Here is a 70,000-nt window from a genome sequence, read left to right as displayed (position 1 = left end):
ACCCCCCCAACACACACACACACACACACACACACACACACACACACACACACACACACCTCAAGTGAGTCATTGAGAGATCAGTTGACTGTGGACAGCATGGGACAAGGAACAGTGATAGAGGAACTGGACACAGAGCACGAGAGAACAGAAAAGTTAGCAGCGCTTCAGTCTGCGCATGAGACCAGGGTGGAGCAGGAGGCCAATCCATGAGAGAGAGGAAGAGAGACAGGGCAGCGAGAGCAGAACAAGTCTCATACCATACAGGCAGCACAACATGGCCCCCTCCGCCTCACCGTCACACACACACACACACACACACACGTCTGGAATAGGCCATGTTAAAAAGCAACATGGCATGACATGGCAGGACACGCGTGTCATGCGTTAAGGTTTGCATGAGCCCCAGTATCCTGACGTGAAATAACCATCAATTCAATACCATTTCAAGTCAATGAGCTTTATTGGCATGGCTGTAAGTGTTACAATGTTGCCAAAGCAGTAGTTACATCAAAAGAATGAGCAATTAATAGTAATAATAATAATAATAATAATAATAATAATAATAATCATCATCCTTCACTATGCCCCACATCAGACAATTCACAATGTAGCAATTGTGTGGCCTGACAATAGAGCTGCTTCACCTGGTCATTTTCATAAAGTGACTGAGTTAATAAAAAAGCCCTCTACGGTCAGCCACAGCCCATAGTCAAATCAGCGGAGTTGAGTGCAGAGTGTCTCCTTGGACACACCCTGGACTGTCACGCAGGGTTACAACACACACACACACATGCCTGTAACTGACTATTGACATTCCATGGCTGATCTGGAGTAGGGCTGGTGGGTGGGCCTGGGTGGCGGTGTGCGGTGTGCGTCAGTGCTGCTGTCCAGCCTTTGGTCATGTGGGGCGGATATGTTCTTAACATTCTAGTGATGTTCGGCAGAGAGCACGTCTCATGGGCACATGCTGTTCTCTGAGCAGACCTCATCTCACGCATCTCACCACACTGATCTGAGGTCAGGCTTGCGCTCGCTCGGCGGTCATGCAGACCTCATCTCACGCATCTCATCACACTGATCTGAGGTCAGGCTTGCGCTCGCTCGGCAGTCATGCAGACCTCATCTCACGCATCTCACCACACTGATCTGAGGTCAGGCTTGCGCTCGCTCGGCGGTCATGCAGACCTCATCTCACGCATCTCACCACACTGATCTGAGGTCAGGCTTCCCCTGCGCTCGCTCGCTCGGCGGGGCGGTCATTATCATCGTGAGCGGAGCCTCCTGGTGGACGCTGGAGAGCGCTGGCTCGGCTGATAAAAGCACGCCGGAGGGGCAGAGCACGCCGGAGGGGCAGCGCAGGTCAATAAGGAGCCCTGCTGCTGCTGACCCGCCGCACTGCAGGAGATGGAGTGGGACAGCGCCCGTCTCTGATCAGCAGGGTGCACACACACCCAGGCATGCACACACACACACACACACACACACACACACACACGAGAGACATATACACACACACACACACAGGAGAGAGACATATACACACATACACACACACACAGGAGAGAGACATATACTGTACACACACACACACACACACACACACACACACACACACAGGAGAGAGACATATATACACACACACACACACACACACACACACACACACACACACAGGAGAGAGACATATACACACACACAGACACACACCAGTGTTTCCCCTACAATGTATTTAACAGCGGCGCAGCGCCGCCGCTGGATTTTCAGCGCCGCTGCAACATAATATCACGAGATTCACTTAACACACTGTAAAAGCACAACGGCCAACGTCATCTCGAAATTGTTTTCTGAAAGTCTTGAGTAAGTTAAGTGCATCAAATCCGCACTTAGCCTCTCATTATTCAGGACATATATGCGGCATGATGTGTCAGGTGATTACAAGCCCAAAGACAAGTCTGCAGCCCATATGGCTAGCCTACGTTCTGAACACGGTTACATTGTTTAGCTATCCGACTGATGGGGTCTTGCTCCGCCACAGTGTAGCCTATGGTGTCATCGTTCACTTGTAGGTTACACAATAAATAGCCTACTTATAGGCCTGGTGACAATAAAAAATGATATTAGTTATATTTCATCACGAAGCTGTTTGTATGCCGTGAATTCGCTTGTAGCCTATGCCATATGTTAAGCTTGAGCAATTCCTCTGATCCAAAGCCTGCTTTGACACATTGACACTAATGTGAAACATGCATCCTCCTCTCCTAGCCTACATCAAATAAAAGAAACCAATTCATGATTACCGAAATGAATTTAACATGGGGGAAAAAAAAGTTTGTTGCGATTTAGCCTACTGTTGTGATGCGGTTCTTTCTGCTGATTGGATTTACCCCCGTGTCGTCAACTCTGAGAACTCTTGCTCCGGCTGACAATTTTATCCAGAGAGCTGATTTCCCAAAGATGAGCCTCCATCAACATTCAACGACAAATTATTAAAACGTAAGTAATGCAATAGAGTAAACCAATGTGCTACAAGGTGTATGGTCTTAACGTTAATTGTAGCCTAGACTTGTAACGTTAGCGTAGGGCTATATGTAATGTTTGCATGGGAAAGCTAGGCGAACACAGTCTAGGCCTGTTTAAACTGTCTGATAGTTAAAGGAAATATGAGCATATGTTGGCATATACGTATAGCCTAAATTCTGTCCACTTAGCTATAATAGGCTATCACAAACAGACCTTTTCTACGTTTACGGCATTAGACATATAGGAGCCTACATTCTCTTATCAGAAAGACGTGTTCTCATAACTTCAGCGTTCTCTTGACGGTGAGACGAACGGTCGCACTTCAATCAAGTAGCCTAGGTCCTTTTCGAGTTAATTGTGAGTGAGTTGTATGGTAACTGTGGGAGTGATGTAGAAGAAAAGTGAGTATTTACTTTTTTATACGTGGGTTTGTTGTTTTGGGACTGAGAAATAGACTACAAGGAGAGCATCTGGCTACGTGCATGCGTGTCAGCATTAATGCCCCCCCCACAATTCAATTCAATTACCAAAGAGCCTTAGAGATGTTCTTTGAAAAGCCCAGAAAAATTAAGTGCTCGCAGATTGGGTGTGGTCTTTGCCATTAAGACAAATTTAAATAAATTGTAAATAATCTTTTTCTGGGTTGTGCCATTTCATTTTTCTTCTATCATTTTTAACCAATAATGTAAAAGAAAGCTGAAAATGCCCCCCCCGCCAAGTAATAGCACCGCTGCTGGAAAAATTTCTAGGGGAAACACTGCACACGGGAGAGAGACATACACACACACACACACACACACACGGGAGAGAGACATATACATACACACAGACACACACGGGAGAGAGACATATACACACACACACACACACACACACACGGGAGAGAGACATATACATACACACAGACACACATGGGAGAGAGACATATACACACACACACACACACACACACACACACGGGAGAGAGACATATACATACACACAGACACACACGGGAGAGAGACATATACACACACACACAGACACAGACACGGGAGAGACACACACACACACACACACACACACGGGAGAGAGACATAGAGTGACAGAAAAGACAGAGACAGAAGAGAGAAAAAGAGAGACATACACACAGACGTACACACACACACACACACACACACACACACACACACACACAGCCAGTGACTCAAAAGCACAGATATCACAGGAGTTTTATTTGTAGTAAAAGACTCAAACGCGCTGTGCGCTGTGGTCTGTCTCTCATGAGCCACTCAACTCCAGATCAGCCCTTCAGGCTCAGTGAGTGTGAAGTACCAGGTATTCACTGCTGTGTCTGAAAGGGAAGGTTTCACAAGAGCCGAAACTTCCCATCCTGCTTAACGGCCAAAGCTCTCCTCTCACATCCTCCTGTGCCTTTCTGCTCCACAACACCAGCTTTGACTGTTTACGGTAAGTCACTTACAGAACTGTACCTCTGACTCCGTTTTTATATCCGAGAGATCCAGGCACGTTTGGCCCAGAGGGAACTCTCACATTCCAGCAGTGTCCTGTTCAGGCATGCCAGTTTCTCTGGGAGAAACCTGACGGACCAGCCTGGCATCCCAACGGGTCCTGAGACAGGAACTGTGCCAGGCACGGCAGGCATGGGAGTTGGACGTGAGAACACAACAATCCCAAATGGATTAGCTTCAGGCCATTGGCCGTTCGGCAAAATACGCCCACCCTCACAATCTCTAGGGCGCAGTGAGCCTTGAGAGGACCAAACACATTTCTGAGATATTTAGCCATTCCATTCCATCTGCTGTGTGTGTGTGTGTGTGTGTGTGTGTGTGCGTGTGTTTGTGTGTGTGTGTGCGTGTGTGCGTGTGTGTGTGTGTGTGCGTGTGTGTGCGTGTGTGTGTGCGAAAGAAAGAGCAAGCGAGTGAGTGTGTGTGAAAGAGAGATGCATCTGTTGCTGAGGGCCACCAAAGAAACCTTTCTCCATCTCTGCGGGTCCATAAAAGAGGGGGGCTGTGGCCAGGCGGGGGGGCTGTGGCCAGGCGGGGGGGCTGTGGCCAGGCGGGGGGGCGGGGGAAAGGAGACAAAAGCCAAAAAGCGAGAGGAAGAGAGAGAACAGAGGAGGGATTGAAGGGAGGAGAGGAAAAGAGAGAACAGAGGAGGGATTGAAGGGAGGAGAAGGATGATGCACACAGACTCCTCTCTGGTCCTCTCGCACGAGAGTTCACAGGAAGTGGGACTATTGGGAGGACAGAGTCCCTGTGTTCTACAGACCCACTCCAGAATCACATCCTCCATTCAAAGGCACACACACACACAGATTAGTTCACACGCTCTAAGACACCCTAGCAGTGTTGTCATCTCCCTTGCAGCTCAACAGACTCCATAAACAGCAGTGTGCAGTAAGTCCCCTTAACACACATTTACATGCAGCGCTGAGCATGTCCCCTTAACACACATTTACATGCTATGCAGCGCTGAGCATGTCCCCTTAACACACATTTACATGCAGCGCTGAGCATGTCCCCTTAACACACATTTACATGCTATGCAGCGCTGAGCATGTCCCCTAAACACACATTTACATGCAGCGCTGAGCATGTCCCCCTTAACACACATTTACATGCAGCGCTGAGCATGTCCCCTAAACACACATTTACATGCAGCGCTGAGCATGTCCCCTTAACACACATTTACATGTTATGCAGCGCTGAGCATGTCCCCTTAACACACATTTACATGCAGCGCTGAGCATGTCCCCTTAACACACATTTACACGCAGCGCTGAGCATGTCCCCTTAACACACATTTACATGCAGCGCTGAGCATGTCCCCTTAACACACATTTACATGCAGCGCTGAGCATGTCCCCTAAACACACATTTACATGCAGCGCTGAGCATGTCCCCTTAACACACATTTACATGTTATGCAGCGCTGAGCATGTCCCCTTAACACACATTTACATGCAGCGCTGAGCATGTCCCCTTAACACACATTTACACGCAGCGCTGAGCATGTCCCCTTAACACACATTTACATGCAGCGCTGAGCATGTCCCCTTAACACACATTTACATGCAGCGCTGAGCATGTCCCCTTAACACACATTTACATGTTATGCAGCGCTGAGCATGTCCCCTTAACACACATTTACATGCTATGCAGCACTGAGCATGTCCCCTTAACACACATTTACATGTTATGCAGCGCTGAGCAGGAGCACACAATCAATCACAACGGGAAGACTGAGCAGAGTGGGTTCAGACTCATTAACCACAAAGAGAAGTTGGAAATGAATCATAACATTTTAAAGCCTTACAAAAAAGTACCAAACATCAAGTGACTATGTGAAATCTAAATTTATCATTTTTTATTTTTACCCTTAGCATTTATTAATCATGCCTGGGTTTCCCCAAAGGTTTCCATGTAGTGTTTCTCCAGATTGGTTTACACATCCTTGTTTCATGAGAGCCCATAAATAAAAGTGCAGGCAGTTTACAGATACAGTCCAGTTCATCATTTACAAAAGTAATCAGTGATTGAACTCATTACTCAATGCATTTCTGAGCATTGCAGTCATCACAGAGTACAGTACTAAGGACTTCCACACATCTGGGGGTGGCAAGCATACCCACTGAAATGCAAAAACACATGCTACCACAGAAGACATGTCAAATCTTCTGAGCATGTTCAGGCTATTAGGAACACATAACATGCTTGAGTTGTTTTCTGTGCATCAGTGGTACAGCGGATGGTGGGGTTAATTCAGTTGTTTCAGTCCATTTCCAATCTGAGTGAGTCTGGCCCCATAAGTGCTTTTAGCACCTGCAGCACTTACTCCTGTCCCTGGGGTCGGGAGGAGAGAGAGCTACAGGTGCACTAACAAGGCTACCAAACAGCCACTATGGGCGCCCATTACTGCCCATCCCAACCCCCGCGCTGAGGAGCAATAACAAGGAGCCACTATGGGCGCCCATTACTGCCCACCCCAACCCCCGCGCTGAGGAGCAATAACAAGGAGCCACTATGGGCGCCCATTACTGCCCACCCCAACCCCCGCGCTGAGGAGCAATAACAAGGGGCCTCTATGGGCGCCCATCACTGCCCACCCCAACCCCCGCGCTGAGGAGCAATAACAAGGGGCCTCTATGGGCGCCCATCACTGCCCACCCTAACCCCCGCGCTGAGGAGCAATAACAAGGGGCCTCTGTGGGCGCCTCTCGGCTTCCTCCCGTGCGCTGGCACTCAGAGGAGTGAACAGAGTGTTTGGTGCCCTTCCATGTGGTGGCAAACTAATTAGTGAGGAAAATGGGCCAACGTGGCAGGGGAGAGAAAGGGAGGGAGGGAGGGAGGATGCACTGGCGACTGGCACGCGTTTGGCACTCGCCATCAAACATTCATGTAGTGTGGGGGCAGGGGAGGGGTCTGGCCATGGTCATCTGAAAACCTTAATGTACGAGGCAAGATGAAAGTGTTCACTTTGGAGCCAACTGGGCATCTGACAAAGGATTTTATTTTATGAGGGGTGTTTTTTCACATGACCTAGTTTTCTATTCACACATTACAGTTTTTTTCATGTTCCATGGCCTTAAATGTAGCATTGGAAAGTCATCTACATCTTGTCCGCACTGGGAGCTGACGTTGATCTCAACTTAGAGTAAGAAATGAGACATCCTGCGCACAAACATGCTTCCCAGCTTGTGCTTTGAGCACTGCCATTTGCCTGTAATTCTGTTTCAAGGACACACGTGACAGAGCCCATCATCTTCTCAGCCTCAGTGACCCACAGCATCCATATATGCTCCCATTCCCGATCAGAGGCAAACGGAGCGGATGATCTCCATTACCCATGATTCCCTTCGCCAAGTGATCATCCCCCAGCCCAAACACGCTCACCGACTCTGCGACGCACGCCAACCCCCCTCCGCTGCCAACCCTGCTGTCCGAGTCTTCCCAGACTCAAGCCCCCGTCTCTGGAGCCACTCAGCCCACACTCTCGCTGGCCCTTCCCTCAGTCATCAGACGCAAGATCACACGCAGCCCATTTTGACAGCAAGCCTCTTGCTTTCCTCCTTTCAGTCTTGGGGTCCCCCCCAAAAGCCTTGCACAAAACCTGCAGAACAACGTGGCCATTGATGACTGGAGCCCTGTGTGCGTGGCAGTGTGGCACCACGCCACGCCACGCTACGCCGCGCGGGACCTGCCCAGCGCACCACTTAAGCCCACAGCCCAGAGCCACGGCACCAATTAAGCAGCCTTCAGGGCTCCAGAGCCTCTTTGGAGTGATCTCATTTGGGAGGCCCCTGCCTCACAGACTTTCTCCACATTCCAGGAGGCATTAGAAGGCCAGTCCAGCGAGCCCCTCCTCCCACCTACCGATCACAACCATGAAGACAGGCCTTCATACCCCACTGGGCAGCACAACACACCATCTACAGCAACGCAACACAGCACCAAATGATCTGACATACATCCCCACACTCACTCGTATTGAGTCTGGGCAAAATGGAGGCAGATTGATTTCTCTGAGGAGGATGTTTTTTGGTTGCTCCCTTTAAAGCCACACTAACCCATCTCACTGGGAGGAGAGTAGAGAACCGGAGCAGCACTGAGTGCCTTTCTGGGCATCCACAATCCACCACTCTGTAACTCACACAGTAATTGCACCTTCAATGCATGTATGGAAAACCATGGAGTACGGGGTGCAGTGCAGTACAGAAAGGGTTAATGGTAAACATGCGGAACCACAAACAGTGATGTGACAGGCAGGAAATGCATACTTCATACTTCCAAAGATAAGTCATAATGTAAAACTGAGTATATATAGGTTAACCGTAGAATCTCATGCAGAATTTGTATGAGAGGATGTATGCTGAGTAACCGACATTTGCAGACTTTGGCAGTCAGTGGATCAGTCGGAAAAAGCAGTGAACTACAGGATTTGAACATTTCCCCATTTCCCTATAAGTGGTTTCATGTGTGTATGCATTACAAATAACACCATGTCCTAACCGGACGCGATGCGAGCGAACATTAGCCATAAAATCTGTTTAATTCCATTGTTTTCAATTGCAGTGTCCTGACTGCAAGCCACGCGAGCAGCGCGATGCAGCGCGATGCAACGCAGCGTTTTGAGAGAACTTTTGTCGGACGGCCGGATTCTATTTTCTTTCTGTCGCTCGCATTGCTCTGTTATTTTGAATGAGAAATATGATGCAATAAAAGGGCATATTTAACGGATTCAGTGTAGACAGACATAGAAGACAGTCACTTGCCCAAGTCCTGTTAGGACATTTGAAATCACATGTATTTATTTCACCATGTAAAACCTACATTATGTACATGTACCATACACATTTATATGATGTTTGCACAGATTCACAAATGCAATGTGAACTGGGTATTCCCAAGAAGTGCAGCTTCTGAAGGGAATCTCGTTTGTGTGTGTGTGTGTGTGTGTGTGTGTGTGTGTACATATGCACGCACACACACAATAATTTCTGCATTAGTGCAGAAAAAGGGATGAACATTATGTCATGTTGGCACACCATCCCCTGCTCACAACACATACTCCAAACCCAACTCCCACTCCCACACCCATCTGCACATATGAACACACACTCTAAATTAGCATGCATGTAGCATAAACAACAGCAAACAGTTTGGCAACAACAATGCCCTTTACTAGCGTGTTCAAAAAACTATAGTTTAGTCTATAGAGCACATCATGCCTAAAGAGCAAACTAAAAAGTATAAGACTTATGAACCAGGGACTGCAACTCATCTCCTTAATCTTAATGAGTAGGCTACATGCAGGTGCATACAGTGGGCATACAGGAAATCGAGGGAGCTATTTTACAAAAGATGTGATGCATGTGATGTGATGAAGATACAAACAGGTAGCCTACACATGTGTTGGATTTGCCAAAACTGAAGAAACTAACCAAACAAATGATTCATTGAGATGTATAAAGTCCTTTCCTTAGTTGTTTCTGAGTTGTGTTTCACTTCCAGTAAGGGACTTTCAGATGCAATATCACATTGATCACAGGGCCAAGGGCAAAGAGCCAGATGAACCTACTGAAAATCACCGGATGAAATAAACCTTCATGTCAAGCACTGGTGAGGACAGTTTCCTATATGGTCACATCACATGTGTTCTGTAGGCCTATCTCATATCAAATGTAATCATAATAAGCAGGATATTCTAAAAAAAAGTGGGGAGTCCAGTCAGCCTCACGCGCGTTGAGAGGTTTGTGGTTTGATCTGCTGGCTGAGTCACACTCACTGGGTGAAGACTAATCCTTCAGCGATGACAGCCAGCACAGCCCAATCCACTGCTTCATATTGAGGCTCAACAACCCTGTCCACCAGGGTGGAGTCTGCTTACCATGAAGCACTGTATGCACGTCACCTTACAGTCTCGCTAATTTAAAAACCGACACAAGGCACCAGCACAAACACACACACACACACACAATATGCTGATATTGTGTTTCATGCGTTTGGTGTCGCAGTAGGCTACTTTGGCCCAAAACAGCTAAATAAATCTGGAATTTAAAAAGTAGCTTAGGCCTGCCACACACAGACGTGTTTACTGTAAGGAACTGCATTCAATCAGCCAAATGTCTGATCATAGCAACTTAAGCACTATTTCGTTTTTGAGAGATAGGGTAAGCTGTGGCTACACTAGAATTCAGTCATTTCAGTTTGCCAAGTCTACCACTCCCTGGGTCTCTCTAGCTACCTTTTTCAGAGCGTTCCTCCTCCAACGCGATATGAAGTAAGCAATAAACATCTTCAGTTCTTCAGTCAATTATAGGCCAAGAGGCCATAAAAGGTCCATAAGTAGGCTAACTACGACCTATTTAAAAGCTACAGATACTTTGACAAAACACCAGTTATTGTCCAAACGGGAGTAGGCTACAAGTAAGCGACATGCTGGGTTTTCAGTGCCCGAGATCTAAATAAATCAAAGGTGATAACTGATAGGCTAACATTGTGTCTTTCGGTTGACGGCAACAATGATGGGTCACTGACTACTCATGTAGGCTATAGCTATATGTCAGAAATGTCTCACGGCAAATGCCGATAAAGAAATCGCCTACATCTGAAAATTCCAAAAAAATGAATGCTGGTGATTCCGACTCCGACAGACAGCTAGAAACGCGCCAGCCAAGCAATCAAAACAAAATATGTTCCAAATACGTAGGCGCTACGCTACGCGCCGTATGATCTCAGACCTCACACGATACCAAGAGCATATAGGATATATTTTATTTTTAATTTTTTTGACAGTCTTGATTTTCTTTCTTTCTTTATCCTCACACATTATTTACACGAAAATGGCAAGTTACTCACCCCAGTTAAACGTCAGCGGCTTCTTTGTGAAACAGATGTGTAGCCTAGGCTTGCAAATGTAAACAGAGACGTAGCTCGTTCACTCTGTCATCGACGAAAGTAATAACCGATATCAGTGTTCACAATGATCACAGAGAGCAAACAACTGCGCGATGAGAAATCCCATTCAGTGGATTGGCAGGGCGGGTGAGTGAGGTCATGACGGGGATTGCCTGAGATGAACGGCAGCAAACATTCTAACAGCAACAATAAAATGTTTCTAATCCAGTAACTGCTGCCGTCTGGAAAGGGAATAGCCTACCGCTTTCTTCCTCCCCGTAGGCTTCTAGTAGTCGTCGACAACCAAGCCAGATTCCAAGTTTTCAGCTGGCTCTAGAAAAAAATGTTTCAACATGCTGAGACGCGTAGTGGGCTTGGTTAAGCTACGTCGAAACGGGGAGAAATCAAAACCGCCGCGGTGGCTGGCCGAATGGAGAGGCTGAAGTGTGGAGGGGAGGGTGCAGATGAGAAACAGGGGGAGAGGAGGATAGTGTGCGGACATCCACACGTGGCTTGTAAAATGAATGTGGCCTCATGAGGACTATGTGAACCTAATGTTATTGCAAGACGGTATTATAACCCATAGCGTGAGGCTGACTATTTTTCAAGTGGGTGGGACGAACATGTGGCTTTGAAATGGTTTCGAAAATGAAATGAGATAGAGGTAGAGGTAGCCTAGGCCAGGGGTTCCCAAACTTTTCCACGACAAGGCCCCCCAAATACCACTAGGTTCTGGCCAAGGACCCCCTTGATGTGTTATTAAACCCATCGACAATACTACGGCAAATGTAAAAATACATTAAGCAAATGTAAAAATACATTAAGCTAATCCTAATAATTATTTTAGCCACAAGCACTTCGCGATAGAGCATAGCCTACAGTGTGTAAAAATTGTATTTGGGGCTTTCTGCTATATGAGAGCTATCACATTATTCCCAGTCATTATCATGGGAAATATAATGTTCAGATATGCATCACATTTTTATAATGGAATTGTATAACAACCCTCATAGTAATAGGTATATTTTACATTTTTCAGATGTATTTATTTGTTGCTTTTATTTTTCCTTCCAACTTGCTGAGGCCCCCCTGGCACACTATCGCGGCCCCCACTGGCCTAGGCTATATTTGTATATCTACATCCCCTCAGAAACATGTTCACAGTTTGCAGGCCTTACAAGAGTGGCTCATCGTCCACTCAACTTAAATAGCAGTAGGCTAGGCCTAGTTACCCCTGAGAGCCAGATTTGCTTTTCTGTAGCCTACCCTAAAACGAACTCCAACAAAATGAAAGCACTGCCCAGCTCACTATTCCCTATCTGGCTATAAAAACAGACCCATGCTCTGCAACGAGATATAGCCTACAGTCATAGTTTTACAAAATCTATGCAAGAATTACAGAGCAGACTGTTTGCTAAAATGTAGAAACATGTTATGAATTTCAATATAGTAGAGGGGTCCTCTACCTGTCTGTCCACCACTACATCACCTTTGTCTCATCAGAGCTATGTTTTTTTTCTGCAAGTACTGTAGCCTAGGCCTAAGCACGAGTAGCACCCACTCTCTCCTGCTTGTGCATCTCTCAGGCCCTGACCCAGCACCCACCTAGTACGCCTTAACGGGCTGCCCACTGCTCCGCCTGCATCTCTCTCTCTCTCTCTCTCTCTCTCTCTCTCTCTCTCTCTCTCCCTCTCTCTCTCTCACACACACAGAGCTTCATCTTCTCTGACACTCAATAATCTGTCAGAGGAGAGTAAGACTCATTTGAGTTCCAGTTCATGTTTAGAATATAATACTAAGCTATGTAGTATTTTGGCATTGATATTCCAGTGAGAATATCCTAGACAAACAGAGGAAAGCGTTTGGATGTAATGCAGTGCCTGTATACAGAATCAGAGAATCTCTCCAGCATATCAATATGTCCTGGAGGGGAGCAGAGGCAGGCGGGGGCTGATAGATTTCCTAACTGAGCATTCTTAGACCCAGCGGAGTAGCTTGTGGGAACAGAGAGGAGCAGGAGGACTGAGCATTCTTAGACCCAGCGGAGTAGCTTGTGGGAACAGAGAGGAGCAGGAGGACTGAGCATTCTTAGACCCAGCGGAGTAGCTTGTGGGAACAGAGAGGAGCAGGAGGACTGAGCATTCTTAGACCCAGCGGAGTAGCTTGTGGGAACAGAGAGGAGCAGGAGGACTGAGCATTCTTAGACCCAGCGGAGTAGCTTGTGGGAACAGAGAGGAGCAGGAGGACTGAGCATTCTTAGACCCAGCGGAGTAGCTTGTGGGAACAGAGAGGAGCAGGAGGACTGAGCATTCTTAGACCCAGCGGAGTAGCTTGTGGGAACAGAGAGGAGCAGGAGGACTGAGCATTCTTAGACCCAGCGGAGTAGCTTGTGGGAACAGAGAGGAGCAGGAGGACTGAGCATTCTTAGACCCAGCGGAGTAGCTTGTGGGAACAGAGAGGAGCAGGAGGACTGAGCATTCTTAGACCCAGCGGAGTAGCTTGTGGGAACAGAGAGGAGCAGGAGGACTGAGCATTCTTAGACCCAGCGGAGTAGCTTGTGGGAACAGAGAGGAGCAGGAGGACTGAGCATTCTTAGACCCAGCGGAGTAGCTTGTGGGAACAGAGAGGAGCAGGAGGACTGAGCATTCTTAGACCCAGCGGAGTAGCTTGTGGGAACAGAGAGGAGCAGGAGGACTGAGCATTCTTAGACCCAGCGGAGTAGCTTGTGGGAACAGAGAAGAGCAGGAGGACGACGGCCTGCCAGTCTCCTCCTGTCGCCGCATTGCAAATGCCGTGGCAAGTTTCAGCAAGACCTTTAGGGAACATTCCACAGCAAACAAATATTACACATATATGTATCTCACTTTCTCTTTCTCTCCCCCTCCCTCTCTCTCTCTCTGTCTCTCTCTCTCTCTCTTGCTGTGGATTCTGTGAATTTCTCATTGAAGTGTAATAACCCCATTTGGGCTGAATCAGACTGAAACAGCAGGCCGTAATGAGATGATGGTGGCGGTATGTGGCATGCTCTCATCTGGGCATGCTGCTGTGTCCTGTCTGGCTCTCCGGCAGACTAGCTGTCTGTGAGCTGCTGCTAAGCTGAGGCTGTGCCGCTGGGCTGTGGAGAATGACTTGCAGGCCCCCCATTATCTCGCGCTGGCCCACTGGAATGCGTATGTGAAACTGATTAGATTAGATGGAGTTCACCTGAGACACAAAGGCTTGCAGAATATTTACTAGCGATGTCTGAATCGGTGCAGCGTGAGGCGAGTATTCCAATGTGTCAATATGCTGCCGAATATATGAGAAAGCAGACAAAAAACAATCTGCATGCAAATTACAGGGTTGCTCACATTCCAGTCTTTCACCGCCTTTGTTCAGTCGCCTCATGACATTGAAATGTCAATGCTGCCCCCTATTGTTCAGATGTGGTAAACACAGTAGTGATAATTTTGTCCAACCTTTTTGCTCATGTGCTTTTCATACTTGTCATTGCTTTTCATTTCTTTAGTGACATAATTTATTTCACAGGAATCACAGTGATGTATGATAAAGGAAACCAACGTGATTTATTTATTGTTGGATACTTTAAAAATACATTTTAGTCTGACAGATACAGGCACAACCAATGTAGAAAGTGATTGCAGCACTGTGATACATGTTCAGCACACCACATCCTCAGCACTGTGGACCATGAAATATTCAGCACAGGGAATGACAGCATTACAATGGAGCGGAACAATATTTACTACACAACAGTAGTTACCATGGGGACAGCAAACAGACACTGCAGTGAGCTTGTGTTTGTGTGTGGTTGAGTCCGATTATTATCATCATGATGGGCTAGGAAAACAGTCACTGGTTATATCCCTCTGAGGCTGTAACTTTGTCATCCTCTACCACTCAGCTTTTTGTTCAGTTGACTGAAAACTCAAAAAAATAGAAATCTTCCAGAAATACCCTGTAATTAGAGGTGCTTTTGACAAACAGTGATGTGTGTGTGTGTACAGAGTAGGGTCGAAAGCTAGGTGATGAAATGGGCCGGTCTGACTGCAGGAGAGCAGTGGATTTGGAGAGGGGAGTCCGTTGTGCTTCTGAGACTGGGATGGTCAGCGTGTGTTGGCCAGCTTCACCAAGTGCGCTGCAAATGTGGGGAGACAAGAATAGCCCAGTGTGCCCAGAGAGGACTCAACCGCTCGCTTGGCCTCTATTTCTTCCCTCTCCAGGTGTCTGCTGACCCCCTCACTTTACTTGTCCTCTTTGTTCTGCCTCTCCCACTCCTCTCTCTCTCTCTCATCTATCTTTCTCTGTCTTTGTGTCATTTCATCCTGCCTTTTTTCCTTTACCTTTCTCATCATCTCTATGCTCTCTTGTCTTCTCTCTTTCTCCTCCCTGTATCCTTTCACTGCTTTCCCTTGAAGAGTTTCCTCTCTTTCTTTCACAGTTCTCTTCACCCTGTTATTGTTCCTAGCCAGGCTCCATTAGCATTCTCCCATAGATCTCTGTCTCTGATGCGCTCTCCTCTTCTCTCTGATCTACCCTGTTGTTGCTTCCCTCAGTCCTTTCTCTCCTCCTTAACACACTACTCCTCTACTCCCCTCCTCCTCTCTCTCCCTAGTTTCCCCCCTCCCTCTCTCTCTCTCTCTCTCTCATTCCCCCCTCTCTCCCCTCCTCCCCTCCCCTCCTCCCTAGTTTCCCCCCCTCCCTCTCTCTCTCTCTCTCTCTCTCACTCTCCCCTCCTCCCTAGTTTTCCCAGCTCCTCTCTCTCTCTCTCTCTCTCTCTCTCTCTCTCACTCTCCCCTCCTCCCTAGTTTCCCCTCTCTCTCTCTCTCTCTCTCTCTCTCTCTCTCTCTCTCTCTCTCTCTCTCTCTCTCTCTCTCCTCCTTCAGGCGTGGGCGTCCCGGTGCTGTGGCGAGGGTGATGAGCTGGTGGAGGAGGCGGAGCGTGAGTCGGGGTAGAGCACGTGGCTCTGCAGCGAGAGCTGGCTGCCCAGGTTGGCGATGCGACTGCGGAGCAGGAAGTGGGCACGGCGCTGGAGGAGGCGCTGCTGCTCCTGCTTGAGCTCCACGTAGGAGCGCGAGAAGGTGTGGAAGATGGAGGTGACGGGGAAGGCCATGAGCAGGATGCCGCTCAGGATGCTGGACAGCGCCACCACCTGGCCGGGGATGGAGCGCGGCACCATGTCGCCGTAGCCCACCGTCGTCATGGTGATGACGGCCCACCAGTAGGTGGCGGGGATGCTGCTGAACTCTTGCGCGGTGGCCATCTCGTTCTCGATGAGGTAGAGGAGCGGGGAGAAGAGTGCGATGGCCACGCACAGGAAGAGCAGCAGCAGGCCGAACTCGCGCGTGCAGCGGCGCGCCGTCAGCCCCAGCGTCTGCAGGCCCAGCGAGTGGCGCGCCAGACGCATCACGTAGAGGATGCGAAGCGCCCGCAGCACGCGCAGCACCAGGCCCACCTTGTCCAGGTAGCTGCTGCCCGAGCCCAGCTTGCGCTCGCCGGGCGACGTCACGTCCACCAGCAGCGTGATGTAATAGGGCAAGATGGCCACCACGTCGATCAGGTTGAGCGGCCGGCGCAGGAAGGCCAGCTTGCTGCGGTCCTGGATGAAACGCAGGGTGAACTCGAGCGAGAACCACGCCACACACACCGTCTCAACGATGAAGATGTTCTGGCACATCTGGGAGCACTGCCCCTAGGAGTCGAGAAGAAACCGATGAAAGGCATTAAGGATGTTCCGCCAACAACAAATATTTTAAGGATTTTTAGTTCACAGACGGGGTTGTAAGTTCAGGTATGGTAACTTGAGGTATGGTAACTATTTTATGATCATATTATTAATATGTCAAGTAAATCTGAATGGTTACGTAATAACCAGTAGTGACTTCGCTATGGGAAGGAAGGCTGTTTCATTAAAGAAAACTTGAAGAGTGGCCTTGAGGAGTGTTATGTACAATTACATTGGTGACAGCCTTCCTTGAATATCATGCAGCTATTATGCTCTGCGATAAAAACGAAATAATTCTGCCAGAATACTACTGTGATACTGCCATGAATTCAAAATAAGAGAAGTTCCGTGGAGTTCCACAGGGGGGCAGACATGCAACACACAGTAGGATTGCAAAGTAAGAGATGGGACTCCACTGTATGCAAGCTGTATGACTCACTCTGCAGTCTGTTATTTGTGGGGTGGCCATTACAGATCAATGGTTTGTACACCACCCCATCCATAGGCGTCGAAGGAAAAAGTCTTATTGCTCAGAATCCTGATCATTATCTCCTAAATATGCAGGGGGATGATAGCAATCAAGATAGAATGATGAAGCAAGTATAGCTCAAGTGTTTTTCCTTATTTTTCCTCAATAGCACAAGGTCATTATCACCTTAATTTTCTGCATTACAAAATCACAACAAAGTCTGCGTTCCAGATCACTATAAAACATGCACAGCTGTTGCATCATCATCCCTCATTAATCCATCTCTCTAACAGATGCCTGTGGATTATCTTTTAATGAGGTCAGCTTCCAACTTCATAGCAGCTCTTGAGGGAAAATCCATGCCTTTGTCAAGATAATTCTCCTTCCATGAAAGTGGGCCTGAGTATGCTGTTGACCTTTTTCTACACTAGAGGGCGCCACATAGGCTTCCCCTCACTCCGAAGGTAGACTTCATCTGACATCTCACCTGTTAAAAGCATTTACATTGTAAACAGTGTGAGTGAGTGAGCATTACATCACCCCTGTCTAGCTCACACAATCACTTCACATTAAACACAAGGGGCTTACACCTTGCTGGCTGCTGCCATCATGGTTTGGTGTAGATCAAGGTGTTGATGATGTGCTCCCTAGACTGAAAGGTGCCAAAAGTGAAGCAAGAAAATCAGCAGTCAGAAGTGATGGTGCACTGTCTCATCTAAAGTGCCATGTTGGACAGACAGACGCAGTTGATTTTGAATGTAATAAGGCCTTTGGTGAGATCCGTTTAAAGTGGCAAAGTATAAATGTGAAGAGGGTGCAGCAGCTCTTAGATCAGATCCTACTGCTTTTGCATTGATTTCCGCTCAGCAGACAAAAAAGCTCGCTGTGTTATGAAACAAACTCCCACTGAAGTCAGAAATGGTTAGAGTGGACCTAAGAGAACGCCGCTGGGGCAGGGCTCTGTGCATAATCTGGTTTGCCTTCGTGCTGAACGACGCTTAATGGAAGAAAATGAGCAAATAATGTCTCTGCCTGAGACTAGAGGGGTGATGGAACTGTAATCGTCAGTGGTGTCAGGAGTCCCTGTCCAGCACTTTAATGGGGTTTTAGGGACATACAGTACAAGAAGCATTTGGAGAAGAGCTTCTGTCTGGATTTTAATCAAATAATCTTAATCAAGCATCCTTCATGCATATTTGAAAGCAAACTTGATTTTTGAAAGTATGTTTGCAAAGTCTGGTAAAGGCTAAAGATGTTGGTAATGTCTAGCAATAACTAGAGCTCTTTGTAACCCAAACGTATTTCACAATAGAAGTAATGTTGTATACGTTATAACTTGATTTTTGAATGTCACATATCTCATTCACAAGGTCTACACATTCTTCATTAGGATTCATTTGGATAATGAATCTCCACTCAGAGTATCAACCTAGACTATAATCTGAAAATGCTCTGCTTTATTAAACTACACCTTCAGCACTACAAGGAGATTCAAGATTTATCTGAATTTGAGGCACAATGAGTGTGCCATTAAGTCTGTTGACACTGGTCCAAGTCTGCCATTGAGGCAGTGTTCTTTCTTACTGCCCTGATTGATGTCAGCCCATGGAAACCTGCCTAATGAGCCCACTAATTGAATTAAGGCGCAAGTGGTCTATCAGGGACATCTGTCATTGGCTGTTTATTTTTTTCTCTCTCTCAAAAAATAAACTGAACTTACATGCTTGTAAGGCAAGTGCTTTCTAAAAACAGTCAAAAATGTGAAATACCAGTGCCATGGGTTTCTTTTCTGCATTGGGTATTTACAAATATGTCACAATATCTGCTCTGTTGATGTCACACTACTAAGCACAAAGGTCTCATTTAACTTATTGCTTCATAACTTTGGAATAATTCTGTTGCATATTTGTTCTAACTTCCTTTGGCTTGTTATTTGCTGTTCAGATGTTCAGGACAGTCTAATATTGACTGTGCTCCATTTACACATTTCCCAGAGTGGGTTTTAATTGTATTTGTAAAGTATTTGGGATTGTTATCATGCTGAAAGATGAGGTATCCAAAAGTATAGCTTTATGAAACTAAATCAGCTCATATTCAAAAACTGAATGTAATTTAGCATCAAATTAAAACTACAACCAGGTAAGAGAAGTGGTATACACATAGTGCACCTCTCGAACAATGATTCATCTAAAGGATATTGCATTTCTGAAAAGGACATTAAAGTGAATAATCCATTCTGTTCTCTTTTTGTGAAACCTTTACTACATGGTTGTTTGTGAAGATGTGAAGACTGCAGACTGATCTGAAGAAAAGAGTTGAACTGTGATCCACAGGCCTATTCATCACAGCAACTGCCAGGGGCACCAGGAACAATTTTTGTATGCATGAGGAAAAGCTAAGAAGAGAGTCAAGAAACGATTAGTAACTGGACTCTGTTTGGAGGTTGTTGGAGGCATTCTCTCAAGTTGACCAGTCAGGAAGAGCTCTGGACTGGTAAGTGGGGCCAATGGAATAAAATGGATTTAATGACTGAACTTGGCTTAATTCCATGCTATTGATTATCACAGCAAACAGTGAGAGATTAGAGGAGGGTATGCAGTAACCCTTAGCCCTTTTCTAAAGCACCTTTGAAAATTAGAATCCTGAGGCATGAAACTAATGATGCCATAGGTCATTCTAAGGCCAACGGTGACGAGCCTGCAATCCTGTTATCTCTATGTCAGTTTGATGACCCTGGAATCCTCTATGTGCATCCTGATACAGCAGTGATGTGGAGTAGTGCGCTATATTACATGTAAACTAGTCATTGGAAAGGAAAGGAATGCTGTTTTATTTGATTATTGCTTATTTGCTGTAATTGGACACTGTTTTACCAGTCCAGCCACATTTATCTTTCATCCAGACAGCTGTGGAGGCTTACCCCAGGTAATGCCTTCTCCAGGCAGGCAGCCATCACCACATGACCTTTATGTAGGCTAGTGCTTGTGAGCTCTTTTAATTAACAAATGTTCAGAGAATTAATTGCATATTATTTTGAAATGAGTAAAAGTGAGTGAGTGACTACTACACGTACGTCTGAAGTGAAGCAAAGCTAACCTTTATTCGGTTCCTTCTACTTAATAGGATACATATAGCCTCCGTGTTACCCTTTTAAACAAATTATGAATATCAACCGGCCTCTTTAATGTATTTCTGCACAGAACCGTGTGTATCAAGCAGAAAAGAATAGGAGTTCTAGCTGGGTCATGTTTGCAGCGCGGGGACTGTTCTAGCCTGTTAACATGGGCGCTAAAATGAAAATCAGCATTCAGCTGAGCTGAGAAAATGCTTAGTGCAGTACCCCTACCTGGACCACATTTCTTCCTTCTCTACAGTACCTTTGCTGTAGTTCAACTTCATCCTGCGAAACAGCTATGCTTTCAAAATAGCACTCTCTGGTTAAGTCTATACCTAGCTAGCTATAGATCATGTTCTATGATGCTAGTGTTCTTTTAAAAAGATAACATTAATAGCTGGCTAGTCTAATTTGGTTAAAATCAGACCCTGACAATCTAAAGAGGCAGTTCAAGGGCAGTGGGACACACAAGAGGTACTTGAGCGAACATGAATGTGCATTTCATGTGTGTGTGAGGACAGTTTCACATTGTACACGGCATGCGCTGCGCTCGGCGCTAGGCTGCTCTTGGTTGAGGTAGCCTAATGTCCCAAAGACTTTTGTTGTGGTTTCCGCCGGGCTCAGCGCAAAAAAGCTATGATTTACAGCGCGCCGCAGTCTGAGTTCAACATGGTTCAACTTTGACTGCGGCACGCACAAGACTTGTGTGCACAAGCCATTGACAATAATGGCTTTCATAGCACAGCGCTGTGGCTTGCGCGTACAATGTGACACCCCCCCTTAAGACTAACTTACACTCTCCTCCTCCGCCCTCATGGCAGGCATGGTGCTGATGGAGAGGTTGACGGCAGTGATGGTGACGAACAGCACTGACAGACAGGCAAAGATCTTCCCGGGCAGCCCCGACTGCGGCCTCTCCACCATGTCCCTCAGCTGGCGCATGCACAGGCCGAGACGGGTCTCTCCGGCAGCCAGCCTGGTCTGCCGCCTCCCCCCGTCGCTGTCGTCGTCATCGTCGTCGTCCTCCTCGTCCTCCTGGGCGGCTCGCTCCAGCTCGTCGCACTCCTCGGCGCGCTGCAGGACGCGCCGGCGGCAGCACCACTCCAGGTGCTCCTCGGCCACGCCCCAGTAGAGCAGCTCGTCGCGGAAGGAGAGCGCGCACATGTCGCGCAGCGTGCGCAGCTTGCCCGCACGCAGGAACGTCAGGATGCAGCGGAAGGCGCACGGGCTGCGGTCGAAGAAGTACTCGTCGCGCGCCGCGTCGTAGTCGTCGCACACGCGCAGGATCTCGTCGGAGCTGCCGCACGTGCGTAGCTGGCCCAGGCGCGACAGCGGGAAGTCCTCCAGCGTGGTCCAGGGCAGCTGGTAGCGCAGGCCGCCCACGTTGATGATGACGTGGAGGCGCCGCGTGGCGCCCAGAGGCTGCAGGGCACTCTCAGGGCCCAGCGTGGTGGCACTGCAGTGGGGCACTGCCCCGCCGGACGTGGCCGACTTGGCACCGGTGGCATGACTGCAGTCAGAGAGGAGCTGGGCGCGCTTGTAGTAGAGGCCTTTGGCGGCCTCCCGTTCCTGGATGGGAGGAGGGTTCAGCGAGGTGTCCGAGGCACAGCTCAGGGCACTGTAATCGTAGTCGGAGCCATCGCCCGCCAGGAGAGTCATCTTCGCGCAGACGCTCACGCGGCAAACATAACGTGGGTACTCACAACCACACACTCGCCTTCACCAGCATCCCTGCAGCAGAGGGGAGATACCCATCAATTACATGGATACTGAGTGTTAAGACTGTATGTTCACACTGATATTTGACAACTGAACCGATCCAGCTTCAGATAGCTGTAAGATGATACATCTATGCATCCATATCCCCATTAGCAATGATGACTTAGCGCCAATAAGACTGCAATATTACTTGCAAAGCACTTAAAATCACATCTGTGAGCAAGACAAATGCAAGAGACCCCTGTTTGAGTTGCCTGTCCACAATGGTAATGGCCTCTTCTGAGAGGCCCAAACGACCCAAACAAACCCAGGAAGCATTAGCTGTGGCGAATGGCTCCTCTCTCTGCATCTACTGCTTCCCACTGGTGTTCAGAATAATGCCCGTAAAGGCCTGTTTGAATGGACCCTCCAGCCGCCCCAAACTTGTGACTCACATTAGCGCTAAGCTTCAGAGACCTCTCTAAATTTGGGAGTGTCTATGCTCTTGTACACACCATAGCATCCAGCCTCCAAGTGAATCACACTCTTCATCTGATAAATACGTGAACCATAGATGGTTTCCTAGAGCAGCTTTTACGGTTTGGTATGAACTAACATCAATATGTTTAATGTTAGTTCACACAGAATTGAGTTCTATTTGTGGTGGTGATGGGGGGGAGGGGGTGCAGAGTTACCTTGAATGCAACAGTTTTGAAGAAGAGACTGTGCAAAGGTGCACATACTTATACAATGAAAGGATTTCATCCAATGTAAATAGTACAGCATAGAAAATCATTGTGTGGTGGTCAACGTTGATATTGTGGTGGGCCGCTACAAATAAGTTAATGTATGGGAAACACCGATATCGTAGCAGCAGACGTGAAGAGATAAGAGTGAAACACTGTATGGCAAATTGTCAGATGGCAGGAGTGTTGGAGGGGCTTTTTCAGTGTCTGGTGATGATTGATTTTAAGGAAGTGGATTATTTTTTACCACTCTTGGACATTAAGATGTACAGCGTATAGAAGTCAACCCCTTCAGCCGCTGAGGGAGGACTTCCAACATAATTGAATCTTAGTTAACTGTATCAATTTGTGATGATAGCTTGTGGGGAATGGCGGATAAACCTTATTATTAGAATGAGAATGATAAAGTGCAGTTGCCATGGGAGTTGAGCTGACAACCTGTTGCTAATTCTGGCAGTCTTCCCCCACACCACAGAGAAAGACAACACATCTCACTCTACAAGAGCTGACTTTCTCTTGAACAGACGCCATGACTTTACTCCAACAACATACAGTATACGCAGTGTTAATTCTTTTTCTACTACCCTGTCAACTACCCTGACTCTACTACATGTAACCTAGCTCCTCCTCCAATAGTAAAACATGTCATTACAATTACATTCATGTCTATTTACTACACAATATTTACTGCATTTTTATGCATTGTGCAACTTCATTACTCTTTTCACAGCCAAGTGGAAACAACACAAAGGGGAGGAGAGTGAATATTTATAGTCATTTCCTGTGTATTAGTTACCCTGGAAACTCCGGAGTTCTCGCAAGAGCACAATTTGAATTGTCTCTGAGTAATGAGTAATGATGCACGTTACTTTTGCCACTTGTATTGTGGGGAGCCAATCACATCGGTGTATGGGATATAGGCGGGCCAGAGGCGAGCTAAACAGACGACAGTCGTAGTGTTATCCAATTGCGTCGAAGTCCGGAATCAGTCAGTAAATGTTGGTCGTATAGTCTTATCCAATTGTGTGCAGTGAGATTTTGAAATGCACGCTTGGTGCCGCCCCTCGAGTTGGGCCATGACATTATTCGTGGCCAGACTTCTGATCTTTCTAGATTACCAGGGTCTGGAATCTCCAGGCTATGTATTAGCCGCATTGTGTATAAACCCGCAGGACAGTGTTTTATGCAAGTAAAACAAAAAACAAAACCATATTAACTGCCCCCGTGTATTAACCTCATAGCTGAAGATATTTTGCTAAATCAATGTATAAACCGCGGCTAATACTTGGGAAATCACAGTGTTTCAGATGTTCCTCTTCTTTCTTTTGTTGTCTGGGTTATCAGTTCAGGCATGTCTCTGCGCTGTATTCTGGTGAACAAACGGTTCCTCTGCTGTTTCTCTGTGGAGATCATTCTTTTCTCCTTGCGGATTTACACAAAAAGCAACTGTAGCTGATAAACAAACTAACTTAAAGCAACACCAAGGAGTTTTTTGTACCTTAAAATAATGTTTCCAAAATTGTTTCAGTGGTTCTCAACTCGTAACAGGGTGAACGGCACTTCTGCATTCGCTTCGCGGCCCTCGCACCATAAGAAACTACAAATTTTACTTGCGTGATGTCGCAATACATCGTACTTTCATAAAATCATGCAACATATTCTACCTTGTCTGTGGACATCGTTATTTGCAAAGCCGGTGCTGCATAAACAAATAGCGTGCGTGCGACAGAGGAAAAGTTCTTTAGTGTTGCTTTAACATCTCACAATGAATACTTCATTGCACAGTCCACAACCGTAAGGGCTCTTCAGTGCATGCAGTCTACATGCGGAACATTAAACAGAGCCGTCTGCAGCCTGAGTCAAATCTCCACCCTGCTGCAGTATCTCAGCCTCCGTGGCCCGTGTCCAAACTAATTAAATCAATTACTGTGATTAAGGCAGCTGTATTAGAGTGCCACAAATGAGGGTTTTCACATCTGACCACCAATCAGACGGAGCCGCGCCTCGCCCTTGGCTGCTGAAAGCGGGAAGTGTCTGTGCTTATTAGGCAGCTGTGCTGTCTGTCAGGGTGAGATAATGATTACAGCTGCCCTTTGCTTTTCCGCCCATCAAGACAGCAATAGACAAGGAAGACAAAAAACTGGGAGAGGGCTGCAGACATTTGGAGCTATTATGCCTTGTTCATTTGTATTATTATTTAGAATGGAAATTCTACTTAAGATGTATCTGCTAAGGTTGTAAAGTGGCAGCCTCAGTAAGCTCAAGTTCAAACTGAGTCCAGTTGATCTGGTTTAGACCTACGCTATTGTAAAGCTTCGTATTCAGTGAGTCAGAGAGCATCTGAGAATACTATGGACTTCATGCAGAGGGTGGCAGAGAGAGACAGACAGACAGATAAATAAAATATAGGTATGTCAGATGGAGAGAGGAGAGAAGTCATATGCAAAGGAGAGAGTGAATGGCAAAGGTTTGAGACGACATAGCCAAGGAATTCTTTTTGTAGCAGATTGGCTGGTCTGCTTTCTCCACCCTGTTCCTCCATCTGTGTGTGTGTGTGTGAGAAAGAGAGAGCGTGTGTGTCTGTGTGAGAGAGAGAAAGATAGGTAGAGAGAGAGCGTGTGTGACAGTTAGTGAGTGTGATCTCAGCTCAGCCTTAGGGCTTTCTCTCCAGATTGTCTGTGAGTCACTCTCATTTCTCCAGCATATCTTCTACCATGTTTCTCTCTCTCTCCGTAGCTCCAGCATATCTTATACCATGTCTCTCTCTCTCTCTCTCTCTCTCTCTCTGAATTGCCCATCTTTTCTGCATAAGTCTCATTTGAATGTCTGTCCAAACAAGCAGTCTATCTGACATTGGTGGTCTAAACAGCCACAGGGACTGTTGAGATTGTCACAATGTGTTGATGGGATATGCTGATTTATAACATTCTGGAATTAAACAGCCATCTCTTTTTTCACTGTATTATTTCACTGACACTTGGCTATATTCAAATCCAGAAGAGAATCTAGTGGTAATGTATACATGTTTTACATGGTTTGCCAATACAGCATTTTATGTGAACATTGTACAGAGGAGACCAGTGGGACGTTGACTGAGAGGGAATGCATACTGTATATCCATGAAGCAGAGGTCACCATGTTCCTCCCATCCCATCTCCCATTGCAGAGGATGGCCACCCCTCCTGTTTCTGTCTCTGGGAGAGTCCTCTCCTCCTCATGTGGTCAGTAATGGACATTTGCCCAGATGCCCTTTTAAACAATAATAATCTCCATCACAGACCACGCTAATGCGATACAATAGCTAGCTGCTATGCATCAAAGCTGTCACAGTGGCTCTATGCCTTTTCATTAGAAACCAATGGGCAACTTGCCCTGCCATGGCCAGCAAATGTATTTAGGACATAAATCAGAAACTGTACCGTACCTCATAAAGCAGGACTGGTAGAGCGCATGACTTACTGCATCTTGTATAAAATCTGGCTGTTTGACAACAGCAAGTGCAACATGTTGTGGTAAAAAGAGCCGTTGGTCCTTCTAAACCTGTCTCACATTTTCATTCTGTAAATCTGTGTCGTTCAGCAGTCAGCCATGAACCATGTTCTTTTACTCTCTAGGCAAAGACTGTACACAGCTGGGAGTGTGGAGGGGAAAGTTTAGCTTGGTAGACTTTAGGGGAGTTTATGCTTAATGTTCTCAGAGTTGGAAAGTAACGAAATACATTTACTCACGTTACTGTATTGAGTAGTTTTTGTGTGTATTTTGTATTTTTTATAGCCTGGGTGTTCCCATGCTGCCTTGCGCGCGATTTGATTCACGCTGCTAAGGCAGCCTGGAGACCATGGAGCAAATTTTCGCCTGAGATAGGGGACCAATCACAGAACAAGGGGGAAAGCAAGACAATGATGAGCTATGCACAGACGCATTTGATAGACATCCGTGGCACCCAATAAACGGATCTGGGCATTTTTTTCAAATACGAGAAAATTAACGTTTGGTTCCCAGACCACGTCTCATTGAGAAGTGGTGGCGCTAGCCAGGCTATATTTTTTAAGTCGTTTATAAAATCGGTATTTTACTTGATTACATTTTGAGTGAAGTATTGTACTTCGCTACATCAAAAATCCCATCCGTTACTTGAGTAAAAAAAAAAAGTTAAGACTGATGAAAACGGAAAGGGAGAGAAAAAAATCGCACCCTAAACCACTAGTGATAATGATCAGCATAGCCTACAACAGGACATGAATCAAGCTGGCGCCATGCAGTCTTTCTGAAAGTGATGGAGACTGGATCACGAAATGCATCAGATTAGCCTAACCTATGAAAGTGTATTTTCCGCTATTCCAATCGGTTGTCTCAGTTCATTTTAGCACTAATGATTGCGGAGATATTTAAGCAAATACCATGGCATTTCGTGTTTTGACGTTTGTGCTCACCTTTCTTTGGAAAGAAGTTTATTAGCAGTTGTTGTTTCCCCTCATTTTGATGTCTCTCTTTTTCCTGTTTTGGCCTTTGTTTTTAGTAACCTGACTTGGCTTTCTTAGAGAAAGACATTGCACCAGCAGCAAAACAATTAGCGGTCCACTACTAGCGATGCTCAACTAAATAAACAAAAGATAGACTACCTTATGAATCGTGCAGGCGGACTAAACCATTTAGCCCTTTAGCAAGGGAGAGTGAGGCCTAGTCCACACGTACCAAACTGATCTTTTTTTCCTCCGTCTTCCCTGGAACCGTATCAAGAATATTTGCGTCCAAACGGATCCATCTCAACACGACTCAACACGTTACTTCATACCACAGGCCTATAGGTGGCACTGTTTCTTTACAGAAATTGACCAAAACTTGCGCTTTACAGACAGAATAGGCTACGACGAAATGGCTAGTGCAAGGAAACCAGAATTGTTTGTGTGAACTGATGGTGAACTGTCAACTGTAGTCAACTGTAAAACTAATACACTTTATTTTACGGTTTGTGAAGGGTGCAGTCCCGTCCTTTATTTGGCTAACGCAGGTAGGCCTACTAATCACCTTTACTTTCTTTGGTTGTAGGATAGTCCGTGATTCACATTAGTTTTGGCTATCATCGCAATTAGGCTACTAAACGCAAGGCTTACCCAAGTTCTAGGCTATTCTGTCGCCACATTTATAATATTGCTATTAAACCTTCGTTAGTAACAGTCAATACTTTTGCCTGCATCAAATCGCGCATTTGCATTCAGTGTGCTACCATCGGCTTAACGTGAGTTCTAAGCGTCTTTGTATGCTTAAATCTGATTTCACTCGACTGTGAATGCATGTATATATGTTGTAAGACATGTAAAATAAATGAATGACACTGGCACTACGCACAAATTAATGTAGCCTAAACTTACACCGCACTTTCCTAATAACTTAAGTTCTCTCGCGTCACTGACAGTAGCTAGAATGCATAAAAAACACCGGGAAAAACAGTGTTCAGTCCACCAAGTCATAAACTATCGGCGCTGCGCAGCACCAGTTGTGATATTTATCGGAGGTTAGGAGTTGTTTGGATTTTTTATGTATGGATTACCTGAGTTATTACTAATGCCTGGTGAAAATGTTGTGCCCCCTGTATTCCACTTTTCACGGGCCCTCTCCTCCATTGGGGCCCTATACTTCCCACTTTCCCCCCCAGTACGACGCCCTTTAATCTGCTGAACCTTCTGCTTGTTTCCAAATATAAAAAAACTCTCTGCAACTCAATATTGGCCTGCCTGCCTCAGCTGGCTGTGAGGGGCTTTTCAGTTGTGCTGGATTACTGTTCACTGCAAAGCGACCCAAGTATGAGTGCAACTAACTTTGAAAATCAACTACTGCTCAAACTTAAAGGAGAACTCCGGTGATTTTTCACATAGATTTCCATTTCTCAACGTCCTTTTCAGGCAAGTACCTCCTCTCGGCGGCCATATTGCAACACTTTTTGGGCACTTATCGTGCATCTATTTCAGCAAAAATGCGTGTGCGTAAGGCTTCACGACACCAATCTTGCTCCAGCAGCGAGATCACAACAGATGATTGGCACGATGTCTTCACAGCACACCACATGATTGGCTCAATGTATTTTACAACACACCACATGATTGGCTCAATGTATTCACATGTCGACGTTTTGCCGCGGAAGGGTTGTGATATGTGTAGACATATGATGTGTGACAACTGCCATATTGGCGTTACATACTAACCCCATACATTACTATGGAGGATTTTTTGAGTGCTGTATCTCCAGGGCCGGCCCGAGGCATAAGCGAACTAAGCGGCTGCTTGGGGCCCAGGGGGCCCCCAATCGAGTTTCTTTCTCTTTTTTTACATAATAAATAACATAAACAAGTGACATCAATGAATGAATAAATGAAACAATTAATAATTCAAAACAAGAAAATTCTGATTTCATGATCAATATGTCTGCCTACCTCTACTGTGTCTGCCAGCCTTTGAGTCACGCGCATAAACTAGACACCTCGGGTGCATAGACAATTCGTGCAGACACTGCATCAAGTTCAAAAATCGGAAGAGATGGTAATGTTAAGAAAAGTCACAAAAAAGGACGTATCCCTCTGGTGCCGAAAACAGAAAGAAGAAAATTACAGAGGAGGAGAAAAACGAGCAAGATACAGGTATGTTTGCATGATTATTTACAGTATGTTTTGTGCTTGAGGTAGCTAGCTAGCTGTCATGATCTAATATAAGCCATCACCAGAGCTAAATCCCTGCCATCAACAGAGAAATGTCTCCCATTAATATATATTTATCTAGGTGTATTTCAGATGTCAAGGATATTGGGATTGTTTTGGATGTTCAATCAAGCATGTACCCTAGCCATAGGTGGGCTTATGTTGTAAATTAAAGTTAGCTAGCTGACTGAAGTGGACATTAGCACTACAGTAGCTACATGAAAACGGAGCTGAAGGCAAATTTACCACAGAGGGATTGTTTCTGATTTCGCACCTGAAAGTGTTGATAGTTTATTACTGTTCTATAATATGTGACATAGTGGTAAGTCTGATAGCAACAGCAGGCTAAGCCCAGGCTCCCAGTCCCAACCCACTGACTAGCGCGACTCTGGGCATCGGTAACGTTCCAGCTTCATAGGCAAAGATGGAACAGTACGTGCGCTCTGCTCTAAGATCTTTGGAGAGAGATGGTAGTGTTTGAGAAAATATACCATGTTGGGTGGGGAGACTTCTGTGATGGAAATAAACTTACATTTGATTAAGATAGTGGCAAGTGATGTAGCGGTGCTACCCTAATATTTAGGCTGCAGTAGATCACCATGTTAAGCGTTACTTTTGATTATGCCTCATTTGCCAATAGAATATGAATTGTTACATGTGGAATTGCTTGTTGATGAGTGTAAGTAATGATAGCAAAATAAACTCATTCTGCTCGATCAAATATGCACTTATGCAATATTTGTTTTTTTTTTCAGAGACACTGTTGAAGTACTACACATCTCTACCACTACTTAACTCTACCTCATCAAGTGTCTGCCTCCATGGCTGATGACACAGAAGGTGAGGTTTTCTTGATGGCAAATGGTTACATAGCCTGTTAATATGACATGACACATTTAACATAGTTTTTGTTTTATTTATTTATGTATTTATTTAATCATTGCAGGTTCGTCCACTGCAGAGCTGCAGATACCTGAAAGCCAGGAACGAAGTAGGAATAAGTATCTATTTTTTGGGACATTTTATTTTTGATTATTAATGTTTGTCTATTTTGGTTTTATTTTGTAGTTGAAGATTGATCATTTAATGCACATTTGCGGATTTGTTCTGCAAATCTGTTGAAAAACAAGTCATTAAACGGATGTACTTATTTACAACAAATACAAATGCTGTTGTATTTTGTTATTTGTCAATTCAACTTCAGTAAACCACCCTTAGTGCTTCACTTTGAATATGAATGTTTCAAATAAATCTGTGATTTTAGTACCCTCTAAGATTAAAAGGTGACAGGGTTGGTGTAAATAATAACTAATACATTGGTTTACCAAGCACATGGGGCCAGAAGTGTAGAGCGGAGCCCCAAAACATTTTTGGCATGTCAGCAAGGATGGATTACTGAATGAGCCTACCGAGTCCTTATGCATCTGTGTCCAGGGGGTCAGTAGTTCATAATCAGTCACTGTATTAATACATAACCTCACTGTATTAATTTATAATATGACATTATAGTGTGAAGTTGTCAATTATCGCCAAGCACAGGTGACTCTGCGTTGTGGGAGGGGGCCCCCAAATCAAATTCTGCTTAGGGCCCCCAAAAGGCTCGGGCCGGCACTGTGTATCTCCTCATTAGAACATTAGTACATTTTAAATGAACTACTTTTTATTTTTACTTGAGTACATTTTCAGATCGGTATTTTAACTTGTACTTAAGTAATATTTCATATTGGTACTTTTACTTGAGTACAATATTTTCGTACTTTTTCCACCTCTGAATGTTCTCTCCTTTCTGCTTTGCACGTGTATACACACACACACACACATTTTTATGTGTTTCACACGAATACATGTTGAAAATAAACCCTCCAAACAGGAGATATGAATGCCTGAAGCCAAAATCGGCGAGTGAGTTTCGTCGCAACTCCAGCAGGACCTGCAGAGAGGTGGGAGAAGGCGCAGCTTCAGATGCTAGAGTGGGCGGACTTAATACACGGCTGGGCGCGCATGCAAGCAGCCCCCCCGCCCCCCCCAGCCTCAGGGGTCCGGCACTCATGAAGGGCCTGACTAGAACTGCTGCTAGCACACACACACACACACACACACTCCACAGTGCTGCTGTTGCCACACTGTAGTTAACCTTTGCCATCGCATCACTGCAGCTATTCCTGGATGGCTCTTCAGAATAATGTTGGATGCTCATTGTTCTCACTCAGTTTTGTGATTCAGAATCACCTTGTGTGCTTTCGTCTTGAGAGACTACATATGTTTGGAATGAATCTGTATTTTTGTCAAAATGCATTTCAGTACAGACAATAAGAATTCGAACTTCTGATGTAAATTCTCAAAAGGATCAAATTGACAAAAATGCACAGTAAGCTACAAAAAGGACCTAAAACTTAAATAGATTTTTTCTCAAATTGTTGAACAGGATGGGATGCGCTCTTTAGGGGGATGCCAAAACCAGACGTTACTGTCTTATGGATTTGTGTGAATGATCTCCATTGTACTATTGTGGCAAATGAGTTATTTCGACCAGGTAGGTAAAGTTGGATGAAGTGAAGAACTATGAGTCATTTTCGCATTTCACATTTTCACAATTTATTTATCCTATTTTTTTTCTCTTTTTCTTTCAATAATTCTGTGCCATGCAAAGAAATGAGAAAAAAGTAGGCCATGTTGTATGTCTCTAGTGGAGCAGAGAAGTACTGTGCTGAGGTCCACCACTGACCTCACTCTATTTGGGGATTTGTCTTCCTCACTCAGAAAGCTGATTCTGATTCTCTGCGCTCAAGGCCATTACATAATCATTACATAATCATTACAGAAGCTTTCTCCTGCAACTAATGTTTGACAACATTAGCACATCACTCATGCTCACACTTTAGCTCTAAGGTGATAGGGTTACAGTGGTTTCCATTAGACTGGAATCGTTAAAATATGTCAAATCATACTACAATATAGATAGATAGATAGATAGATACTTTATTGATCCCCAGGGGAAATTCAAGGTCTCAGCAGCATACATACAAGACAAACACATTCTTTAACAGCAGAAGAGTAATTAAAGTATATAATATAAAAACACAACTAAACAGTAAGGACAGTAGAAGATAAAGAATATGCTAAATATACTAAAATACAAATTATACTAACACTTAATACAATATATAAAAATATACTAAAATACAAATAACAAAATTACAAATTATACTAACACTTAATCTAAATCAATTCTAAAAACAGTATCCACATAGTGGTGATTAATAAATCAGAGGCGCTTGCAATGACTGAGGCAGGGACTGAGCCTGTGATTCTCTGTGCATAGTAAGGTATGGTAAGGTGCTGTGTGAATGAGTGTCATGGTGGTAGTGCAATGGTGATAGTGGTCATGGTGATAGTGCAAATGAGTAAGTCAACAGTGCAACAATGCAGAAATAAAGTAAAGTAAAGTCTATATATATATATATTTAACTATTTAAGAAAATGTATAAGTGTGGCCACAGTTCGGCTGTGGCATGGAGGGGGGGGTTATGCATATGTGCTAATGTGCTAATATAGCACGCAAACAGTGAGGCATAAAGACAGTGGTACAAGTGGCTAGTGGACAGACAGTACCAAACATGGAGGGGATGAAGAGGCAGACAGACTATGCAGAGAAGTCTATCTCTCCTCTTCCCTTAAGTGAGGCATTGAACAGTTCAATGGCCCTGGGGACAAATGACTTTCTCAGTCTGTCAGTTGTGCAAGGCAGTGAGCGAAGTCTCCAGCTGATCAGGCTCTTCTGTTTAACAATAGTGCTGTGGAGTGGGTGACACTCATTGTCCAAGATGTTGATCAGTTTGTTCAGGGTCCTTTTGTCAGATAGTGAAGTGATACACTCCAGTTCAGCTCCCACTACAGAGCCAGCTTTCCTTACCAGCCTGTCAATTCGCCCCGCATCCTTCTTCCTTCTGCTTCCACCCCAGCATACTACTGCATAGAAGAGGACGCTGGCAACAACAGACTGGTAGAACATCCTGAGGAGCTTACTGCACACATTGAAGGACCGCAGCCTCCTCAGGAAGTACAGCCTGCTCTGCCCTTTCTTGTAGAGTGCATCAGTGTTGGCTGACCAGTCCAGTTTATTGTCCAGGTGGAGACCCAGATACTTGTAGGTGCTAACCACCTCCACATTGACCCCATCAATGTGAACTGGTAGCAGAGTGGGCTTAGACCTGCGGAAATCCACCACCATCTCCTTGGTCTTTGAAGTGTTAAGTTGAAGATGATTGAGTTTGCACCATTGCACAAAGTCCTCCACCAGGCTCCTGTACTCCTCCTCCTGCCCGTTCCTGATACACCCCACAATTGCAGTATCATCAGAAAACTTCTGCATGTGGCATGACTCGGTGTTGTAGCAGAAGTCAGATGTGTAACTTTTAGTTTTGAGAGCTTTCACTGCATTTGTCTGTGATTATCATATTGAGTTCAAATGTATTGTAGAAGGCTATATTTACATAAAGACAGCAGGGAAGGGGGAAATGTCTGTTTGATCAACTTCATCACATCTGCCCGGTAGAACACATTATGTAAAATTGCTCCCAAATCCCAGAACATACAGTGTACACATTTGACTGGATAGCATCTTACAGATCAACAACGAATGGTGTATCACTTCAATGGCTTTTTAAATGAAAAGAGTGCTATTTTGCTGATTTTCTGAAGCCTCTTTCATTACATCACAGGTATTGCTGTCTCTATTGAAGTGCGGCTATGACAGCATAGTGGCCTGGACATAGTAACACAGGACATAGTAACCTTAGCCCTGGATATATGTGAGGAATAATTATCAGCCATCAGAAGGTAATGTGTGCCGTATGGCCATTACACCTCAAAGTGCATTAAAGGTTGTATGAGCGATTTCAGGCCCAAACATAAATGATCACATTCATCGAATGTCTTAACGATCCGCTAGCTGTTTGCCCCATAAGCAGGCTGTCAAAAAACTGTCTCTGTAGGCAGCCTAAGCTCCGAGATCTGTACACAAAAACAATTGCTACCAACAAGGGTTGGCAACCCACTCAAAAGTAAAATAAAGTGTTTCAACCAATAACCGATGAGATGGGCATTTAGGAGAGTTTTAATTGCACGGGAGGGAGGGGGAGGGAGAAGCGAGCTAGCTCTCTGTTTTGTTTGAACATCAACAGAAGTGACGTATCCCCGCTATTGCTGATACAACCTTTAACTTCTGCTACCTGAATGACATGAAGTCCATTATTCTGCTTACTGTTGCAACATTTGCGTTGTGTTATGATTTCCAAGTTTTAATCGCTAAACCTGTCTTGTTTTTTTAGAACTACTTTTTTCTGTTAGCTTATTTCTCAACCAGACTGCTGTTACTAGTTCTAAATGGATGATCACTATTTCCACAGCCCCGTTGTTAGTTTCATTTCCCTCGTTGCCAAAGCTGGCATATCATATGAAGACTCTGTTGAATTCCAGCATAGATAAGCCTGTAGTCTTTTATGGTTAATATATTCAGATGAAAAGAAAGGTGCAGAGAGCAGTGTTGTGTGACAGAGACAGATTGAATAGCATTCTGCAAATGCAAATGACCATGCTAACTGAAGAACAATCACAGTAACAGGTGAAACATATTGTGGAGGGTGACAAATGTCTTTTTGTAGTCATCTGCCTGTTGTAACTACAAGAAGAATTGTTCAAGGTTGAGAATGAGGAAGGATGTTAGCAGAAATGCCTTTAAGCCTAATAACATTAACATTATAATAACATTATAATAACAATGTTTTAGTCCTTTTGGTTGCAACAGAGGGTTTCTCTGTAGAGAATGGCATCTAAGTGTCAGGATTTCCCTTGAGAAATAGGAGACCTTGGAAGTGATAAAACACTCATCAACCATGACATTTCCGTAATCAGTTTCAGACATGCTCTTTGCCTGACAATGAATCTTCCTAACACTGTTTGATCCCACCAAGTGATTCCCTGCGTCAAAGCATTCCCAGTGGGCTGACGGTGATTTCCACCAAATGTGCGGCGGGGTCTGTGTCTCCACCAGCCTGTGTGTGGGGAGAGGTGTGCAGCTGGCAGTCTCGGATGGAGGGGATGCCATTCAGCCACTGCGGAGGCACTCGGAGCAGAACAAAGTGTCCCTCACAGCAGCACATGTCTGCAGTGGATGGTGTCACTGACCTCTGTGTGTGCAAAAACTAGCCTGCTTTAGCGGATTCTTTGAAGACCCGAGCTGCCTGGAGATTTTCAATGAGGGCACACGGCTCTGGAGTGATTCTTGACAATAGGAGTGTCAGGTGTTGAAGCCGGAGGTGAACTGCTGGTGCTGCTTTTGATGAGGCAGAAGTACACTCCGCGCAGGTACACCAAAACACATTTCGCTTATCACACCACTGATTCTGAGCCAGTCAATCTGACAAAGCAAATTGTTGATACAATTTCAAGTGGAGATTTACATGACAAGATGATTCATTTATTCAAAGGGGCATCAGTGTTCTGAGGAAATATGTGAACTTTAATATCACTTGCACGTACTGCAGTTGTTTCACAGGCTACTAGTAGAGAGAGCTGTGCCCTGCTCTAGTAATTAGGAGCTTCATCTCATTTAAACTCTGATCCCTTTAGTAATGACATGTCCTGACCTCCTCCTCCACCATAGTCTGCTCTGCTGCACCCCACAATCTCCAACGCATGCACAGTGGTCATGGTGGTCCTATGTCCTCAGGGAATCTCAGGATATAATTAATCCCATATAGAGCATGCATAGAGTCCATGCAATTACAGCTGAAACAGGCACACAAGGGCCCATTAGCCTTTCTCATTAAAATCAGACATGCCATACACGTGTGAGAGGGTGACTTATTCGCTCGCTGCAGGATGTCACCTTTGCTCCAAGATAACCAAGTTCTGGCCACTGTCGCTGCTGATCTACTGATATTAATTATGGTTAGGTGGGGATCACATTGGCCAGCGGCAAGCGTAATGCAACGCTCAGACCATAATAAGTTCTATTTCGTTCGTATGGTAACACAAACGGTTTGCCTTAACTGACAATTGAATACGCTCATGTTGCACTTTGAAAGTTGAACCAGAGACTTTCTAATGTGGAGACACAGCACTCAAAAAATACTCTATAGAAATGCATGGGGCTAGTTTGTCACGCCAATATGGCCGTTTTCTACACATATCCCACCCCTTCCTTGGCAAAACGTCGACATGCGAATACATTGAGCCAATCGTGGTGTGATGTGAATACATTGAGCCAATCATATGGTGTGTTGTGAAGACATTGTGCCAATGATGTGTTGTGATCTCGCCGCTGGAGCAAGATTGGTGTCGTGAAGCCTTGCGCACGCGCATTTCTGCCGAAATGGATGCCCGACGAGTGCCCAAAAATCGTTGTCAAATGGCCGCCGAGTGGACGGACTTGCCTAAAAGGACTTTGGTTGAACCAAGTTCAACGCTCAGCTTGTTCAACGCTAGTGTTACGCCAGCGTTGCCACCATCACACTGCCGAACCATAGAGAACAATAGGAAACCTGCCACTTGCCGCTGGTCAATGCCCTGCCTTATGGTTATGATCTACTGATATTAATTATGGTTATGGTTGTTGAATGAAATTAAAGTTGATGGGGAAATATATATTGCCATTCAAAAAAATTGGGGTCACTTAGATATTTATTTGTTTTCTTTCGGACATGTGATCCCTTGTAATATAGCTGACATATGTAAGTCACTTTGGTCAAGAAGTGTCTGCTAAATTTAATATAATGTAATTTAATCTTCTACTGTATTTTGAGTTTAAGGGAGCAAAATGACTAGAAACGCAGAACTTTTCTTCTGAAAGACTCTGGTGGATCCAAATGTTGAAGAGTTCTTTTTGGATAGGGGCTCACCAGACTCTGGTGGATCCAAATGTTGAAGAGTTATTTTTGGATGGTGGCTCACCGGACTCTGGTGGATCCAAACGTTGCTGTTTTTTAAATTAAGTTTTGGGAGCTTCTCCAGCATTCTTTTTTGTTTCATCTTAACAGGCTCCAAAATGTCACATTAAGCACCACACAGCACATCTTAATAGGCTCCAAAATGTCACATTAAGCACCATACAGCACAGCAAAAGTAAACAATTACTTGAGTAAATGAGACTTATTACGAATGTGGCCCACAATGACACATAAACCACCCATTAAAAAAGCACAATTCACAAACACACACACACACGCACGCACATACACACACAAGCACGCACGCACACACGCACGCACACACACACACACACACACACACACTTCCCTACCTCTAAGTGTGGGTGAGATTTTATGTATGTACCTACAGTATATCCTATATTCCTCTTATGCCCTGAGGAGGAATCATTTCTCAAATATGCAAATTCTTTCTTCTGAAAAAATATTTGTTTACTGTTCCTAACATCATCAATATGAACATTTAAAATTCATGACATGTAAATGTGCCCTGAACTTGTCTGCTAGTCATTCCAGCTGGCTATATCTCTCTCTGTTGTCCACATACTGACTAATAAAGACTAGTGAATGCCCCCCCCCCCCCCCCCCCCCCCACACACACACACACACACAAAGGCATGCACATAACTTTTGTCATAGTCACAGACAGTCTGTCCCAAGCATCGACTTGGAGAGAACCTGCATGCTAACCACTCGGTGGTGGGCACCAAACTGTTAGCCCATATCCTTTACATGATGCATTAGTACCTGAGCCATGACAAAAGTAGCCCTCTAACAATGTATTTTTTCCCCTCAAACCTGGAAGCTAGTACTGTATGCAGACCTAAGAGCTTTTTTTAAAGAAAAGATCAACATCATTGTTTGCTATCTGTAGATGGAGGGGAAGCACCCTTGGATAGAACACAGTGTGATAGGCCTACCACACAGATAATTACTTATAAAATCACACTCTAACTTACTAGAATTCATTATTGCATATTATTACACCCATAACATATTGTGAGTTAAGTATCAACGTGCTGTTACACATTAACTGTACACTCTAAAATGAATCATACAGTTAGACTGGACATGGGCAAATTGTTTAGTGCAAAAGCAGAGCAAGTTTGTTAGAGTCGTAGCATTGTGTCCATGTGTAGCGTACCAAGTGTCTTCTCTCATGCCATTGGAAGTGTGCTAATGAAGGACTAAAGAAAAGATGTCATCAAGCAGAGAGTGTTGCAACCTGTGTGTGTGTGTGTGTGTGTGTGTGTGTGTGTTTGTGTGTGTTTAAGCTGTGAGAAGAGCCTCTAAGAGCAACATCACACTGGCATTTACTGGTAATGAGGCTCTGGTGAGGACTGTCAGACGACATAAGCACAGTCCAGCCTAATCACATAAGGGCACATTAAAGCACGTCTCTGTTTTCCTTTAATAAAAACACTTCAAACATAAAACCAATTTCACTGCAGTCCTCCAATCTTCATTTCCCCCCAAAAAGTCTTTCATCCTACAGGTTTTATGGCTACTTAGCTGAAACACTGCACGGTAATTCAACACATGAAGCAGTTGACTTTAAATAACTTGGTATGGCAATAACATTACAAATGGCAACTATGCAGCTGTGTAAATATTATGCTGGTGTGTGCACCACTGGGAATGTGTTAACGGGGTGAGAGATTAAGTAATATAAACTTAGGCGGATTACATTGCATCACTTTATCACAACAACCACTGGGTTTTTGATAGATCACAAAGGTGCTGGCTTGCCAAAGAAAAAAGAAAAGTATCTAAAGTATGAAAGTAAGTAAAGATATGGCATAGCGAAATGTAGGCCTATGGCCACATGTGTTTACTGTTGTTCCAACATCGGCCTCCTCCTCTATCCTAAACTGGGCTCATGCCCAACACTGCTTTGCTGCGTGGTGTGATGAGCTGGGTGATTTGGAGGTGAAATGGAGGTGGCATGGCCGTATGCAGCCGTGGCAGTAGCAGAAGATCTGTTCTACTCTAATCTATTACGTTTTTATAAATGTGTTGTAACTGAAAATATTCTGTTTCCTAATTACAAAAGGAGTTGAGCTCTCTGTAAGGCCTCCTCAGACTGCATTCCTTTTTGTTTCAAGTTTACAGCAGCTCTGACAACACTCTTCATCAGCACTGCAGGTCCATTCCCAGCAGAATCAAGAGACCAGACGTCCAAATGCATGCACATTACTGAAAAGGCCACATGACATGTCTACATGACTGGTCATCTCTCATCCTATCTGTCCAAGTTGTCCATGTAAGTTGATGCCGATGTAAGGCTGGAAGACTGAGCAATGATGAAGCAAATGATCCAATGGAATGAAATGAAAAAATCTATATGTTCTTAAGGCAAAATAACAACAACAACAAAATAAATTAAATGTTAGTGTTAAAACGTTCATGTGAGAAAGGATTTGATTAGACAAAATTAAGATTAGAAGTGCAATGAAGTACAAGAATTATAGTGGAGGATGCTGTATCATGACTGAAATGGTCATGTAATAGGCTACTGTGTGCAAAGAATCATGACTATTGATGTAGGAAAGACTTCACAAATCCAATATATACAGATCATTTTGATTTAGAATATCTTCTCCTTAGAGCATACGGAACCTGCCTGTCAACCAGCTGCTCATACATTTACATATACAGCTCTGGAAAAAATTAAGAGACCACTGCACATTTTTCTGATGTCATCCTACGGTTGCTGTGTGACATTCGAACGAGTTGACGGTCTTAATTTTGAATATGACCGTCAACTCATTCCAATGTCACTCAGCAACTGTAGAATGACATCAAAAAAATGTACAGTGGTCTCTTAATTTTTTCCAGAGCTGTATGTGTGATAACAATATTCATCCAGTATGTACAGTACCAGCGCCTCCTACATATGCAGCTGGAGAGACGACTCATGCAGCTATATTTGAAGTCTGCTTCACAATCAATGCTCTGCATGCATCACCAATCACCCCCAGACACAAGCCAGACACTTTCATGCAAGGTTGGGAGCAGGACATTTGAAAGTAAACCAATACATTTTGTGAAAAATAATGATGAGAGACAAGTCTCTTTTCATTGAAAGACCATAGACATACTACACAGAAATGGAACACAATATCCTAGTGAGGATAATATCAAATATCAACTAAATATCCTAAAGCTACGGAGTGAGGATAATATCAACACAGGACCATGCTGTGCACTTCTGAGGTCCACTTTCAGATGGCAGAAATTCTCTCATCATCAGTCACATTCAGAATGGCAGGCTACACACACGAGGGTATACTGTGGTCAATCCTGCAGTGATTTCATTTCAAAGTTTAAAAAATGAGTTGGTATTTTGCATCTCAAACTGTTGCTTCAGCATTTCATCTTTTTTCACCAGCATTTTGTCTTTCACCAAATGATTACACTATTTCAGAAATGGCTCTAACTGGTGAGGTCTTATCTGAAGCACAGAATGGAGAAGCAAGTCCAACACAGGAAGGACATACTCACTGTGGACATGAATCAGTTCATCAGCTCATCAGTTCTTCAGTTCATCAGTTGGTTCAGCTTGTCAGGTGGGGTGGAGAAGTTGAATGACTGTCAGAATGCCTCATGAATGTGTGCAAGACGGATCAGGAGAGACGGAGAAAGGAGAGGAGAGGAGAGCAGTGTCTGCTCAGTGCTCCAACTCTGCTGCCTTCTCTGGGAGTGTGTTGCAAAGCATGCCGAGTACTAGTGGCTCATTTGATGATCAACAGGCTATAGCCCCCCCCATCTCCTGCTTTCACCTCCCTCCTTTGCTCCCGATTTCCCTCCCCCCCCCCCTCTCTCTCTCTCTCTCTCTCTCTCACACGCACACACACACACACACAAACATGCAGCCTTTGCAGTCTGACATCAGCAGTGGGACGTGCCATTATTCTAAGTGCTTTTGAGAAAAATCCATAGCAACTGGCCATGGCATGGAGGTTTCCCTCCTTGAAGTGGGAATAATTCCTTCCCACTCCTTCCTCCTCTCTCTCCTTCCTTTTCTCTCTCCTTCCCACTCCTTCCTCCTCTCTCTCCTTCCTCCTCTCTCTCCTTCCCTCTCCTTCCTCCTCTCTCTCCTTCCCTCTCCTTCCTCCTCTCTCTCCTTCCCTCTCCCTTTCTATTCTTCCCCCTCTCTCTCCCTCCTCCCCATCTCCATCGTTTCTGACCATCAGTCGACAGGCTCTCAGCATGACTACCCCCCCCCCCCCCCCCACCCAACACACACACACACACAGTTCTAACCACTGATTTGTGCATGTCAGTGTGTGAGTGTGTGTGTGTGTGTGTGTGTGTGTGTGTGTGTGTGTGTGTGTGTGTGTGTGTGTGTGTGTGTGTGTGTGTTGTCACTGGACTTCAGCTGACACAACCAGCGCAAATGCAGACTGGTATTAACCAGAGTGAACCTACTGTTCAATTAATTAAAAAAGAAAGGCAAATATATTTCACAAATAAGCATTTTTAAAATCCATTACTTCACATTAGCTCCACATAGATCAACATTTATATTAACTGGTTAATGCAACCTTGTCTAATGATATTACAGCAATTACCTCATGATACTTATATTATTATAAGAAAGACTATATTGATAAAGTTTTTCAACTCATTGTCTATTTACCTCTTAACAGGAACCACAGTCTATAATTGCCTTTATTATCAGTGGAGATTCACTTTAAGTGGAGATTAGATACGTTTTCCCAACCCAGTCTCTTCTTAAGCAGTGGCAGGGCAATATAGCACTCCCGTAGTTGAGATATGAATGTATTTTGTGGTTGCAAGGTTTGACTCAGCCTATTCACCCCACAAGTTTGGTAAAATGTGAAGTAAGGTCATGACTGAGGAAGCAAACCAGCCCCTGAAGATCCCCTGAACCTGTATGTACCTGTATGTATGTACCCTGAACCTGTATGCCATATTAGTGGGTCAAACAGACAACAATCTCCAAGACTGGAGGCCATTTTCAAATTGGGTCTGTTTTGTTGGTGTGAAATTGAGTGTCATTAATCCCCCTACCTCTGTTCCTGCAGCACTCTTTTCACCACACGTTATTCGGCCTCTTTATGTTGTCAACACGGAAGGAGCAGCTTTTGTTTACTGCCAGCCAGCAATGTAGTTACGAGGGGGAGAGTGAAAGGCAAAATGAAAGCGACACAGTGAATTTCATCGTTTTCGCTAATAAATGTGTGTTTGAGAGTGTTGGTTGTTGTGCAGATAAGGAGTTTTTTTTTTTTAATTCACTGTTTTTATTATCAAACAAAGCACTACATTGTTATGCTCAAAATCACAAACAACATGAATTTCAATACCCCGCACACCCTCCCACCCCAATACCCCCCCCCCCCCCCCCCACCGTACCTCAGATATAGATCTCACATTGGACTATGGACTCTTACATCAAAAGGAAAATAAGAAAGAGAGAAAAATATATATATACAATATATACAATATTGATAAAAAAAATAGATAAATAAGAAGGTTTTTGTTCAGACAAGTGACAATGCAAGTTGAAACTGCAGCTTTGCATACTGTGATCCTCAAGCCCCTTAACTGTCCTCTAGTCACAATTTTTAAAGATTGTTCTTGTTTTTGAATTTGCATGTTTATGAATCATTTCAGATTTTGTTATGTTTCAGATGCATCTACTGCTAATATTGTTATCAACAAACTTGAGGTTTTAGAATATGTGCTGTGAGATCTGGGCGTGATTGTAAACACAAACAGATAATAATCTGTAAACGAACCCCTCAGGGCCGCTAGGATACGATTCATCTTTGGTTTTAATCCAGCATAGAGCACAACAATGCAAACCTCTATTATGTCTGCCCACTTCTCCCAGTGCTCCCACCTGTGCCGTTTCCCAGGTGCCCCTCTCTGTGTGGCCATTCATCATCCGGCACTGAGGCTATCTGAGAGAAACACTCCAGCGAGATGTTTTAACTATGAGGAAAAATATACAAAATTACACTTATTATGCAGAGTGTCAAATAAAAGTGGCTACAAAAGCTGACAAAAGGCTACTATGTAAATTTTCTGCACATGTGAACACATGACATAAAATGGATGTAAATAAATAAAAAATAGATACATTTGCTTTCTAAAAGCTCCCTTGTATGCATTCTGCACTGGACTGAAGCCACTCTGAAACCATTGCACCACCCATATCCTCAGCATTATGAGCCACCAGATGGCCTGCCTATAGGATTAATACCATTTATGTCACATAACTCGCTCTCTAACTCACTACCACTAATGGACCTCAAACCCAGATGCTGACCTCACCTCCGGACCCAGAGGATCAGAGATGACACCACCAATAGTGGCATGACTTGCCGTTCCTGTTTCTGACCATCTTCTCTCGGAAACATCCTGTGCTATGGGTTTGGCGCTGGCCAGGGAAGTGGACGTATTGCACAGGGACTGTTTGCCCCACATGAAACTTTTGCATTGAAATTGTCTGATGCAAAAATGTCCCATTTAACTTTTTCATCTCTTTTCCCTTTTAATTCTAGTGTTTCTGTTCTGCATTTCTGCCATTTCTGAGAATAAAGGCACCTTACATCACATTTGTTTTGTTCATTTGTTTAAGTTTTAATTCCAGTGTTTCTGTTCTGCATTTCTGCCATTTCTGAGAATATAGGCACCTTACATCACATTTGTTTTGTTCATTTGTTTAAGTTTTAATTCCCTCCTACTTTGTGTGCAGTGTCTGCCAGAAAGGAAGAATATGTAAATGAGCACCATGGCAGGCTGGTGCACTGATTGGTTTACAGTTTACAACAATATCCGTGTTTCCTAATGGAAATACAGATTTTTTTTTTTTGTGCTAGCAAGTTGCCTTTTCCTCTTATATTTGTCAGTAATAAACTCATGTTGGGCCTAGTGTGGTTGATGGTTGGTTGATGTCATGTTGCACCCTAAGTGATGGTAGGGGTATACTTTTGATAAGCCACATCATCTCCCCTCTCATGTCCTTCCGAGGTAGCCAATAGGTTGACATAATATAAGGGGTAAACATGTCTAGCAAGGTGCTTTGGAGGATAATCTGTGTGAAACCTACAGAAATATTTGAAAATGATATTTGAAGCAATCATACGGTCTCTGGTAACATTAGAGCTGCTCAGGAGTACTGCTGCGGCTGGTTTCATTCACACTCTTGCAGACTGCTGACCATCTGTTGAGAGTGTTATTTTCTGTCATCTTGAGGCCAAAATTTCATTGGCACCTACTGACGTCAATTACTGCAAACAGCATGTCTCGATACCATTACATGTATCACTTCCTCAAAACCCAATTAGGAACATTGGAATATTTAATAATCACACCATGTATGTGTCAGTCTAGCTGATATATTTCAAGGGGTGCTGCTAATAATATTCTCCCCCTTTGTCCAACACCCACTTTCATAAAAAAAAAAAAAATCCATAATAAAATGTTTAAATGTTGATGGTGAAACCTCTGCACTAATACTGTACATGACACTAAATGCACTGTTTTGTTGCAAACAGCATATTATTTCCTCATTCAATAAATGATAGATTTGCTCTGAGCTTTTGCGGAGATGGAACAGCTAATGGACAAATATTCCTGACAACATGGGAGTCAGTGTGGCACTGTGCAGAAGGTACTGTATTGCTCGGAGGTTTGTCATCATTTATGTTGCATCTGCCATTAGAGTACTGTGCAATTTATTCTCTATAATGAAACTTCATCAGCCAATAAAAAGTCAGATGATAATTAAAGGGTGGTTCATTTAGAGGCCAGATTGGCTGGCTTGGATAATGCACCAAAGAGTGACCCTATCAAAAGAAAGTTTTATCTTCGAGAACCAGACAGACCAGGGATTCCCTGAGTTAAACATCAATGGCTGAAAGGCAAAGACCACACCAGCTGAGATCAACACATATGGATTAAACTCACTGAGTTCATTGAAACTGGGTATTTCATTCAAGCTGAAAAGCCTGCACTGTTAGAATGATCAACTCTATTAGGATGACTGACTGCAACCTCAGTTTGTTTATTCTGTGATGTGAAATCTATAACCCCCTTTATCCTAGTGGGTGATGCTGGATCAGTTATTTTGCAAATGGCTTTTCCCTCCTTCACCACCACTGTCCTTTTTGTTAGCTTGCTTTGTTTACACTATTAGTATACAAAAGACTGAAGAGCCACACTGATCCAGACACAAATGTTGAGACACATCACTTGCATGACATTTGATGGCATTGATTAGGTCAGTGGTTCAGGGGGGTCGCCAAAAATATTGGAGGGGTCGCGAAATTATTATCTGGATTAAAGACATTTTTGTAAAGGTTTTTATTCAAAGGCTGCCATTGACATAATGCCTTTGAGGTTGACATAGCCTACCTATGAGAGAAGACATTTTTCTGCCTCTGCTTCCAATGCCCATCTCACAACATTTCGAAACCAAATTTCGCCGGTTAGAGAGAAGGGGGTCGCGGCACATGTTTTTTGGGGGGTCGCCAGACAAAAGTTTAAGAAGCACTGGATTAGGTCAACCACTCTGGAGGACTGTGACCAGGGTCAAGGTAGGGAACACAAGAACAGATAGAATCAAATCCGTCTGCACTTATGCAGGAATGACAATAATCACAATGTGATGTGTTATCGGTACGCTGATAAGGTATTGGCTGTTCATAATCACAATGTACGTTACTTAGTAATGTTTGTTCATCTCTCTGAAAAACTGTAGGAAATAGTTTTTTTTTCTGTTGCAACAAATTGCAATAAATAATCATAAAAACAAATACAGTGCAATGCAAGCAATAAGAAAGGCTGCAGTGTGCTTGCTGTTCATCGTGTAAGCTCTGCACAGCTGAAAGATACTGGCTGTAATGTTTTCAGCCATAAATCAAACATTAACAAATTAGATGTTCTGGCAGTGTTTTGGTGGGAGATAATAAAAAACAGGTGGTCCTTAGCAAATGACTTGTTGGTTTTACAGCACATTTGTCTTATAGGTGTCAAGACATATTTTGTTTTGACCTTTTCAGTGACAATGAGGAGCATTTTGAACAAATGACTCTTACTCAAAATAAATGCAGAAGCTCCACTGCGGTCATCAGGTGGGCACCCTCCTGTTTCATTCATGTCTTGCTCTTGCAGCTGGTGGGGGTGGGCTATAGGGTTGCTGGTGTTTTGCAAAGGGGACACAATGGGCCCCCAAGCCACTTGTTCAGGTTCCTGAGACTGGGAAGAACATCTTAGATGGGTCTGATGATGAGGCAAAGTCTGAACAAGTGTTGCTCTCAGTTTCATATGGGTCTGCATGTATAGCAAGCATTAGGTTAAAATTAAATTAAATATATATTAATCGAGTAGAACAAAATAGAATAGAATAGAATAGAATAATATAATTTGCATTATCACTTCCATTTCTAGACATTATCACTTCCATTTCTGCTGCTCCCATGATCTGCTCTGCTAGTGGGTAATCACACAATCTTCATGGTATTCAGCCTGCATCGTCAGTTCCCAATTCTTCTATAAACATTCTTCAGCAATCCTAAACATTGTGCCTTTTGGATTTCTCTAAAATCCCAGATACACAAATAGGGAAAACTTTCAGGATTTAAACCACAAAACAAAAATGCATCACAACCACAAAATGAAGATACATCACAATGTATCACGATGCATGTGCTTAGTAACAGACACTAAATGAGATGAGAATGTGCTCTGATGACAAAACAGCATGCCAGACACTCAATATCAAAAAAGAGGGGGTAGGACATGTCTCCAGATGCAATTGAAAGATACTCATATATAATTTTATGCAAAATGAGACATTTCAAGAAAATGACAACAAAATGACAGTCATTCCTTTCAACACTGTGAATCCCTCTCAAAAAGCTTTGTTTGTTCAAGTGGAAAAAAGAATTATAATGTAATAGCATGGCTATTTGTTGTTATTGATATCCATTTTGCATCCTCAAACATTTAGTAAATCTGGGCCATTGTGTACCTCTGGCTGCCTTGTGGCCAGTGGAATGTCCACAGCTGGCAAGTGTAGCTTGATGTAAACAATTCTGTTCTATTGATATTTAGGACTGCCCACAACATATTGAGTGCAGACCCCAAAAACCCCAGCATCTCTCTCACTGTCATCTCGGGCCTACTGCTTGATGTCTGACCTTGCTCTTTCAGGATGTATTACGGAAAAGCCAAAGTCATGTTGACTTTGTTGAGTGATGTGCAATTTTGAAGAAAAGATTGATGTGTAATTTTCTGGCTTCAGCAGGACAACAGGTGAGATCGAGGTTTTTTCCCTTCTCATGTGGATCAATCTCCTTGATGTATAACTTTAATACAATTACTCAAATGTGGGATGGACAATTGTATCTAATAAATAAAAAAATAGTCTGTATGTTATCCCTCTGAAAAAGTTAATGTTGTACTGTATAGGGAACATCAAATCTGTCCAGTCTCAGATGACCCAAACAACTCACGACTCACGATTCCCATTTCAGCCCACACTTTCCCATGTCCCAGTGTTTTGTGAGCTGAAGTTGGGAGTCTTGGGAGATATTTTTGGCATCCCAAGGGACAACTTATCCCACGGTTTGGTGACATTCCAGCTGGTGTGCCATGAGAGATCTCCATCATGTCAGCCCTGGCTTCCCACTGGATGTAGTCCTTGTGTTCTGCATGGGGATCTGATATGGCCAGGCTCACTGGCCTTGTGTTCTGCATAGCTGATAGGGCCAGGCTCACTGGCATGAAAAGACATTCTGCCACAGAGCTCTTATGGCATTTACTATTTTGGGCTTTATTTGGGGGACGAGGCCAACTGCTCTGAAAAAAGAGGTTGGACAAATCTCATACCTTACTTACATGCGACTGTAATAGCCATGGTTCATTTCTGATCATGTTACAAACATATTTGGCAGTGTTGTTTTGAGTCTTTGATCTAATTAAATAATTAGTGTTAACTGCTCATGCAGCTAATATAGATGATACCTAAATAGAATATCTAATATACAAAGTTATTCAATGTAAACCTTAGTGCATTTCAAACTTCAAATTTCAAGCTTTTAGATGGTCCAAACTTTCAGTAGAGACAAAAATGGGTGACACTTTACTTGACAGCATCGACATAAAAGTGACATGACACTGTCATGACACTTAAACCCTAACCCAAAACCCTAACTTGAACCCTAACCTTAATCATAACCCTAACCCTAAACCTAACCCTAATGCTAACCCAAAAACCGAATGACACTTAATGACCGAAGCGTTATGTCATAAACGTTTATGACCTGTTTATGACACGTTCATGACAGTGTCATGTCACTCTTATGTCGACACTGTCAAGTAAAGTGTAACCCAAAAATGATGAGAATTGGTGCAGAATTGACACTCATTCATTCATATTCAGTGCAAGGCCCTACGTGATACCTCAGTCTGATGCTGTATGTTTTTTTTTTCACTTGTAGCTCTGATTCCGCATTTTCAAACTATTTCACAATTTGTGTTATGTGTATGTGTAACCGTGTTTATAGAGAACTGTTCATGTCACTTCTGGAGTCAAGTGTGTCGCAACACATTTAGTACCTGTAATGCTGTTCAGGAACTGTTAAACTCAAAGGTGCATAAAAACACTCCTCGACAAATTTAGACGCGCGTCATCAACTCACCAACCTTAAGCCTTCCACCTGTATAAAAGCATATGCCTCCACCACTCTGCAAGCCTCTCAACGCTCTCTCTCCCTGAAACACTCAAGCACCCATCTGCTGTGGGAAGCCGACCAGGCGCCAGGCCTCTCGTTTAAATAATGAGCTTCGTTCTGAAATGAGCTGCTGAATAAATGACACAGGTAAAATAAACAAACTATATTTGCCGCACAGCAGAAATCTCCTAATAATCAACCATATAATTTGCATGAGGGTGGGTGACCTCCGGAAGCCCTCAGCTGTGCTTGTTAACCTTGACGAGCAGATGCAGAGGAGGACATCTCGCTTTTCAACATAGCCAAACATATTGTACAGTGGCTATGGACCTGAAGTTATAGATATATTCTGTATAGATAAATCAACAGCAGAGGAGGAAGTGACAGAGGACAATCAACTGAAGTCATCATCAGTCCTCCTCAGAAGTGTCGCATGTGGTGGCACTCTTGTTTCTGACAGCCTTGTGGGACTGTATCCCAGGACCCCTTATCCTGGATTACTTCCCATTTCATGATTTGTGCTGTCTAGGATTTATGACCTGGAAGGATTTTTCTTTGTTTTCTCCTTGTTTCCATGCATAAATGGGAATGTAGGAATTATCTAATCAAATAGATACATTGGAAATGGCAAAAACGTTTTGTAGTTCTTGTATGTTCGTGATTTGTGATCATTCTCGTGCAAATGTAGGAGTAACATGCAAAAGGTTTACCCTAGAGTTTATCCCATAAAAGCATTTTGTGAAAACTTGTTGGTTTGGGATCTTGGTCAGTCAAATAGGCCCTTAGTAAAGCAAACAGAAACACAAATGGTTTCCTGTCTGAGCATTCTCTTGCTTTTAGAGTCTCCATGACGTCACTAAGTCCTGTCCACTCTGCTCTCACAGACAACCATATCCATATGGACACACACACGGCTATTAGAGTGGCACAAATTCTGCACTGAAAGTCATTCCTGGCATGAGAGCGGTCTGGGAGGGGTTTGCTGAAGGGTGAGAATGCCGCTTGTGGCGTATTGATCTCAGAGTCTCAGTCTGTGTGGCAGTGCATGATAACGCTGCTATTGTCACTGGATTGCTTTGAGTTCATTTGGTAACTGTCATCGCGCCGTGTCTATGAAATACACGTATGCGCACACAGTCATGTGCAAAGCACACACAGGCTCACACGTGTGTCAGTGAACAATACATACACACAAATACTCACACAGTACATTAGAAATAACCATTAAAAAAAATCACCACACTTGCGTTAGAATCTGCCTTCTTAGGTCTGTAAGGTCTGCTTTGCTGTGAGCAGGCATGCCATTCAAATGGCTAAGAATATAGGCTACTCTCTTCTCTTCTCAGACCAATGACCATAAGCACTGGACTGGCAGTGTTGTGTACACTACGATAGGGCCACACATCAGGTTTAGCCCTTACAGTGCCCTTATGGGGGTTTGCACACAACACGATGTGAAAAAGACACTGAAGTCTAGCTATGGTCTCTTGGTAAGGTGTGGTGGTCCTCTCTGCGGAGACTGCCAGACATAGCTGCTGCTGTATGATATAATAGCTACTTACAGTGCAACAGTAGGTACCCACTCAGAGGCTTAATGACTTCTGTCCTTTTCTGTATCAGGTGGGACCCCCAGCTTTGAGCAACATCACCATATTTGCAAAGCATCTTGTTCATACAAGGATACAAGGATACAAGGAAGTTTATTGTCACATGCATATAGTTACTGGATGTACGAAATGCAGTGAAATTATGTCTAGTGTCAGCCTATTTGTGCATTTTTGGAGGGGGGGGGGGTAAAAAGTGCAGTAGAAGACGGGTTTAGTAGATTAAGTGGCAAGGGCTGCATAAGAAAGGTGGGGGAGGATTGGGATTGGGGGGGCACCAACAAGGAGCACCCAAGAGCAACAGGGGCAAGGAAAAACTCCCTTACCAAGGAAGAAACCTTGGGCAGATCCACGGCTCAAGGGGCTAACCCAACTGCCAGGGGTCTTGGTGTGTGTGTTGGGGGGATGACAAGGGAGATGGGATAGTGTGCTGTGTATGTGGGGAGAGGGCAGTGTGCAATATGTGTGCTGGAGAAGCTTCCTCATGAGACAATGTGCTGTGTATGTAGGGGAGAGGGGGGGCAGTGTACTGCAAGTATGGTGAAGGGACTTACTATTGCAAGCAGAGTACGTATGATGTATGTGAGTGATGGCAGTGAAGATGTATGTGTGGGCGGGAGGGGAGTGGAGCAGTGACTGTGTGTGTGTGTAGTGTGTGTGTGTGGGTAGGTGGGGGCAGTGTGCTGTAAGTATGTAGAGGATGTGTGTTGGAGAAGATCCTGAAGACAATATGCTGTGGATGTAGGGAGGGGGGGGGCAGTGTGCAGCAAGTAGAGGAGGCTTACTGTAGCAAGCAGTGTGCTGTATGTATGTGAGGTGATGACAGTGATGATGTAAGTGTGTGTGTTTTTTGTGTGTGTGTTGGGGATGGGGGTGGGGGGTGGGGGGGCAGAAAGGCTAGCCAATCAAGGACATGGGTAGATAGATGGAGGAGAAATCAAAAATAATAAATAAAACGTTCTATGGAGATGTGCAAGTCAGATATGTGTGTGTGTGTGTGTGTGTGTGTGTTTTGACGTGTGATGAAATAAGAAAATAAATAAAAGGTCTGTAGCATAGGGAGAGGGATGTTAAAGTGCTAAAAGTCATGTATGTGTGTGTGTGTGTGTGTGGGGGGGGGGGGGGGGGGGGGGGGTCATGAGTGCTGAGGAGTGAATGAGTGCAAAGTCAGTATAGTGTGCAAAGTCAGTTCATTGCCGATAGACTACTATAAGATAAATACCATATGCACATATATGACATGGCATCCTATGTTAAAGCTTTTAAAGCCTGTAATGCTAACTGCCTGTAATGCTAACTGCCTGTAATGCTAACTGCTTCCTGTCTCTGTGCTTTTACTGGACCGGCAGGTTGACCTCTGAGCTCCGCCGTCCTTCTCTCCTGCTGCCTACAGGCTTCTGCGTAGTGGTCACTCAACCGGCAGCCACACGGAGAGTAGCAGGCATGTTGGGTGGGGCAGCTGTGTCTGTAAAACTCCCATAAGCCACCACCACTGTGTTTGTTAACCAGTTTTAGTGGTCATTTCAAAGTTCGAGATTAGAAGGAGGAAACACGGTGAATGTGAACATGCACCGAGCTCTCCTTATGCAATAAAGCCAAGGTCCAAATCATTTTCGCAAAAACAGCTCTTCACAACTCTTCCCTTGATTAGGAGAGGGATCTATTTAATGACAGAATACAACAGATGGAAGCCTGCTCAGATGTTCCTAAGCAGAATATTGTTTATGGTTATGGAATTTAGCAGACGCTTTTGTCCAAAGCGACAAATATTCATTAATGCTCTTGATGCTTCATGGCTGCTGTTTTTAAATATAAACACTATGGTGACTAATGGCTGTTGCTATTAAATATAAACACTATGGTGACTCTGACTAGAGAAGGAAAGATGACCTGGGTCTATCATTTTGGGTCTAACATCAACATGTTTTTGGATGTGTTTGAAGTTTGTGATGCAGACTGTGTGCCTGGACCTTTCTGTGAGATGCTTCCCCACCGAGTGTCTGAGCCTCTCTTTCTTTGATGTGCTTTTCAGGAAGAAATCAATGAAGATGTGGTTGACCTCAGCTGTTCCAGAGAATCAAGATTTATGAGTACAAATAAATTCTACTCAAGTCTGCAGAGTGCACTGGGACTAACAGCTACAGCTACAAAAATAGATTTTAACACATACATTCTTAAAACTAATGTGTTGAAAACAACACAACTTGTCCAACATATCTGTGTCCAGATAGGGACAACACAGTTTGTGTTGTTTCCTTTTTTTTTATTTGTTACACAATGTGTTGAAAATAACAGAATGTGTTGAAAACAACACAATCTCTGTGTCCAGATAGGGACAACACATTTGTTTTACGAGAGTAGGAGCATCCTGAGCATGGCACTCATCAGCACAGTGGCCAGACAGCCCCCCCCCCCCAGCAGAGGAGGAGATAGCCGAGATGCGGCCGCCTCATCTCAATTTATTCCTCCTGCCACTGACAGCATGATTGTGGCCTTGTGTCAGTGACAGACATCTGAGAGAGCAACTGAGGGGGTTGATCCAGGTATGCTATAGATATCCTGGTATCCTACATCACTATATGTCATTACAAATTGTGTGTGTGCGTGTGTGTGTGTGTGTGAGAGAGAGAGCGAGAGAGAGAGCGAGAGAGAGAGAGAGAGCGAGCACAGTGCAAAGTGTGATGCTAAATGTCACTTACACATGTTGCTTAGTGCTTTCCTGTAGAATACAAGTTAATGGACACAAATCAGTGGAATCTATTTTGATGTTTACTGGCCAAATTTGCTATGATTTACTTCAATGTGATGAAACACCATAGGAATAGCAATGGGCTCTTTTCACATACGTTTGTGCTGCCTGCACACCTAACCTAACCTGCCGCTATTCTTAATGTAATTAGTGTCTACACAGACCTGGTTGGGCGTTGCACCTAGTAAATCAGCATGTTATGATAAAGAAGGATTTATGCAAGTTAAAATTGTTATTATTGAGCAAACAAGATATTCAGTGTCGGGGTGAAGATGTTAGTAAAATAACAGAAGGTACAACACAGTTAACATAACACTGGAAATAAAGTGACCGCATTGAGCACCTTTCGTGCAAGTAGCCCATTCTATGATTCTGTTAAAGCAGATGCTTGAGGCATGCTTATGTTAATTTAACCAGAAAATAATTAAAACTAGATGTACCGCAGAGAGGTACAAAATATGACCACCGCCCAGTCCTGCACATTCTTGCCGCAAAAATGAAACACGCTTGTCAAGTTGTCAATTTGTTTCCATCTCCTACTCCATCCCCTACTTTTGTGTATATAAATGAGTGTGTGCATAGTGTGTGTTTATGTGTATATAGAGTATATGCTTCTGTATGTGTGTGTGTGTGTGTGTGTCTCATTTTTGCTTTTTCATTTTTAACTAGGTGGCGCTAGAAAAAAATCTCAGACTAAACCTATATGACCGCTGCTTTGCTAGTGTGGTGGTCATAATGAGAGGGTGTCTTTTAGCTGCTGATTGCATACTATTATTGTGATGGAATAATGCAAAATCTGTGAAAGTTTAATTTTTCCTGGATATTGGAGAGGTCGATAAGAGCGTTATAATGATACCATAGCCTTACAGTCATTTACTATTGTAGACTCATTATTATGACCGCCGCTAGCAAAGCTTGCGAAGCGGTCATATAAAGATTGTCAACGTTTTTTTTTTTTTTTTTTTCCCGTCATCTACTTCCTGAATTTTTGGTCAACGATACCCGGGACATCGAAACACCGGTGCACATGAAATTTGGTGGGCATATAGCCCCACTAGACTTTTACGGAAAAAAATTGTTTCGTACCCAGGGGCCACTCCCCCCCGTGCTGGGCCCCCGAACCACAAAAAAAGCAGTTTTTCCTAAATAACTACCTGAACCGTGGCACTGAGGATGAAGAATCTTTTATGGTATGTTGGTCTCAAGGGCCCACATCAACCTGGCCCATAATCACTCATTTGTGATTTGCACCCCCCCGGTAAAAAATGAAAATGCAATATTATTCTGCTTTAATCGCCCCTATCTTCAGTTAAGATGTTCAGAACTGCACCAAATGTTATGTGTATGATTGACCTGGCATTTTCTGGGGGTATACCAAGTTTCGTAGGATTTCATCCATGGGGGGGTCTAAAAAAAATTAGGTTATGTGTACATTTAGTGACTGTACACTCATTGGCCTGTAGATGGCGGTGCACACATATACACATGCACACACACACAGGCACCCACATACTATCGGTATTAGAACGCCCGATACATAATTACAAATTCAGTAGGATTAAAAGAAAGCCAAATATTCATCATCATCATCATGGCTGCATTTCCAGTATTGGCGATAAGTAGTCGTTTGTCCACTAGATGGCGCATCGTTGCAGTGAGACGTAATTTTGTTGGAAGTTAAAAGTGGGTTGGAAAAACAATGGACGCTTCCTACAACGACTGTAGTTTACCGCAGCGAACGTCTAATACGGATAGGACGATGTTCACATGAAATGTAATTCCCATTTCTTCTTGAAGCCGAAATACATCTGAGGATGTTTATCGGACATGCTTGGTTTTTACTGCAGGTACGTTAATCTTATAATATCAATAAGGACCTAGGTAATGTTACCGTTAGCGTTGTTTGAGTGATGGAGGCCAATTTGATTGATTGCATTTGTAGAAAACTATAAATGCGGTTATACCAAGCAAATTGATAGCAGCACTGTAATTGTATCTTTCGACTGTCATTTGTTGCACGTGCTACAAAAAACATTCTGTGCAATGGAAGATTTACCAACGTTACACCAGTCTGATACAGTTTTGCCTATACATGCGTGAGACTGAGACGCCTGTTTATTTTGTTTTAAGTGCGTGCAGGGTGTGAGAGGGGAATCGATGTGCTTTGATTCCAGCTTGGTAGTTGTAGTCTGTGTGAAATAAAAAAGCACGTGTGTGTGAAGTATCCAAACAATGACACCTTCATTTCATTATGGCTGCTTTAGCAACACACCCTAAGCTACTGTGTAGTGGGTCCCATTTAGAAGTGGCTACTTCATTCGCGCTTTCCTTCATGGAGCTGCGTGAATTTTATTACAACCACGATATGGCAGTTTAAGTCCGCTTGATACTGTAAGGCGTAAGCCATGTTTCCAAAGGAGATTTTATTTGTGTCGCCAGCATAGCCTATTGACAATTTATGTTGTAAATAGGCCTACCTTATAAGCCTACCTGTAGCTTAGAGAAGCTAACAGCTTTCTATTAGGATCAGTTTTGTCAACTCCCTGATGCATTTTTTGCATTTAGAATAGCCAGAGCGTGGATATCTCAATCGGAAAATTAAACAATATCGGGTGCCTATGGACTAGGCTGGGTGAACCCAGCCTGATCTGCCCGCTATTTATTTTTTGATTTCTTAAAAGATTGAGCTTGGTCTGGTGAAAGCCAGACTAGCCATGGACCTCAGTTACACAATGCAAGGGAACATGAATCAGCCTATATTTGCACAATAACGGACAACAGCTCTTCAACTTTGGCCCGTTAAAATGTGTATGAACAGTCTAGCGACGCATTTCATCAAGGCCCATTTGGACATGTCAGTTATTTGCACCACTGGTTAGATGTAAAACAGCATTTCGTTTCAGACTACTGTTTCTTAATTTGTGCATTAACAATAACATTTCAGACTACTGTTCCTTAATTTGTGCATTGACAATAAAGTATCACATGAACTAAAGATGACTAAAATCTTATGTAGAAGAAGAAACATTCACAAAAAATCCATCCATCCAAAAATGACCTTTGTTTTTGATAGCTGTTGAAAACGGCATGGAACTGACAGAGATGTTTTTGTTTATAAATAAATAAATAAATAAATAAATAACATTATGCTGATACCTTTTGCTTTTCCCAAATACAATGTAGCCTACAGGTGTAAGTGACCTTTCATCAATCCAGTTGCAATGGATGAACTGTGATAAACTGCCCTACTTGTGATTGTTTAGAGATTTTAAAGGTTTTATAACAATGCTACATCTTCTTTGGCTATTCTACAATCTATTCACCTTTTCAGCACCAGTAGGCTACTTTCTGTGCAGCCGCACACACACACTTAGGCATGCCAAACAAGCATACACAAAAGTTTCAAGAGTGGGGGATGGAGTAAAAGATGGAGACAAATTGAAGTGTGATTTATTTTCACGGAACGGATGTACAGGACTGAGCGGCGGTCATATTTTGTACCACTATGCGGTACATCTAGTTGTCATTTAAATGGGCAGATACGAGACTAGAGAGGCTAATGCCTTTCAGGCTTTTAATATTTTTCTCAGGTTTATGCACCAACACATGAGGCAAGAGATGGTAAGGAGTCCATATTTATATCTCAACCAAGACAGTTGTTGGGCTTTTTTAGTTTATTCACACTTGATGTGTGCATTTATTTCTCACTTCTTTAGTTATGTTGATAAAGAGGCCAACTGATGTGTGAAATATCCAGAAAAAACATGACTGAAATAGGAGCCTGAAAGCGTTCTTCTACAGGTTCATCTGAAGTGCTTGGTGTCTGAGCAGCAGCGTCCTGCCTTCTGCAGAATTCCAATGACCTCAACATGCTTTATATTCAGAGGAGCATCACAGCACAGCAGAATGATGCATTAAAAATCAAACAAGGCAGCAAGATGAACACATCATAGAATGATTAATTATAAACAAGTCAGAGTTTTCCCACCCAATAATCAGAACACACAAGACTTTCTCTGTACTTATAGGTTAAACATGATCTTTGTCACTGTGCTGCAGAAAAATAAGTATTCCAATAAAATGGCATGATGTTTTTACCCGTCACCATCTCATATCCCATTAGCTCATTCCATGTCTGCCAGAAATGATGCTTATGGTTTTGGTGTGCATAGAAATGAGATTAGATAGTTAGAAACATACATGTATTACAAATAGGCAAAACAAGAGATACATAACATAGCCTAGCTTACATGGTTTTGGTGTGCATAGAAATGAGATTAGATAGATAGACACATTAGAAATAGGCAAAACAAGAGCTACATAACATAGCCTACATTACATCTAGTTGAATTGCTCATGGAGGCACAGGCATCCTAGCTGGTAACCCCAGGATGTTCACAGGTGCTGTTGCCATGGCTGGGTAACCCCTCTTCACCTTGGCGTGTCTCCGGAGACTACAGGATGACCCCTTGCACTCCTCCTCTTCACACTGGCGTGTCTCAGGAGACTACAGGATGACCCCATGCACTCTTCCTCTTCCTCACTATGCTAATATTAGCACACAGTTATCACTCAGCCTACACAGTATTTTCCTGGACCCTTCCCTTGCACAGTTCCACTGACAAGTTGCACTTTCAACCACTGCAGCATATCCATGCATAAGAAGTCCATATAGCCATATAGTGTAGTCACACAGCCTAGATGAGTTATGTAATGCATATGGAGTCCATATAGTGTAGTCACACAGCCTAGATGAGTTATGTAATGCATATGGAGTCCTGTAGTGTAGTCACACAGCCTAGATGAGGTATGTAACGCATATGGAGTCCATATTGTGTAGTCACAGCCTCTAGATGATGTAATGCATATGAAGTCCATATAGTGTAGTCACAGCCTCTAGTTATGTAATGCATATGAAGTCCATATAGTGTAGTCACAGCCTCTAGATGAGTTATGTAACGCATATGAAGTCCATATAGTGTAGTCACAGCATCTAGATTGTTTATTGTTTATTGTTAAAAGCAGGCGCGCGGGAATAACCAAAATAATGGATGTCCGACGAATACCCCCCCCCCCCCCCCGGACATGTTTAGGATTTTGACTGCTAAATACGTCATTTTAGTGCAGTGTGCGGGTGATAGCGAGAAGTGTTGAAAAGTCCTGGGCAGCCACAAATTATATTATAAAAAATACTTTTCTGATCGTCAAAACCACATCAGAGATGTTAGGCTTTAAATATAGGCTAATAATCAGGCTGCAATGATCTCTCAAATAATTTCTGAATAGCCTAAAGTGTGTCGTAAAGTATGTGTCCTAATAATTTCTATCTTAGCGACTAGGATAGTGAATGATTTCACTAGCTAAGTAGCTATGCATTTATTATTTTTGCAAAACTGTAAAACACAATTAAAGTTTCTTTCAGCTTATCCATGTTTTTTTTGAACGTGTAAATCGCATAGAATATGTAGGCCTATATCAACCGTAGGCCTACACACTTGATTGCTATCACATAGATGAAACCACACTATGGTTCTTACAGTAACTGACTCACGTTCACGTTGATCTCTATAACTGTTCATTTTTAGTAGCCTATATTCGAACCTATCCATAACCCTTTTTTGCTATTTGACTCATCATTTCACATACAAAAATATAAATAATGTCAGACAGCGAATTAGTAATTATTTAAAAAATATATATAATATTTTTAAAAAAAAAATTATTTAAAAAATATATATAATATTTTTTAAAATTCTATCTCCTGCCAGCAGGGGGTGCTGCAGCACCCTCAGCACCCCCATCCCCGCGCCCTTGGTTAAAAGGATCCCCATTAGCTGTCACCAAAAAAGGGACAAGCTAGTCTTCCTGGGGTCCACAACAAGTAAGGATCAACTACTGTAACACTGACAATTCAAAAGCAGTAAAACATTGTAGACATCATTATAGACACCATCAAGAAATATTCAATATGAATTACAGTATTTCATTCATTATTACATTCATACAGTAAATCCAATCAATGTCTAATCCCTACTCACAAATTTAGATAATGTATTCTCAGATGGTATTTAAAAGATACTTTGCCATTATTTTACGTATGTTCAGTGGACAATTATTCCAATGATTGATAGCACAATAAATAACTGTTTTCTTTAAAGCATTTGATTTTGGTCGTGGTAACATCAACTGGCCATCATCAGCGGACCTAGTCAAATGAGAATGAACTTGATCACACCTAGTCAAATGAGAATGAGCTTGATCACATCTAACAATCTGGTCGTATAAGAAAACAGGTTGAGAATAAAAGACAATGTTTCTGAAAAATTTAGTTGTGTTGAAATCCAGCCTATTCTCTACCATTAACCAAGAGAGTGCAGCCTGTTCTCTACCATTAACCAAGAGAGTCCAGCCTGTTCTCATTAACCAAGAGAGTCCAGCCTGTTCTCATTAACCAAGAGTGTCCAGCCTGTTCTCTACCATTAACCAAGAGAGTCGGCGGTGCATACTAATTGTGTTCGTTCTTATGGGACAATGCAATACTAACCTGGCCGCTCTGTTCTGTGCAGTTTGTAATTTCTTTAGTTGACCTTTAGATGCAGATGACCGTACAGGTGCACAATAATCCAGGTGACTTAAAATGAAAGATTTAGCCACCTGTCCCACGATGTGTGTAGGGACATAAGAAAGACATTTCCTCACCATGGAGATACCACAACCCATCTTCTTCACTATGGTATCGATGTGTTCTGCCCAGAGAGCTGGCTATCTATTATTGTACCCAGTAATTTTACTTTATCTACCTGTTCTATAGGTTCCCCAGACAAGTTCATACTCATCTTTGGTGTGGTTGACAGTTTATGACTCGATCAAGATAATTGATTTGGTTTTTGAGATGTTCAGTACCAACTTATTTCGCTTTATCCAATCAAATACATATGAAATAATTTATTCTAAACCTGTGACAGTGTCAGTTATTGCAGTCATTCTCCTGTCACCCTTCTGATTAGATGTTTCCCAGTGCAACTAGGATCATTTTGTACACCAAACAAATGGATCAAGGTTTTTTCCAGAAAACTTAACTACACCAATATTCAAAATGGATATAATTGATGTTCATGTATTTCGCAATTACCATTGAAAATGATGACAATTGAAGAAAGAGTTGAAATTATGGACATATCATTGCATTAGCTTCCATACCTACTGTATATCTCTCCAAAATGACATCACATGTAGTGGTGATCCAGCTGTCTAATACTACATAAAAATATCAACATTTCTGTGGCTTGCATGCATAGTTAGCCTTCGTAGTAGAAGTGGAAAAACAATAATAAGGGTTCCACTGTGATATTCATCCTCAGACTTCTTGCATTCATGTGGCAAATTCCATCACTGATGAAATAATTGAGAGGGTCTTTCCATGATAGCACTGGTGTTAAGTCCCTCAGCATGCTGTGTGTTTTAGCAGTCTTGGTGTACTGGTGTTAAGTCCCTCAGCATGCTGTGTGTTTTAGCAGTCTTGGTGTACTGGTGTTAAGTCCCTCAGCATGCTGTGTGTTTTAGCAGTCTTGGTGTACTGGTGCTAAGTCCCTCAGCATGCTGTGTGTTTCAGCAGTCTTGGTGTACTGGTGCTAAGTCCCTCAGCATGCTGTGTGTTTCAGCAGTCTTGGTGTACTGGTGCTAAGTCCCTCAGCATGCTGTGTGTTTCAGCAGTCTTGGCGTACTGGTGCTAAGTCCCTCAGCATGCTGTGTGTTTCAGCAGTCTTGGCGTACTGGTGTTAAGTCCCTCAGCATGCTGTGTGTTTCAGCAGTCTTGGCGTACTGGTGCTAAGTCCCTCAGCATGCTGTGTGGTTTAGCAGTCTTGGCGTACTGGTGCTAAGTCCCTCAGCATGCTGTGTGTTTTAGCAGTCTTGGTGTACTGGTGTTAAGTCCCTCAGCATGCTGTGTGTTTTCTTGGTGTAAACATATTCCAGGGGCTGGATAACATAGCAGAGGGAGAGTCAAAGAGCAGACTGCAGATGTGGCAAGCACAACAGCGGACCTTCTCATTAAATGCTGGGCTTGTGTGAGGTTCTGTCCAGCACAACAGCGGACCTTCTCATTAAATGCTGGGCTTGTGTGAGGTTCTGTCCAGCACAACAGCGGACCTTCTCATTAAATATGGGCTTGTGTGATGTTCTGTCCAGCACAACAGCGGACCTTCTCATTAAATATGGGCTTGTGTGATGTTCTGTCCAGCACAACAGCGGACATTCTCATTAATTATGGGCTTGTGTGAGGTTCTGTCCAGCACAACAGCGGACCTTCTCATTAAATATGGGCTTGTGTGAGGTTCTGTCCAGCACAGGTAGCTCTGCCTGCGTATCGTGAGCTGTGTGCTGCCTGGAAGTTTCAAATGTGTCCGAGATCCGTCTGGACATGACTGTGGGCAGCAGGGCTACATCTGAGCAGGGCTGTCATCTGGCACCTGGCCAGGCACATGGGTGTTCTTTCCCCTCATAAAAACAGGATCACAGACAATATGGCCCCGGAGCTCAGACAGACTACATGTGTCTCCCTGGATGCATGAGTGTGTATGTGTATTGAACACTTTCGAGAGATAGATAGATAGATACTTTATTGATCCCCAAGGGGAAATTCAAGAACTCTCACACACACACACACACACACACACACACGCACGCACGCACACACACACACACACACACACACACACACGCACACACGCACACACACACACACACACACACACACACACACACACACACACACACACATTACTCACCATCCCCATATGACAACAGGTCTTTGCATTTGTGAGAAAACATTATGGCAACGTGTGCAAAGAAAACAGGACGTAGAGTACTGTAAACAAAGTGGTGAGCTGACACAAAGAACCATAGAGGTGAAAGAGGGCTCTTCCTGTTTTATTTGCATTTTTTTTAACTCTATGGACAGACCTAGTACAGGAGCTTTTCACAGATAGTCAGTGGCCAACTGCCTTTTAATTCATAATTGTCTGTACAATTTTGATGGTCATAGTTGTAAAGACCTAAATCATTAGGTTAATTGTTTTTTTCTCAGGTACCTAGTTTGAGATCACAGTGAAAACTGAGCCTAGCAACTTAGTGGAAGAGGAAGGGGCTTGTGAGCCGCTCAGCTGGTTCTCTACCTCCGCCTTGACCTTCAGTGACCCCCCCCCCCTCCCCACACACACAAACAGGCCACACCTGATGGGGGAGCCCATACACCTCTCCCCCTTCACTGATGCTCTCACCTCTAATTGGGCACCTTGACTTCTCCAATCAACTCAAGAGTGCTCTTCCAAGGCTCACTCCAAAAATAGTCAGTAACATTTGATTCATTAAGGAAGATGGGTGTGACATGTTAGAATGTGTAATGGATGTCTTTCAGTGTCACAACTACCACTCAGTAGTTTCTCTTTTTGTTTATTTACTAGTTCTGCAGTACTACTCACACACACAGTACTGACCCACATTAAGTGGAAATGTATTTGTTATAACATATACACACACACACACACACACACACACACATACACTTACAGTATACAAAGATTGTGAGGTAGCACCATCAGGTAGCATATCTGTCAAACCTTTAGTTCGTTTAATTTCAAACTTGGCAGGACTCTTGAGTAAGTTCAGCGGCAAGTTTGACATTGTTTGGATTAGAAAAGCAAAAGATATCGTTAAATATATCGGTAAAAGAAGCACATGTTGGTTTTCTCCGCTCTACTATAGCCCCTCCCCCTCTCTAGGGGGTGTTCACATTGTAGACACATGCAGCAGCGCTGTGCTATGAGACCCATTATTGTCAATGGCTTGCGCATGTAAGAACTGGCCTGCCGCTGGCTTGCGCACGCAAGAACTGGCCTGCCACTGGCTTGCGCACGCAAGAACTGGCCTGCCGCTGGCTTGCGCACGCAAGAGCTGGCCTGCCGTTGCGCTCAGCAAACCGCAGCGCAAGCGGCATTTTGGCGCTTAGCCGCTCTTGTATGTGCCGCGGTCAAAGTTGAACAAATGTTGAACTTAGACCACGCCGCGCTGTAAATCATAAGTATTTTGCGAGCACAAAAAAAAGTCTTTGGGACATCAACCTCAACCAAGAGCAGCCTAATGGAAAGCGCAGCGCATGCCGTGTACAATGTGAACCTGGCTTCACACAGCACACCGCAGGACCAGAGACAGAAGCCGGGTTTGTGTGTGTGACGAAACTTGACATGCATTCAGAGGGTGTCATACTGATCCTACACTTCTAAATTCTGTGCAGTTTTGAACCTGTCAGCCAAAGATACCTCCGATTACAATGCCTCGTTTTTCCCTTTTTATTTTTAACTAGGTGGCGCTATACCTCAAATGAGTGGATATGGGATGTGTTGACATGGCGACCAACATACAAAATAATTGCGGTTCTCGAGATATTCACAGAAAACTGTGTCCGGCCATCTACAGGCCAGTTGGTATACAGTCACTAAATTTACACATACATTTATTTATTGTATGGCCCCCCATGAACGGAATTCCACAAAACTTGGTATGTATTCAGAGGGTGTCAGAATGATCCTACACCTCCAACTTTTTCTTACAACACCTAATTTTTGCTTTTTCATTTTTAACTAGGTGGCGCTATATGTCAAATGAGTGGTTATGGGATGGGTTGACATGGCCCCTTGAGACCAACATACTAAAAAATGTGATCCTCCTAGGCCCTACAGTTCTCAAGATATTCACAGAAAACTGTGTTCTCCTTTCGGGGGGTCCGGTCTGGTGGGGGGGTGACGGATCAAAACAATTGTTCTGTGTCATCCTTGTGGAGCTACATGCCCAACAAGTTTCGTGCACCCCGGTCTTTCAGTGTCCCGGGAATCGTTGACACAAAATTACTGAAGAAAAAAAAAATCAAGAAGAAAAAAAAACTCTGACTCGCTGTGCGGCGGTCATTATTAAATCATATATACAGTAACAGGAATAACTATATCTATGTTACATAAGTAATAACACAAGTCTCTCTCTCTCGCTCTCTCTTTCTCTCTCTCTGTCTCTCTCTCTCCCTTTTCTGTCCTATCCAAAACTAAATGGATAAGCTCTGTGTGCCAAAGGCACGGATGCTCCCGATGTTATCAGAGATCGCAGGGCTGTCATGTCGATGTTATCAGAGATCGCAGGGCTGTCATGTCTCCTCATTCTTCTTCTTTAATCGTCTGTCTGTCAGGCTATGTGGAGCCGGAGCAGCCTAGCCGGGCCTGTGTCAGGATGTCTAACGGCTTTCAGAACTGACATCTTTGTTGCACTGTCAGTCCAGTCATACAGCAACAAGATGTTGTGACAGCAGACATGACAGGCAGATTACAGATCTTTTTCATATTGGCTTATCATGGTGTGAGCCAAAATATTGTGTGATGTGTGTGTGTGTGTGTGTGTCTGTCTGTTTATGTCTGTCTGTGAGTCTGTGTTTGTGAAGGAGAGAGAGAGAAAGAGAGAGAGAGAGAGAGAGTGTGTGAGCCTGTGTCTGTGTGCATGTGTGTTTAATTTGGTGCACATTGAGAAGAGAGTGCTGTGGTGACTGGTGTGTGTTACAGCTGCAGATGTCACAATGGGGTGAGTTAATAGTTACCTGCATTCTCTGCATGCGCTGATGTGACGTGATTGATTAGCAAGTGGGACTCTCACAGTCACCCCATGGCACCAACATGCAGTCACGACACACACACACACACACACACACACACACAAACACATTACACATATATTGCTAAATACAGATGTAGACTTGCCGTCTGTCAACACTAAGTGCTTGATGATAGGAAAGCTCATTAAAAATCCCCGCCATTGTTGTCAGCCAACGTCCAGAAAGTAATTATCAGCATGCGCCAGAGGGGATTTGGACAGGAACAGGGAGAGCCCACAGACCTGCACACTGTGATTGCACTGCACTCTTCTGGTGCTGATAAGGCCTCTACACACCATGGAATCCCCATTCCCCACAGCTCGAGGTGCGAGGTGTGTATTATTGTGTCGTGTGTGTGTGTGTGTATGTGCGTGTCCAGAGCACAGAGACTGGGATTACGTAAAGAAAAAGATTGTTATATCCAGCAGCCAGCAGAGTTCAAATGTGGGCTCTACATGTGAGTGGGTGGTGCTGGTGACGGCCCTTTTCAAAAGAACACATCATTAGGAGAACCGCAACGCTTTGCAAGGGGCCTCAGTTAATGCTGTTACAGCCAGGCAGCACGCGGTGAACCGCCAGTGACTGAGATAATAGAAGAGAGAGATGGTGAGAGAGAGAGAGAAGGACAGAGAGAAAGAGAAGGAGAGAGAGCGCATATGCGTGTACTGAGTCTGTGACATTGTAATTAATTATCATTCATACATACATTGTTGTAATATTTTCTGAAATGATGGATTTCTGTTCGACTGGTTGCATCCAAATGGTTTCCTAAGTGATTCTGTGACCCATCACATGATTTCCAGCATGAATGCAGAATTAAATGTTTTTGAATGTTGACAGTGCCCACTACTGGCAGTGTGAGGCTTTACAGACCATCACATGTACTGTATGTAGGGCTCGGCTATCTCACAGTGCCATCCAGACAGAGTTGGAGATCAGCCAGAAACATGCATCACCTCCTTCTCACAGTTTGCTGGCTATTAGTGTTATCTGTCATTGGCTTGACAGGAGGTTTTACCAGATGGCGCGCAGTGCTTATTTTGAGTGTTAGTCTCGAAGTGTTCCTGCAGAGGGCAGTGTTAGACAGAGTACTGCATTCCTCGATATAGACTGACATCTTGCAATACGGACATCAACTGAAAAGTTTAGAAGTTTAAACACGTGTACCTGTTAATTCAGACTTCCCTTTTTAGGTGATGCGTGCCTTGTAAGAACACACTTGCCTCAGCCTCAGGAAACTGACTAACGTCTCTGCGCAAATGAATCTGCTGCTATTTGCCTTAGTATAATCACATTATTCATTCTAGACAAGCTATTACTGTTCACCCAAAGCTCTGGCCGTTTTGGTCTTAAATGAGGACATTTTTGCCTCCTGAAGTGGAGCTGCTGACGCCGTCATGTGTAGCCTACAGTTAGCGTGACTCAGCCTACACAAGCAGACCTCTATGTGAATCAGGGCTGTTGAGCACCCCTGTGTTGTTCACTCCCATTACCATGACAACACCGCCCTGGTCCTGCTGTATTTATGCAGAGGATAGCTACTAGTGGGATTTGTTTTGGTGTAGCCTAATATGAAAAAGAGTTAGGCAGGTCAGATGTAGCAGATTATTTGCACTGAACTGAATGGGGGCAGAAACCAAGGCACAGCAAGAGAAAAGGGAAGACTGAAGACACATTTTGATTGGTTTTACTATCATTGACAAAATTCCTTTTCCATGGGTGCAAAAAGAGGATATGCAACATATGTGGTGGAACAGAGGACTACCACACAAAGGCGGTTTCACCAGTGCTGACAGAGGCCAATCAGTCTTGGCTAAATTGAGACTTTGGTTGAATCAGGTAGACACATATGTCCCAGTAGACCAGTATCAGTCAGTGTAGGCCTACTGAAATAATCTGCATATTCTACACATTTTATCATTTTCTTACTGCATTGAGAAAGTGTGGCTTACTGGTCACTCCACTCCATAAATTCAAAATTGTCAGCGTATTTGACAGACTATGATATAACTTTCTGGATATCCAGCCACATATGATCTCATTACACATCGCAATACTTTGATGAATGAAATTCCTCAGTGATGTGCATCAAAGAATGTTTTGTGTTCTTGGGTCTTGTCCTGAAGCTGTGTGTGATGTAGGCCCATATGGCATGTGATTAGATTAGCTAAGGTCAGCGAGTGGCAGGCGGCATGACTCATGCCCTATCAGCGGCCGGCAGCAGGGGGAGTCAGGGGCCTCCTTGTTGTTTCATTCGTTTATTTTCTTTCACGCTCAGTGATGTCATGCCGGGAGACTTCCTGAACATTGGGTGCATTCAGCAGGCCTGCCTCTGCCACCCCAGTTGGGACCCAAACACGCAGTCCCCTAGCAACCTGTGATGGCCACAAACGGTCCAGTTGTTGTTTGTTTGAGGGAGTTTTTTTTTTTTTTTTGGCGGCTGTGAGGTGATGTGTGGGGCCGTGGGCGTTCCCCAGCCTGCGCCGAGGCGAACACTTGCTTCTTTCTCCTGTTTGGCATCTATTAGAGTGGCTGGAACGAGGCAGATAATAAGGAAACATCTGTCTCTCTCCAGGGGCCTGCTCAGGGGAAGCCCTCCCGCACACAAGGGGGGCTCTGAGATTGTGCTGCCTGCTGCTGACTCATACATCTGGTGGAGGGCTGGTTCTTACTCACACCCTACTGGTGGAGAGCAGGGAACCACACACGCATCAAACATCTACTAGGGACTTGGATATCAACCGTTGCCACAGGTTACAATTATAAGCTATACACTTAGAGTTTGTTTCAAGAGCTTCAAATAGGCCGAAGTGATTTAAGAAGCTTTGAAGGTGGTTATGTAGGTTACATTATGTAGGGCCTGCTAGGTTGTCCTGTCTACATTTTGACAAGAGACTCTCCAAAAAGTGCACAACTTTAGCAATGCCGTGGTTGGTAGAATTTTATGAAAAATGGTCATTCTGCTTCTCTCACTTGTAATGTGATGTAATGTAAACAATGAGTTAATGTAGATTCATGAAAGCAAGTTACAGTGAAATGACTACTGCGATTAGCAGATGATGTTTCTGATATCTGATTTATTGCTCATATTACTGCAGAGACACATAAAGCATAGCACACTGCATAGTCTACACACAAACAGCATGAGATCGCAACAAATTACCAAATGAAACACAAGAAGCTTTCTTATAAAATTCTTATATAAAAACATTATAAGACGTCTGAAACAAAAATATAGATTTGCCTCTTTTAAGAAAAAAAGATATTATATTAATATTATGGAACTAAAATGAAGAATGGCTACAGGTTTCTATCTTTGGCATTTCATATATTATGCTTTGGATAAATGACAACAATAAAACTAAGACAACAACTGATTCAGTTCGTAAAAATACACATTTTCTACTAAAACTAGATATTTCAAAAAGAAACATTTTATACATCACATTATATTCAAAATATATTTACAACAGACATGAAAAGTCATTGGTATACATTCATGGTGTTACCGTGATAAGACACTTAGAACTGTACAATGAGCGCATCTCTCACATGCTGATTAGATCAATACAGACTTAGAAATTCTTTGCTTTTTGAAAGAGACAGCTGAGACATCAGCTTTCATGGCTTTGGTTTTTCTTTAACTCATTTCATATTGCCAATGTAATGCAATAGGTTTAACTAGTTACATTTGGTGTACATAATGTCCCAGACACATGTTAGAAAACCAATGACTAACCTAAGTAACTTGTCTGTATTCAAATGATGTATTTCCTCTACATTGTTAACACTACAGACGTTCATTGAGATGATTTTATTAGCTCTCTTAAGATCTAACAACCTACAAAATGCCTCCAAGTGCAAGTTGTAAAATGCTTCCAAGACAAGTTATGAAAGCACCATAGGAAAAAAAAAACACATTGCTTTTTTAAGCAGACACATAAGCCTAGGAAAGGATGCATACAGGCAACATGTGAAGGGGAATCCTCCAAAACAGGAGTGTAAGGCCAGGTACTCAAAGTATGGGCAAGAAGCTGAGCATCCGTTGCATAGAAACAGGTAATACAAAGCTAGGAGTCAGGATCAAAAACAGAATATAGCTCACATTCTGACTGTCTGAAGTTAGCTTAGCCCAAAAGCTTTCCACACAATGAAAATAGTTTCAGAAAAATCTTGTCTCTTTGGTTGTAATGACTAGCTGTATTTACAAAGGCAACAAGACTTTTCGTCATGTTATAGTTTGAAAAACATCCCATAATAAACAAACACAGTAACATGTAAAGTACAATGGCATTTTGAAGATTCCCTTTAAAGAGCATTTTACATATGGCAAGAATGCTAAACTGAGGCACATGAGATTTCAAATGACATTTGATTATTCTACACAATCAAAACTATCGTCCCTTCCAACAGGAGGGTTTAACCGAATACTGAGATTATTTCAGGAAACTGGTAAGGAAAGCTGAAAGTACTGACAACCCTTTGATGGTGTAAATGTGGCCGTGCGCACTGAAGGCACACACAGATGAAAGCAATGACCGTTTGGCATCATACGAGTTTGACAGACTGTGTATGTCAGTTCAAAGGTAACCAGATTCTCTAGTAAACTACTGGCTGCTACTGTTCCCAGGGGAAATACCCTACTCTTTCTCAGCATGAGTTGATAGTGTCTTTGACCTTTTCTTTGGTTGGATTATCTAAATGGGTAACTCATTTTTTTTTTTAAGGCCTAGTGTCTTCAAAATCTGGAGACACAATTAAATGCTCAAGCCAGCAGCTATGGGCCAAGTTGAAAAACACACTCTTTTCAGATGCTGCTGAATAGCAGAGTCCCTGTTGCTGTCCACACACAGCCCCACATGGTGAGATGGGCGATCAGAGGGGGTGAGGAG

The 70,000-nt window shown here is 43.6% G+C and overlaps 3 protein-coding genes and 1 long non-coding RNA gene across 5 annotated transcripts in view; 1 reads left to right on the top strand and 3 right to left on the bottom strand.

Annotated features, from left to right (window-relative positions):
- src (v-src avian sarcoma (Schmidt-Ruppin A-2) viral oncogene homolog) overlaps window positions 1-11,374 on the bottom strand; it is a 38,893-nt gene extending 27,519 nt beyond the window's left edge. The window contains exon 1 of one of the 2 annotated variants that reach the window (XM_042098875.1): window positions 10,884-11,374. The gene's annotated coding sequence lies outside the window, so the exon portion shown is untranslated. The remainder of the gene's footprint in view (window positions 1-10,883) is intronic. The other variant, XM_042098876.1, reaches the window with a different exon arrangement.
- Window positions 11,375-15,774: 4,400 nt separating this feature from the next.
- kcng1 (potassium voltage-gated channel, subfamily G, member 1) lies at window positions 15,775-41,064 on the bottom strand. The gene is made up of 3 exons (XM_042098879.1): window positions 40,860-41,064; window positions 21,027-21,962; window positions 15,775-16,614 (listed from the first exon to the last, which is right to left on the bottom strand). Exons 2-3 carry the CDS (start codon window positions 21,888-21,890, stop codon window positions 15,805-15,807), a joined length of 1,674 nt encoding a protein of 557 aa, XP_041954813.1. The 5' UTR covers window positions 21,891-21,962; window positions 40,860-41,064; the 3' UTR covers window positions 15,775-15,804.
- Window positions 18,833-26,314, top strand: LOC121713892. The gene is made up of 3 exons (XR_006032969.1): window positions 18,833-18,972; window positions 19,398-19,609; window positions 25,747-26,314. It is a non-coding gene; the product is annotated as an uncharacterized LOC121713892 (long non-coding RNA).
- A 27,101-nt stretch (window positions 41,065-68,165) lies between the features above and the next one.
- The window catches only part of nfatc2a (nuclear factor of activated T cells 2a), a 27,741-nt gene continuing 25,906 nt past the window's right edge, over window positions 68,166-70,000 (bottom strand). The window contains exon 11 of the mRNA XM_042098936.1: window positions 68,166-70,000. This exon is cut by the window's right edge and continues 95 nt beyond it. The gene's annotated coding sequence lies outside the window, so the exon portion shown is untranslated.

Source organism: Alosa sapidissima, chromosome 7, assembly GCF_018492685.1.
Source record: "Alosa sapidissima isolate fAloSap1 chromosome 7, fAloSap1.pri, whole genome shotgun sequence".
In the NCBI taxonomy this organism is placed as follows: Eukaryota; Metazoa; Chordata; class Actinopteri; order Clupeiformes; family Clupeidae; genus Alosa; species Alosa sapidissima.
The sequence above is the reverse complement of the archived record's forward strand: the minus strand, read 5'-3'. Positions and strand labels throughout refer to the sequence as shown.

Bases quoted from the DNA above. Each gene is read 5' to 3' on its own strand.
- kcng1 (XM_042098879.1), bottom strand. From the start codon at position 21,890: ATGACTCTCCTGGCGGGCGATGGCTCCGACTACGATTACAGTGCCCTG. The intron at 16,615-21,026 runs GTAAGTTAGTCT...CTCGACTCCTAG, and splicing joins TGAGGGCGGAGGAGGAGAGT to GGGCAGTGCTCCCAGATGTG.